General features: G+C 42.1%; 2 protein-coding genes and 1 long non-coding RNA gene across 8 annotated transcripts; all 3 read left to right on the top strand.

The window, feature by feature from the left end:
* The first annotated feature begins 13,405 nt into the window (after positions 1-13,405).
* Positions 13,406-40,278, top strand: LOC131821449 (conserved oligomeric Golgi complex subunit 2-like). Of its 6 annotated transcripts, none has more exons than XM_059157558.1 (4): positions 13,409-13,630; positions 33,436-33,597; positions 34,737-34,799; positions 37,011-37,203. In XM_059157558.1, the coding sequence occupies exons 1-4, from the start codon at positions 13,559-13,561 to the stop codon at positions 37,032-37,034; spliced, it is 321 nt and encodes a 106-aa protein (XP_059013541.1). In that variant the 5' UTR covers positions 13,409-13,558; the 3' UTR covers positions 37,035-37,203. The 6 variants fall into 6 exon arrangements, 3 of the variants coding, with proteins under 3 accessions (XP_059013540.1, XP_059013541.1, XP_059013542.1); XR_009349909.1 differs by lacking the exons at positions 34,737-34,799; positions 37,011-37,203 and adding exons at positions 38,709-38,812; positions 39,728-39,752 and having other exon boundaries at positions 13,411-13,630; XR_009349911.1 differs by lacking the exons at positions 34,737-34,799; positions 37,011-37,203 and adding exons at positions 38,709-38,812; positions 39,799-40,278 and having other exon boundaries at positions 13,494-13,630.
* Positions 40,279-40,542: 264 nt separating this feature from the next.
* LOC131821450 (conserved oligomeric Golgi complex subunit 2-like) lies at positions 40,543-42,473 on the top strand. The gene is made up of 2 exons (XM_059157560.1): positions 40,543-41,174; positions 41,986-42,473. The coding sequence occupies exons 1-2, from the start codon at positions 40,983-40,985 to the stop codon at positions 42,208-42,210; spliced, it is 417 nt and encodes a 138-aa protein (XP_059013543.1). The 5' UTR covers positions 40,543-40,982; the 3' UTR covers positions 42,211-42,473.
* Positions 42,474-43,762: 1,289 nt separating this feature from the next.
* Positions 43,763-57,830, top strand: LOC131821452 (uncharacterized). Its single transcript, XR_009349912.1, has 4 exons — positions 43,763-43,943; positions 52,773-52,989; positions 54,192-54,279; positions 57,462-57,830. It is a non-coding gene; the product is annotated as an uncharacterized LOC131821452 (long non-coding RNA).
* Positions 57,831-71,493: the final 13,663 nt, after the last annotated feature.

The raw sequence follows: 71,493 nt of genomic DNA, 5'->3' as shown, positions 1-71,493 counted from the left end.
GAACCTGCGGAAGGAGCAGGGAAAAGTGGAATCGAGGAGATCATGTAAATGGTGGCAACTGTGGGCTATTTGTTGTGCCTGACCGCTGTACTTTCTCATCTTCCTCTTTCTGGGTACACAACACCGTTCACTCTGGATAATTTCCCCTGTGCTTCACAGTATGAAGGTTCCTCAAAGAGGTAAATAGAATTACCCTAGGACCCAGCAATCCCACTAGTGGGTATTTACCTAAAGATACAAATGTAGTGATCCAAAGGGGCATGTGAACCTGAATGTTTACAGCAGCAATGTCCACAATAGCCAAACTATGGAAAGAACCTAGATGTTCATCAACAGAGGAATGGATAAAGAAGATGTAATACACACACACACACACACACACACACACACACACACACACAGGAATACTATGCAGCCATCAAAAATGAAATCTTGCCATTTGCAATGACTTGGATGGAACTAGAGGGTATTATGCTAAGTGAAGTAAGTCAATCAGAGAAAGGCAATTATCATATGATCTCTCTGATATGAGGAATTTGAAATGCAGGGTAGGGGATCATGGGAGGTAGGGAAGGAAAAAATGAAACAAGATGGGATGGGGAGAGAGACAAACCATAACAGACTTAATCTCACAAAACAAACTGAGGTTTGCGGGGATGGAGGGGGTATGGAGAGGGTGGCTAGGTTATGAACATTGGGCAGGGTATATGATATGATGAGTTCTGTGAAATGTGTAACACAGATGAATCACGGACCTGTACCCTTGGGGGCAAATAATACATTATAAGTTAATTTAAAAAAATTTCACCTGTGCTTTATGCAGTCTGAGGGAGGATGGGCACACATATAAACCCATATAGTGATTGGTCCACCTGACACCAATAGGACCAATCTGAGTCTCCCTGGGATTGATATGTAAATGACAGGAAGACAAGGTTCTCTCTTTAGGCGAGTGACTGGCCTTGCTGGATGGGATTCAGGAGCTGGCAATGGCCATCTTCCTGGACACTTGAAGAGTCCGACCAGAGAAGAAAGCAGCCATATGGAGACAAGTAAACATGAGACATGGACAAAGAGAAAAGTGTTTTGCCTGTTTCCAGTCCCTAGTTCTTGATTCTGAAATTTTAGTTCTGCAGCTCTTCTTTTGACTTTTTAAAAAGATTTTTTCTTTATTTATCTGACAGAGATCACAAGTAGGCAGAGAGGCAGGCAGAGAGAGAGGAGGAAGCAGGCTACGTGCAGAGCAGAAAGCCCGATGTGGGGCTCGATCCCAGGACCCTGGGATCATGACCTGAGCCGAAGGCAGAGGCTTAACCCACTGAGCCACCCAGGTGCCCCGTCTTCTTTTGGATTTGTATGAACTTCTGTGGTATCCACCCCTACAGGAACCTGGACATTCCTTTGTTTTTTGTTTGTTTGCTTGCTTTTCCCTTTTGGTTCCTCCAGTTTTCTTTGGATTGCTGCCACTTGCAAGCAAAGGGTCTTGTAAAAATACCACACCAAGGAAATTCACACGTCCTTAGGAGCTATTGAGTAAGTTCCTGTAGGGGAAGGACACAATGAGATGCACATTTTAGAGTGATCATCTTAGAATAAGTTTAGAGGATGAATTGGTGTGAGGAGGGGAGGGAAAGGGGCATATTCCTGAAGATGAGATGACAGGTTGGAAGGCCGTTATGGTCATTCTGGCAAAGTATGGTGAGTGCCTGAAACAGAAGAGAAAAGGGGGCCGAGGAAAGATTAAACTTACACAAGGTGAGAAGACTAATGAGACTTTATGAAATCTGAGTTTGTGAAATCGGATATTGCTAGGCTTTTAGCACACTTACTTTGGGACCTAATCTTCAAAAATATTTAAATATCTCTGGTGGTAACAACATCATCGTCTTTCCAGTGATTAAGAACTTTGAAATCTTAATCTGGCCTGGGCTGTAGAATGTCAGCTGCGGCTTGAGCACAACGAAAAGCCCGCCCTTGAAGGGTTTTACACTAGCGGGTGGAGGGTGGTCATGGGATTCCTTTTGCATTTTTAAAATGTCATTTTTGGTTGCTGTGTAAAGAATGGATAGAGAAAAGGCAAAAATAGAAACAAATCATTCTCCAATATTTATGGAACATCTACTATGTGTCAGGTACTGTTCTAAACCCTAAAGACAGAATGGTTAACAAGAGACAAAATAAATTTGATGTCCTCTTGGAGTTTTCATTTTAGTTGTTGAGTGAGAAATGAAGCAAATAAATATACATACATATCAGGGGTTGATGTGGGGTAGGAAGGAAACTAAGCTGAGTGAGTGGACATGGGGTGTGGGGGTTTAGGGGAGCAGGTTGGTATTTTCTATGGGACTGTGTCAGGGAAGTCTCCCTCATTTGAGGAAAGACCTGGAGGAAATTAAGGAATGAGCAGTTGTGCTGTTTGGAGAAGAACATCCCACACAAAGCAAACAGTAAGCCCAAAGTGGGAGCACATCTGGTGTGTTAAAAGAATGACACGGCGACCAATAATGCTGAGCAAAAAATGAGCAAGACGGTAAGTGGTAGGAGGTAGGTAAGGAAGGTAGTGGGGTCAGATCACATAAAGTCTTGAAGGCCATTGTAAAGATTTGCCTTTAACTTTGTGCCAGATGAGAAGAGCTTGGATGGTTTTGAAGAGTTGAAAGACCCCTCTCCCCTTGCTAAAGGCTTGTTTAAGTAACCTGATGTCCCCAAAGCACCCCCTATCCCCTTGCTGAAGGCTTGATTGTTCCCATAGCCAGATGGCAACACATACCAGGATGTCTATTGTCTGTGATCACCTGGTTTGTCAAAAGAAAAGACAGATGAGGAATAGAGTGTACCTGGGACTTTCCAGAGGGCTGAGCCAAGGCCCACCAGAACAAACTGTTGTGTCCTTGCCTTAAACCCAGTGCCTGACAATGCTTGATTTAAGTTAACCAATCAGATCCCTGTAACCAAGCATCTGCTTCTGTAAGCTCGCTTCCCGCCACCCCAACCTTGCCCTGTATAATCTGCTCCCCAACTTAGCCCGGCGCGCTTAGCCCACAAAGGCTGATGCGTCCGCAGGCGCCTGTGTAACCAATAAACCTCTTGCAACTTGCATCCAGTGGAGGCTTGGTGTCTGCTTCTTGGGTGTGGATCGAGGGTCTTTCAGAGGCTTGACTTGATTTAGATTAGAAAAGGATCAGGGCGCCTGGGTGGCTCAGTGGGTTAAGCCTCTGCCTTCAGCTCAGGTCATTGTCTCGGGGTCCTGGCATCGAGCCCCGCATTAGGCTCTCTGATCATCAGGGAGCCTGATTCTCCCTTTCCCACTGCCTGATTCTCTGCCTACATGGGTCTCTCTCGCGCTCTGTCAAATAAATAAATAAAATCTTAAAGAGAAAAGAAAAGAATCACTCAGGCTGCTTTGTGCAGAACGGACTTGCGGGGTTGTGGAGTGGGGATGCTACTTGCATTAATGTAGACTGAGATTTCTATACTGCTGGCATTTGGGGCCATATTAATTTTTGCTATGGGGAGCTGTCCTGTGCACTGACCACTAGATCGCAGGAGCGCCCTTTCCCAACTCCCAAGTTGTGACAACGAAAAGTGTGTCCAGACCCTGTCAAAATCCCCTGGGGGGGGGAGCAGGTGCACAAAACTCTCCTGGTTGAGGACCACTGATCTGGGTGAGAGGGGGTATTGGCCCAGACCAGAGCAGTAGATGCAGGGGTGGGGAGAAGGGGGGAGATTCTGGGTGTATATTGAAGACAAAACACGCAGGATTTGTAAATATATTAAGTGTGGAGTGTGCGGAAAAGACAAGAGTTGGGATGATTTTACAATTTTGGGGGCCTGAGGCCCTGGAACAGTGACGTTCCCACTTGCTAAGATGGGAAAGACGACGGGAGAAGCAAGTTTGATAGGCAACAGGTGTTTGGTTCTGGAGATGGTGGCTGAATCCACATGGGGATGCCCAACCAGCAGCTGAACACACGAGTCTGGCATTCATGGGTGAGGTCCAGGCTGGAGGCACAAATATGAGCACCGTTAGGACATAGGGTTCAAGCTCTGAGAAGAAGTGGGCTTACCTACGCAGTGAGTATGGACAGAGGTGTGTTTGCCAACATGATAAGGCAGCTTCATGATATCTGTCCCCTGGTATTTGTCCTGTGAGTATGGATGGGAGTGTGTATGGGACTTAGGACTTGCTTTTAACCAGTAGAATTTGGCAAGGTAAGAAGATGTCACTATTATAATCTCATTATATTAAATCAGACTGTTTTACTGATTGGAGTGAGAGGCTGTCCTGGACTTGAAGAAGCAAAGAGCCAAGTTCAGAATCACCTGTGGAGAGAGTTATATGGCAGGAAACCGCAAGCAGCCTCTGGGGGCTGAGGATGGTTTCCAGTTAACAGCCTGGAGAATCTCCCTGGCCCGCCCCAGCATGGGTTGCCCCCCAAATCACACAGCTACAAGGAAATGAGTTCTGCCAACAACCCGAGTGACTTTGGAAGCAGAGCTTTCCCTAGTGGAACCTGCACGTGAGAACACAGCTTGGTGGGCGCCTTCTCTCCTCCTTTGAGTGAGACGCAGAGCCGAGGACCCTGGTTAAGCTGTGTCTGGCCTCCTGACAGCTAGAGATGGTAGGATAGTAAACTGAGCTGTTTAAAGTTACTAAACTTGTTATTATTTGTTATGAAGTAACTATTAAAAACAAAACAAGAGGCCCAAAATGGAGTTGCTAAGCCCCATGTCCCCCCAACCAGACTTAATTATGATTTCAGCTGTCCCAGAAATGGAATCTGAGCCCAGGCAAGCAGATACCACCTGATCCCCACTCCCTCGGACCCCTGCCATCCCCTAGAAGCCAAGTCACCTGGACATAACCTACCTGCCTTGTTTGCCTGACGTGACTTCCTTGCTCCTCCTCTCTTCTGCCTATAAAAGTATTTCATTTTGTACTGCTCCTCCGAGCTCCTTTCAGTCTGCAAGCAGGATGCTGCCCATTTCGTGAATCATTGAATAAAGGCAATAGGTTCTTTAAAATGTACTCAGCTGAATTTTAATTTTTTTTTAACACAACAGAAAACTCAAGCAGAAGGTCCGAGTCCCAGAGCACAGGACTGATGTCTAAAGGTCAGGAAGCTCAAAAAAACCCAGCCAGGAAAGGAGCCATCATCACTGACCAGTGTGGAAGAGGAAGGGAGAGCCAATATCACGATGAAAAAGATAGAATATTTCCAGAGAAGTGGAGGGACTTCTATGTCTATAGGACTGACAGGTTGAGTCATTTGGATCTGAGGGTTAACCATTGGGTTTGGCAACTTGGTGGTGATTAGCTATCTTGTAAAATATCTGTGTAGGTGTAGTCATGGGACCAATGACTGTTAACAGTGTCTGAAGTGCAAAAAAAATTTCAGGGTTTGGATTCAAATGGGAGCAGTGGATATAAAGAGCAGTGAGCAAGTCTGACTTCTGTTTTGGAGATCAAATCAGTTTGTTTTGCTGATGGATTAGATACGAGAAAAGGGAAAGGGGGAATTTATCCCAGGGGCTGAGGCTTTAGCCAGTAGGAGGAGGGGATGCTGTTTACTAAGATGGGGAGACTGGGACAGGAGCAGGTTGAAGAGGGAGCAGGATAGAAATCATGGTGAAAATAAGACTCCTGTTACATATTCATGGAGAAATATGCTGCAGGCAGCTGGCCATGTGATTCTCAGCTCCAAGGGCTGGTTAGAATTAAAGACGTTAACTTCAGAGCCTTCAGCTTCTACAAAGAACTTAAATCAGTGATGCTGAATGGAATCGGCTAAAGCAGTGGTTTTTAAACTGGGGCTGGGAGGCCAGGAGTTTTGCTCCCAGGGCCGATTGAACAATATCTGGCTACATTTTTGGTGGTCACCACTTGGGGGGGGGGTGCTGCTGGCATCTAGTAGTTAGAGACCAGAGATGCTGCTAACTGTCCTGCAGGGCACAGGACAGCCCCACAGCAGAGAATCACCCACCAGGTATCAATAGTGCTAGGTTGCGAAAGCCTGATCGAGGGAGAGAGAGAGAGAGAGAGAGAGAGAGAACTCATAGCTACAGAAGACCCAGAATCAAGCTCTTCAAAGGGGCGGAGATGAAATAGAGAAGCAAATTGAGAATACAGATCCAGGATGGTAGGAAGAGAAACCATGTGATTAAGAGGGCACTAAGGAAGCGGGAACCTGGAGACACTGAGTACATCCACGTTTGCTAGTAATAGGCGTGTATGGTGCATGGACCGCCTATGAGAATTCACACCTTGCACATTTTTAAGTGGACATCTGAAACTTTTTAATCATAAAATTTTCATCACAATATATGTGTATTTTATTAACTAGGTGTTGAAAATATTAAACATTTAAAAAATGAGATAGAGGGCACCTGGTGGCTCAGTCACTAAGCAGCTGTCTTTGGCTCAGGTCATGATCCCAGGGGCAAAGGCCCACATTCCTGGTCAGCAGGAAGCCTCCTTCTCCCTCCCCTGCTCTCCCTACTTGTGTTCTGTGTGTGTGTGTGTCTCTACCAAATAAATAAATAAATCTTGAAAAAGAAAATGAGATAGGAAAGGATCTACTTCATTGGAATAACATTTGTTGCTCCAAGTTGATTTTTTTTTTAAAGCAGAACAGTCTCATTTTCTGTTATTTTATTTCCCAAACCACACTGTAATGGAATGAAACCATTAAAATCCTTACTTGTGCTTTTTCCTATTATGTCCCTAAAAATATGTTGTTTAATTTAAATATGAAGGAATGAGTGTCATTAACCAAAACTGATTGTTATTCTGATGTCAGAGCACTTCCAACATCTGCCCAAATCCCCTTTCCGATGTTAACCTTTACCCTAATAAGGAGAGGAAGCCCTAAAGGCAGAGCCCCAGGACTGCCCACAGAAGGGCATTATTTGAAACAAAACTGGTATTTCAACTTTGGTATCAGCCCAAGTCCTACACTCTAATAAGATCTGAGAGGAGTGTCTTGATCTTCCAGGAAGGAGAGGAGTATCCTGATATCAGACCCAAGAATGGGCATATCACCTATCCTACAGAGCATACATGGAGTTTGGATCTGGAAATGGACTCCCTTAAAATGATCTGCACATAAGGATTCTTTATAGAGATTTTTCAACTACCCTTGGGGACATGGTACCCTACACCCACAGGTGTAGACAAATATTTTACAAGCTATGCTGGGAATGAGGTGGGGAGAGAAATATGGAGGTTGTTATAGGAAGATAGAAGGTTAAAGGAAGTCTTTGTTTTGCGTTTTTTCCTTTTGTTTTTAAGAAAAAGGTCATTTGTCTTCTGACTGGAAGGATCCATTGGAACAAGAACTTGATATTGACCCTGGAGTGAAGTCCTGGAGAGGGCTGGAGGGAACAAATCCCAGGCATAAGGAAGAACAAACCCCAGCTGGGGATGTCTGCTCTTCTCAATAAACCTGCGCTGTCTTCAACTCTTTCTGTGTTTCTTGTACACTTCTCCAATTACCATGTAAATTCCATGATGCCAGGGACTTTTCTGTGTCGTTCACCACAGATTTACAAACACTCAGGGCAGTGTGTAGCACACAGTAGGTACTGACTAAATATTTGTTGAGTAAATGTCTAAAAAAAATTAAAAATGGATACAAATGTAGGTATAGATTTGATTGGGTGGTGGTAAGATAAGGGAATTCCTGCACAAGGGGCTTTTATTTTCTTGAAGTGTGACACTAGTGATGAAGTTTTGGAACACAGGTGAGGTTTGGTGGGGTGAGGTCCAGAGCCGATGACCAAGAAAGGATTCTTGAGACGTCTTAGGTGCAAATGGTGGTTTTATTAAAACACAGGGACAGGACCCAGGGGCAGAAAGAGCTGCTCAGACAGAGGCATGGTTGACTGGGAGCTGAGGAAGGTGAGGACAAAGTGGGTGTCCAGAAGGACTGTCATATGCTAAAGAAGAATTTCAGGATGAGTGAGACCTGGTTATTGTCAAGTCAAGGCTGTTTTTGCCTCCAATGAGGGAAAGCATGAAGACAGTTGGGAGTTTCCTGGAGATATGTTACATTCCTCCTATCACACATCCTTGTCAGTGGGCTTTGGGCTTAGAAGAAATTCAGTTTTATTACACTTCCCTTCCCCTTAGCCTCCCTCAATTTTATGGAGGGGAGGGTGATGTTAGGGCTTCCGGAAACTGAGGTATGGGTCTCTGGAAGTCAGGCTATTGATGAGAAAGCTTCTTCCTTCCTTGTAAGTCGCTAGGACATTTGTAGATGGAGGGAGACTCCTGTCCTGCAGGACTGGGATCTCTATCAGTTAAGCATCGTTTTTCCTTTAGGGCAGCCGGGAGTGCATGAGGAATGTTACACATATGGCATGGGGAGAGGGTGTAGGCTGCCAGTTTCTGCTTTGTCCTCAGTTTGCCTTCTGCTCCCTCATCCATAGGACAGGAGCTGAGAGTGAGGTGACATAGTTCAGAAGAGGTGGGGGTAGGGATTGTTGAGGCAAGTCTTGAAGGTGTGAAACGGTCATCCATTAGAGGGAAAGCAAACTCACCGGAGAGACAAGGGAGTTTGAAGCCAGAGTTGAGTATCCACTGGAGAATTGTGGTCAAGTGTTTTAAAGGACAGCAGGTTGGCTCAGCTGTATGATTCCTTCCTGGTTTCTGGTGCATGCCGCTGGCATTGGTAGAATCATTTCTAAAGAAACAAAACAAAAGAGGATAAGCCGTTCTTTCAGAAACGATGATGAATCAAGTTTTGAACATGCTGGGTTTTGAGGCACAGGTGGGACATCAGTGAAATAGCATGAGTAGGTAGTCAGTTACACGGGCCTGGTGTGTAGGAAAGAAACAGATGGTCGTGTATCAGTGGGAGAGATGTTGGCTAGGGAATGGGAGCTGAAACCAAGGGCACAGTTGATATCACTACAAGAGCGGGTAGCTTGGAAGAGAAAGGTTAACTGAACCCCCGGGGAAAGCCTGACGGGAAAGTCACATGCATTTCTCAGGCATGCCAATGTTGACACAGATTATTGTAACTCCTGGGGGCCAGAAGCCATGTCTTTGAGATTCTTTCATTCTCTGCCTCTGGCATAGCCTGGGCCACATTGAAGGTAATTTTAAAATTACGATTTGATTTCATTGCACTTTTCATTTACCAGAATCTTGTCATGGTTTGCTAGTGTATCATTTTCTCGAAAAGATTAAATAAGGACCATTTTACAAATATGAGATGAACGCCTGAAGGGATTTTGTTTAATTCATTCATTAGCTCGAGAACCACTAAGAGGTTACCACCACTTCAAGCAAGAATCTCAAGGCAGACACATATACAATCAGTAATACTTAAACGAATTTGCTTTGATAGATGCAAATAGATATGCAAGTAGAATGCAAATGGATGCAAAACTGCCTTCTACCAAAAGAAAGGGGGTCAACTGTACTTCCAGTGGACAAAATTCATTTACATATAGCTAGACAAGATCATCTGCATCCACATCAATTATGTACAGTCTATAGAGTTACAAAATAGCTCAAAGACAAGAAAGGCACAGAATATCCCATAGAATTGGTCAGCCCAGAAGGGTACATGAGACAATACCTGTTTTCCCTTGGAAGACACTATAATCTTTTAGGTTCATTTCAATGTCTTTCGTGATTTTGCCTATGCTTTAAAAGAAAAAAAAGTTACCCTTATCATTCTTATTAGTTTGAAAAAAACTAATAAAATACTAGTCTGTTATAAAATACACATGGAAGAATGTTCTGGCACTATCATACCCAATTTGGGGTACTAACTGATTAGGAAGATGAGGCAGAATTTGGGAGCCCCTAGGATGAGTCTGTTTCTGGTTGGAATGGGAAACATTTAAGAATCAAACTAAATGATCTCAAATCCACTCTGGAATGAAACGGGTTATAAGGAAAATACAGAAGATGTTGAAATGGACCTGTTGGCTCATTGTGAGCTTTCCTGGTCGAATGGAGACCTCTACCATGATGCTTGTCCTCTATGTCCCACCCGTCCCATACCTGCTATCCTGGCACCACAGGGCCACCACACTTTAGGCTCAGTCTGCAGTTCCAAATGGAAACCCTCTGTTCCCACAGTGGTGGACAGGATGACTTTGATTTCTGGTGGAAGCGTCAGCTGCTTTAGTCCAACAGTTCAAGAGAGGATCAGAAGAGCATAAGGACGATATTGGGAAAAAATGCTCGGACGAATTTCCAGAACACAATATTTCTCTTTGCAATTTTTGAGTGTTCTGTAGCCAACCTGCCAAAAAAATGTGAAAACTATAAATATAGAGGAGTAGGAAGGAGAAATGAGGACCTGTCACAGTGTCAGCGAAAATAGGGAACTGAGAATCTTCCAGAGATTCAGAGTCAAAGGGTTTAATATTTACTTAGAAAAGAAGTCATGGGCACAAGCTCTAGGATGAAATGAAGGAAAGAGAGGCAAGTTAGGGAATTGAGAGAGAGAGAGAGACTTGAAGATAAAAAGAAGTCAACTTAAAGTCTCATTCCTCATTAAGGAAAGTACAGATCAGAGAAGAGGGGAGAGACTGGGATATAGTTGATCGCCAATTGTGTCTGGCTCTGATTAGAAGCTTTGTATCCACTTTTTCATTTCATCTTGCAGCCTGTTTCCTGGATTCCAGCTTCTATTTCCTATGAAATAGGTACCATCACCAAAGACGAGAGTCAAACATGTAACAGTAGTCAAATCTTTAACAGCGCGGACAACTAACTAACCAAAACCTGGCCCGGGGACCCCTGCAGAGTCAAGTGTTACACGCCCAGTGCCTGGATCGCGAGGCCATGGTAGGGATCTTGGGAAGGGTTCAGGGTAGGGAGACATACAGCAGGTTCTGGCCAGAGGCTAGTCACCAAACTTTGTGTGGCTGAAGGGGTGTGTGTACCAGCTGAATGTCAGCTCCCAGATGAAACTGAGGGAAATGTCCTTTGGGAAGGTTTCCGCTGACTCTCTGCCTTTCCTTCGTCTTCCCCAGGGTGTTCCATTAGCATTTGGGGTCTGGGGTCTTGCCTGTTGCTCCTGGCTTTGGTGGGCCACGCCACTGCCACAGCCAGGGCTCCAAGTGGCAGTGCACTGTATGGGGTCTTGACTGTTCCCTCCTGACTCTCGGAAGGAGAGCAGGCAGCAGGGATTTTCATTCTTTGTTGGCACCTACTCTCTTCAGCAACCCCAAGATCAGTACCCCAGGCTGCACAAGCTCAGGTTCATGTCTTTACCAAAGGCCGGCAATAATTTCAGAAAGGAATGACAATGAAGGTAAAAAACAGTTCAACTACTCGCTCATCTGGACTTCTAGGGCAGGTGGGGTTCCCAGACAACTTTGTTCCGTCGGTCTGGCACCCTTGCCCCCCCTCTCGGTGCCTTGGTGATGAGTGTGGGCCTTGCTGTTTGTGCTGCTTGAATTTGCCCTTGTTGCTTATTAGCACTGTGGCCCTGGGCTAAAAGTCATGCCTCTCAGAGCCAATCGGAATAGCTTATTAGAACTATTGATTCTGACATAGTGGGCCTGTGCAGAAATCTCTCTTCTTCATCCCTCCTCCTTCTCAGTCTTCCCCTCCTCCACCTCTTCCTCCTCCTTCTTTGATGTGTAAACCAAGGTATTTGGGGAGCAGGGAATGATGTGATGTTTGGGATTTACTTTAAAATATATTCCAGACCTCCCCCCTCCCCCCAAAACAAAAATACAGGCACTTCGGGGGCAGTAGAAGGAGGAGGGCCTAAGAAACAGTTGGGGAAGCAGAGTGATAAGTACTGGGAAGGGCTGCGATCCTTCTGCTCTACACACTTTGGTGTATGCTTGAGAATTTTCATAATAAGAGTAAACAAACAAAGACCAAATAATGAGGCTTTCATTCCCTATATCCAAATGACCACAACAGGGCATAGAATGCACTTTCATAGTTGCTCCCCTGGCAATTTATTCTGATTCTCCAAATAAGATTCCAACTCTCGTCCTACCTGTCATAGTCTCTGGATATTGACTGGCAACGTTTTCCTCAACAAGGCCTTGCCAGGCCCACTGCTAGGGAATGTATTGTTTCAGATTCTGTACTCACGTTTTAAAGATTCTTTTTAATTTATTTATCAGAGAGAGAGAGGGGGAGAGAGCGAGCACAGGCAGACAGAATGGCAGGCAGAGGCAGAGGAAGAAACAGGCTCCCTGCTGAGCAAGGAGCCCGATGTGGGACTCGATCCGAGGACGCTGGTATCATGACCTGAGCAGAAGGCAGCTGCTTAACCAAGTGAGCCACCCAGGCGTCCCTGTACTCACGTCCTAAAAAAAAAAAAAGTGACCAGTTTTCCGTTTGGAGTGACTCGAATGCAAGACTCACTCTAAGCCCTTGTCTTGCTGTGTCCCACCCCTTTCTAAGGACTGCTTGTGCTATCTCTGTGAGATCACAGCATTGGGAGGGGCAGCCCAGGCCTGGGCTATTACAGCTAAGCTGCAGCCTGAAGGGCGCGCGTGAGATCTGTGGTTTGAGCTGTCAGAGTCTCACGGAGAAAAAAAAAGAGAAATGAATCATCATTTGACCATGACATTCCCACTAAAGGGGAGGACAGCGGGAGAAAGAGCAAGGGAAGAGGAAAGAAAAATCTCAAAATAAATATGGGGTGGATGGCAGGAGGAGGAGGGGGTCTCGGAAATTGGGGACAGGTGTGGCGATCGAACCAACGCTAGTCACAAACACACGATTCCGCCCATTCTAGAGTGGACTGGACATAAACATGCTCGCACATCTACTTGTCGGCTGCGTTTTGTCTGCCGGTAGCGAGGTGATTCTTTAAGAGCTCTGAGAACCCAAACTTGTGGCCGCCCCGCAGCTGAGCCGAAGTGGAGCTGGGAGCTGCCCAGACGACCTGAGGCTGCCAGCTGACCACCTTCCTCCCTACAGATCGCTGGAGCCAAGCTCAGCGGGGGAGAAGCCACGCTCGCGGGTGGGTGCCGGGGCTAAGGGCGGAAGCCGGGTTCCCACAGAGGCCTCCGCGCCCAGGCGGCTGCAGCGGCGGCGCCGGGGGACCGGAGGCCTGACACCGGGATGCGCCCCCCACTCTGGACAACCGGCCGCAGAAGTAAAGGGCCAGCATCCCGCCACAGCTATGCTTCCCGCGGGACAATCTCGGGAGAAGGTCCTGGAAGAGGCTCGCAGGCCGGTTTTCCGAGGGAAACGGCGAGGTGGGGAGGGAGCGCCCATGACCCTCCCCGCCCTCCCCTCTCCCGCTCACCCGGCCGCACAGGCGACAGGACTGTTCCGAAGAAACGTACTCGGGGTTGTAGTGTCGCCCTCCGCCACACGGGGCTGGATCACCTGCTGGCTCGGCGGCATCGGTCCGGGCTCCTCTCTTGGTGGAGGCAGGCGGAGGCGCGCCTGCGGCGTCCTCTTTCATTGGCCGCGGCGAGGGCGCTGCCATGTTGGAGGAAGCGGTGCCTTCTGTGAGGTGGAAACGCCGTGGCTTCACCCATAGCGTTGGGGAGCGCAGCCTCCTACCTTTCCTTCTCGCTGGAGTGTTGGTGCTGAGAGGCGGCGGCCGGCGGGATGGAGAGAAGTAGGATGAACCTGCCCAAGGGGCCGGACACGCTCTGCTTCGACAAGGACGAGTTCATGAAGGTGCGCGCCTGGTCTCTGCTCCCCGGAGCCCGGCCGTGTGTGGCCTGCCCTCCTTGGCCCTCCGGGGCCTCTCCTCGGGCTTCTCCTGCGGGCTTCCTGGGCCGTCCCCGCCCCGGAGGGGTCCTCGGCCGGGACCTCACTGCACTTCGCAGTGAGTCTCTTGGCCTCGGGTGGGCTAGGTGCAGCCTGAAGAAAGCACTCCTGTGAAATCGTACACATTGAATGAAAAGGCCTGAAAGTTCAGGGCAAGTGGTTTTGAGCTAAACGTAAAAGCCCCGGACCCGTAGGATCCGCCTCTGGTACCGTGCGGCACAGTCAGACCGCCGCTCCCCCGGCCTGACAGAAGTCTCCCAGTGCCTTGTGCCTAGAAGCTCAGCGACTGTGCGTTGAACACATCTCTGAACGCACGTACTTACCAGAAATCGGGTCAAAAAGGCACTTAACCTAACGTTTATGCCTGACTTTCGTCTTAAGCTCCCGGAATGAGAAATCTGAAAGACTGTACTGTCCTTACTGGTTCTGGTCCAGTACTACAAAGCATACCAAGCTCCTTTTCTAAAGTTGCCCTACTTCTCTTGGTGAGGTCAGCCTGAAGCTGGCAGCAGATAACTGTAGGACATAAACTTACAGAATAGAAATTTAAACTGAAAAGACTTTACTGACAGGAAAGGTTCATCAGACATAGCCTTGAAAATGTGCCAAGGTTTGAATCAGAGCCAGGAGGAGCTTTATCTGTTTTCTGTATCCCTCTGGGTCTGTACTTAAACTATCAAAACGTATATGTTTAATTTCTAAGGATTGGGATTTAGTAGCTGGGTTCAGTGTTAAAAAGTTTTGGCTCTGTAGGTACCTAGAATTCTGAAAAGAGTTTGAATTTCTTACTTTTTTATGGCTTCAAGTCATAATATGTTTTTTTCTTTTTTGGGTTAACCAGCTAGTTCCTTTTTGATACTTGCATTCAGATCACATCTCCCAAACTCTGGTTTTAAAAGTGCTTATGTCTGGATCCTCTGCGGTGTGGCCATATCATTTTTAATATGTAGGGATGTCTAGATGAAGGTATATTGTACTCTTGTTCTTGTATGGTGATGTTAAGCCACTGTAATAAAAGGTGTAAATTGAATGGAGTGTCTGAAGGAGAGCACAGAGTGAATTCTCTGATCCAGAAACCTTTTTTTAACGAAGGACACGTGATGAGGAGAGAGGTCATTGGAAGAAGAAAAGCACACACACAGAGTTAAAGAATCTCAAAGCACAGAAGTCTCTTTAGCTTGTCTGTCTTTGGACTTCGTCAGGCTTTCTTTGGGCCTAACACTAGCATTTTCTCACACTTCCTCGCCCCGCCATCTTTCTCACTCAGAGCTGACAGAATGCCTTTGGTCAAAGCAGCTTCGGAAAATAGAAATCTCAAAATAGCAGTTCTAAAGTAGGACTTAGAGGTAGGGAGAGAGCAAACTGGGAAAGTGGCTAGAATGCCAGCAATTCCATATTCTTTCAAGGCTCTGAAATTTCTGAATATAATGTACAATTTGTAGTGTTAATGAACGTGACCCCTTCATACATAGAAGAAAAATACATGGAACAGCTGTTCTGTGTAAAGTGGTATTGATCTTCTATGTGGGAGCTGGAGATAAAGGTTATTTGCAATTTGTGTTTCCGTCAGAGAGATGTTTTGTTAAGTTACAGTTCCGAGGCAGAAATGAGTGGAGAGCTTGCTGTCGGGGTTGTATTTCTACATAGGTGTCTTGTTTGGCACATTTTGGAATGAGACTGGGATGGTAGAAAGGGAGATGGGGTGGGGCTGCGGGTTGCACCTTGGACACTGCATACGTTGAGGGGTCCACGTTGATGCAGTCTTCACGGTAGAGCTGCAGTCAGGTTTACAGCAGGAAGTTGCATGGTCATATCTGTTGAGTTCGAGCTGACTGGTGGCAGGAGACTACTTAAAAAGTCATGTTTAGGGGCGCCTGGGTGGCTCAGTGGGTTAAGACGCTGCCTTCGGCTCAGGTCATGATCTCAGGGTCCTGGGATCGAGTCCCGCATCGGGCTCTCTGCTCAGCAGGGAGCCTGCTTCCCTCTCTCTCTCTCTCTCTCTGCCTGCCTCTCCATCTACTTGTGATTTCTCTCTGTCAAATAAATAAATAAAATCTTTTAAAAAAAAAGTCATGTTTATGAGATCTAATGAGAAATAGAACGGGAAAGGTATGCAAAAGAGGTAGGTGATCAAAGTGCAGGAATGGCAGATGGGGAAGGGTCACCTGGGGCAGAGGCACTGGCAACATCATACTTTGTCGGCTTAGAAATACGAAAATCCTTTGGGTTGACAGCCAACTAATAGATGAGCAGGACATAAGGTATTGGTAGTAGGGGGAGAAAGTGGCATAACAGATAAATTAGACCATTTACATGGGTGTGCTATTGACATCACATGTAGCCTTCCTCTTCCATCTCAACATATGACTTCATCTCCAGTCGTACAGAAAAATTAGCAGCCATCCCACGGGACCTCCTCCATCCTGCTGATCATGATCCCATTCTTGTATTTGTCCCCTTCTCCTCCTCGCCTGGTACGGGGAGGGGCTCTCCTTCCTCCTCGGGTTCAGTCTCCACTCTGGCTAAGAGTCCATGCCCTCCTGCCCTTCCAGGAGCCTGCAAGGATCCTCTCCCCTGCACTCCTTCCCATCACGCGCTCCTGTTTGATCCTTTCCCACTTGAATGCCCCACCTCTACGTATTGCCCTGTCAGTGTCGCACATCACAGCCAGTGCTCAGGGGTTGACTTGACTTTCCCACCTTCCACCCTTCAGGCCCTGTCATTCCACTAAAGAGTTCTTACCAAAACTGTTTCTAAGTCAGCGCACCTGACCTTTCTCTGTCTCCTTACTCGACATCGCAGTAGACCAAATGCTCTGCATTGCTTCCTGTCTTTCTTCTACCTCTCTGATGTGTCTCCTGTGCAAAGTCATGCTCCTGGTAGCCACTGAATGCTAATTATGGGCTCAGCCACGTGTTCCTTTCTTTCCCTAGATGACCTTTTGTGCAGCTTCATGACCACCTGTCAGCAGGTAAGGCAGATTCCTGTCTCTGGCCCACACGCCTCCTGAGCACCAGTTCTGTGTATTGGACTTGCTGACCTTTCTTCTCGGATGTGTCTGTGGCCCCTCAGACTCATCAGGTTCAAGACGGAATTCATGAGCACCTCCTCCACTGAAAACCACCTTTCTTATTCTATTGCCTCTCTCGGTAAACACTTCATCCGTTTAGCCTGGAGTCGGGAAACCAGAAGTCAACTCCTACTCTGTCACCTTTCCAAAATCTAGTCTGTCACACCAAGTCCTGTGGATTTCGCTTCCTAAACCTCTTGAACCCATATACTTCTTTCCATCTCTTCTCATACCTTTGCAGTGCGCCCTTGCCATCACACCGTAGAAGCTTCTCACCCAGTCTCCATGCGCCTTCCTTGTCTTTCTGGCCCCTGGTCTACACTGCAGGCTAGCCACTCTTGTCAGAATGCGGATGTGATCTTGTATGTACCAGGTGACTGGCCAGTCCACCGGCTCTTGAAAAACCATTTTCCCACGCACTCGAACGTATTTCAAAGAGAATCAGTCCCCCATGGGGTAGTTTTCCTTGGTAGACAGTTTGTTTCTGCGCTGAGCCAGTCTGCCTCCTTCGAACTTCTCTGTGTCAGTTCCTCTCTGGAACCTGTGGCTTCGTTGGCACCCCAGGTAGGCACATGATGACCTTTTCCATGAGAAGTAAAGGCAGGAGCCCTCTGGATGGTGAATGTATGTACCCTCATGTTCCATAGGTAAAAGAACCGTGTGTGTGGGTGGGGGGGATAAGTCCTTGAGGCTCCTCCCTGTTCTAATTGGGTGAACTGGGAATTTTGAGACAGGAAGCAGGTCCTGTGTGTCCTTGTTTGCAGGGAGCATGCATTCTGATGGACAAAACGGAAAAGGGGAAGAATGAGCAGCTGCTCAGATCTGTTTGTACTGTGCTGGCTGATTAGCTGTGACCTGCAGATGTGGGTCCCATCCTCGGCTCTGCTCTCTGCCTGCTTATGTCTGACTTGGGGCAAATCACTCGCCTCCGGCCTTCTGTTTGCTTGTTAGTATAATGAGGTGGTGCTTATCTATGTGATCTTTGCTGGCTCCTCTGAAAAGACTCTAGCCCATCCTGGCTTGCAGATAAGGAAACTGAGGCCTGAGGTGTGATGACTTCCTTTAAAGCCACACAGCTAGTTGGGGCCAATCACAGGCCAGATCTCCTGACCCCCACACATCAGTCCTTGGAAATCCTACTGTAATATGTTCCTTTCCAGAGGCCACAGGTGGGAACTGAGGGAAGTGGGACAATCAGAACATTAAGAATAGCGCAGAAGATGGCACAATGTCCGCATGCCTTGGCACCTGCATTTTACCAATAGGGCCACCTCTTACCTTAGAAGAAGTTCCCACAGGGCTGGTGATCTGGATGCCTGGCCTGGAGCTTAGCTACAGTAAACGGGACCAGAGGGATGTGATGGCTGTTTGAGGTGGACTTTGTTGACGGTGGCTGGGGATAGCAGCTGACAGAGGAGGAAGAGGGAAGAGTGACAGACAGCAGATAGCCGCAGGCCCGCAGGTCAGCCACTGTTGCCCAGGGTCGCCCATCCCCAGGAGCCGTCTTCGTATCACAGGAGCTGAGTCCTTACCCTGTGGGTTCTTAGTTCGATGTCACGTCTTGATGACAAGATTCCATTCTCTTCCACATCAGTTTGAGACAGATATCTTAATGAAATTCTAATTAGCCAAATATGGAATATAAGCCTGCAACTCATTTTATAGAGAAATTTTCTTATGTGAACTACTTTCCCTGATGATAGAGGAGTTGTGACGATGTAACATCAGATAAAGTTTATCTGATTGGCACTTGTAAGAAGGGTTCCCGGCAAAAAAGAACTGTTTTTTCTGTTGTTGTTGTCCTCCCTTTTGATCTTTCCTTTCCATTACTTTTTTTTTTTTTTTTTTGGTCTTGTGAGCGGTCATCTGATTTATAAAAAGATGCAACAAAAAGTAAAATGGTACAAGATAATCAGTTTCAAAACATAAAAAAGTGAGTGTCTTTAGCCATAGCTCAGAACAGAGGAACTGGGTAAGGAGAATTGCTTGTATGAACTGGCAACAGGAAAAGTTGGTAAAGGAGAGCTGAGGAACTCTATTAAGATATAGGAGTGAGGGGCTCCGTCATCATCTGGCATTCACTCAGTGTCGTCTATATGGTTAGAGATGTCCATGATCGGAACTCCAGCAATCTTCTGGGTCTGGGTCAGCTGATGCCACAGTGTAACACTCTGAATTACTTCCATACTGAGCAGTCATCTGCATAGTTTGTCTTGTGTGTACGTGGTAATTGTTTGAATCTTGGCTCTTTCGCAATCCTTAGAGCCTCTTGATACTTTCACCCCGGTTTCTCAGTTTCAGCCATTACTCAGTCAGTTGTACAACTGGTACACTTGGCACACAGCCCGTCCATCATTGACCGGTCAAGTTTGGCCTAAATAGAAAAGTTGATAAAGTCGGTACCAACCATGATGTGGTAAGTCGGCCCAGCTGTGTGTTTATATTGGAAAAAGCAGGAGGGATGTTGGGGGACTTCTCTTTCCTTGAGTGCATGGGATCCTTCTTTTCTTTCTTTTTAGGTTTTAATCTGTCCTTCTCTCAGAGAAGGATCTCAGAGCTAAGCATTTGCTTCCCGGTCACATACTTGCTTGCTTTCTCTTGCTTCCCCATGTTCACACCATGCCCATTTCTCCTTGCTTTTGATTTTCTGATTCACTCTTTGTAGTACCATAAAACTTATTTAAATAAAATGTTGGCCTACTAAGTTATTGATTATTAGTAAGTTCTTTGTTCAAAATTTGAAAGCAAGAAGTATTATGTAAATATATATTTTTGTTATTTAAATAGTCTTACAACATTTAGCATCAAATTTCTTGAAACATTTAAACAAATTAATCACAAACTAGGGCTTGGGCTTTTTCTTTTCTTTTTTTTTTTTAAGTAATCTCTACACCCAACATGGGACTTGAACTCACAACCCTGAGATCAAGACCTGCACGCTCCAGTGACTGAACGAGCCAGGTGCCCTTTCGGCTTTTTGTTTTTAAGTTCCTCAGGTGAGTGGGTGCTTTAGTGGCTCAGAGAGTTAAGCTTCTGCCTTCAGCTCAGGTCATGGTCTCAGGGTCCTGGGATCGAGCCCTGCATGGGACACTCTGCTCAGCATGGAGCATTATTCCCTCCCTCTCTGCCTACTTGTGATCTCTCTCTCTGTGTCAAATAAATAAAATCTTAAAAAAAAAAAGTTCCTTAAGTGATTCTAATGTGTGACCAATGTTGAGAACTCTAGCACTGGATAATTCCTTTAAATAGCTCAAGAAATTAATTTTGAAAAGCGAACTAAAAGCCTACATAGATTATGATTGGTGTTAAATTGAGGGGAAAAAAGAGATAAAGAGAAGAAATCAGCTGGAACAGAGTGTAATTAGGTACTCAAATATTTGTTAGATGGATAAATACATTTACGGAATGTAGGGTTTTTTTTTTTTTTTTGTCTCTTCATAAATATGTCAAATGGGTATATAAATTCAACAAAGGAGTTTGATATAAAATTGATTAAAATGTTAGAACAGAAGTTTTTTAGAATTTCAGTGTTACTATTTCATGATGCTTTTAAGATGATCTCTCTGTAGATGGTGGGAAGATCTTGTTAGCATATGTTTTTAATTTCTCAAGCTTGAATAATTTAGTCACTGAACAAACATTTAGAATGAGTTTTGGGAGACACAAGTCCTAGATTATGTCCCCACCTAGCTGGGGCAGAGATTTGAGAGCAGGGGCTGGAGGGAAGAGCTCCAAGGACATTTTTGTATACATGCTGATACCTTGGGCGGGAACACTCTTCCAACACTTCCTGTGGGTAGCTCCTTTGTGTCATTTGGATCTCAACTCATTGTTCTATATTTCCTGGTTCATCCAAGTTTAAATACTTTCCATTTGTCACTCAGACCTTTACTGTGTCCTGATTTCTTTTTAGCTGTGATCACTATTCATTAATCACTATTTGATCACTGTTCATTAATATAATGTTTGTTTACATATTTATTTTCTCATTTCTGCATTAGAATATCTGCTCCTTAAAAGCAGAGACCTTGTCTTTTCTTTTCATGTCTGTGTGCCCAGGTCTTAGAGCAGAGCTGGAGTTGCATGATCAATATTTGAGGAATATTTATGGGATATACAGGGACATTTATTCATCTCTGTTGTCCATTGTTTTCAAGAATGGTTGGAAATACACACATACGTGAGCTCACACAAACTTTCTATGTCTTTCAACCCCTATGTAGTGTGCAGATTAGTGCTTAACTATTTTGGTTTTTTGTCTCCCTGAAATGGGACATGTTTCAGGGCAGAGCTCATAAATTTCATATGCCCTCTTAGTACTTCTCATCATTACAGAGTGATGGTTCTGGGGGATTCTGCTTCTCGTGGAGATAGTATATAGTGATTTTATAAGTCCATGTATCTGGGAAGGAGTGTTTTACTTCTTGGCAGCTTAGAGAACTTCAATCTTTCCAAATTCCATGTAATTTTCATAGCATTAAAGCTACTAATTTCAGATAATTGGTAAGTTTTAAATGATTAATTCCCAGGTTACTTTGAATTAGTCTTTGTTTGCCATCCCTGATTGCAGCTAGTTAGTAAAGTAGCTAAACTTTTAAACTCTACTTGGTTTTAATTTTGAGTGATGTCACTGCTTCTCTTATGGTTAATGGTTCTTAATTACCTGCAGCTTGTCTGGTTTGCTCTTTTATTTTCCTGTGTTCCAACACCTCTTGTGATCTCCCAACTTCTGGCCTTTTGGGGGATTTGTACTTTAACTGGGTTCATATAGGAAATACCCCTGAGTACAAAGAGAAGATATTTTTCTTCTAACTACACTATCTCCTATTATTAATGTATTACATTGTTGTGGTACATGTGTTACAACTGATAAACCACCAGCATTGATACAGTATTAATTAAAATCCATGGTTTACATTAAGGTTCACTCCTCTTTCTATAGTTCTGTGGGTTTTGACAAATGTATAATGTTATTTACCTACTGTTGGTATCTTACAGCCTAGTTTCATTGCCTTGAAAACCCCTGTACCTCATCTATTTGTTTCTTCTCCTCTCTCTGCACCCTCCTCCCTCACCCCTCAGCCCGAGATCTTTTTACTGTCTAGAGTTTTACCTTTTCAGAGGCACCTGGCTGGCTTAGTTGCTAGGGCATCTGACTCTTGATCTCGGGGTTGTGAGTTCTAGCCACCACATTGGGTATAGAGATGACCTAAAAAATAAATAAAAATAAAAATGTTGGTTAATTTTTACCTTTTCCAGAATTTCATAGAGTTGGAATCATATAGTATTTAGCCTTTGAGACTGGTCTTTCACTTAGCAATATGCATTTAAGGTTCTTCGAAGTCTTGTGGCTTAATAATTCATCTTTTAATTGTCGAATAATCCATTGTGTGGGTGTGGCACAGTGTACCTGTTCACCTACTGAAGGAGATTTGGATTGCTTCCAAGTTTTGGCACTTCAGAGAATAAAGCTGCTGTAAACATCCGTGTGCAGGTTTTTGTGTGGACACTAGTTTTAAGCTCTTTGGGGTAAATACAAAGGAGCACAATTACTGATCTTACAGTGAGAATGTGTGTAGTTCTGTGAGAAACTGCCAAGCTGTCTCACACAGTGCCTCCCATTTTGCATTCTGACCAAACAGTGAATGAGAGTTTGGTTGTCCCACATCCTTGCTAGCATTTGGTATTACTAGTGCTTTGGATTTTTTATATTCTACGTGATACATAATAGTACCTTGTTTAAATTTGCAATTTCTTAATGACATACAAAGTTGAGCATCTTTTCAGATCCTATTTTTTTCTTTTTTAAAGATTCTATTTATTTATTAACAGCACAAGCACATGGAGAGGTCGCAGCAGGCAGCGGGAGAGGGAAAAAAGCAGGCTCCTCGCTGAGCCGGGGGCCCAGTGTGGGGTTCAGTCCCACGACCTGAGCTAAAGGCAGATGCTTAACTGACTGGGTTTCCCAGCCACCGCTCTTTTCACATTTTTAAATTAGGTTTGATTTCTTGTTGCTACTAAGACATCTTTATATTATATTTCTTATTTTAAGTCCTTTACCATGGATGTGTTTTGCAGATATTTTCTCTACTCTGTGACTGGTCTTTTCATTCTCTCTCTCTCTCGTTTTTTTTTTTTTTTTTAAGATTTTATTTATTTGTCAAAGAGAGAGCGAGTGAGAGCGAGCACAGGCAGACAGAGTGGAAGGCAGAATCAGAGGGAGAAGCGGGCTCCCTGCGGAGCAAGGATCCCGATGTGGGACTCGATCCCAGGATGTTGGGATCATGACCTGAGCCGAAGGCAGCTGCTTAACCAACTGAGCCACCCAGGCGTCCCGTCTTTTCATTCTCTTAACAGTGTCTTTTACGGAGAAGTTTAATTTTAACAAAGTCCCTCTCATCAATTTTTTTTCTTTCGTAGATCATGCTTTTGGTTTTATATCTGAAAAGTTATTGCCAAATCCAAGGATCCCTACATTTTTTCTTCTGTCATCTTTAAGAAGTTTTGCATTTTACGTTTAGGTTTTGTGAAAGGTGTGAAAAGTTTGTTTTTATTCTTTTCATTTGTTTGTTTTTTCTTATCAATGTGCCATTGTTCGGTTCCATTTGTTGAAGACTGTCCTTGCCATTGAGTTGCCTTTGCCTGTGTGTGTGGATGTTTTTCTGGGCTCTCCATTCTGTTCCAAGCACCTGTCTCTTTTGCCAGGCATCTTCTGTCTTAATCACTATAGCTTTAATAGTAAGTCTTGAGATTGGGTGGTGGCAATCCTCAATTTCCTTTTTTTCCCCGCTCTTTAATATTTTGTTGACTACTCTGGGACTCTTGGTTTTCCAGTTTTCCATCCAAATTTTAGAGTCAACATGTTGGTATCCACAGAATAACTTCCTGGCATTTTGATTGGTATTGCATTGAGTCTGTCGATCATTTTGGGAAGAACAGACCTCTTAACAGTATTGAGTGTTCTTACCCAAGATTATGGACTTTCTTTCCACTTCACATCTTACCTTGCTTGTTATCTTTCATCAGAATTTTATACTTTTTCTCATATAGATCTTGTGCATATTTCGTTAGATTTGCACCTAAGTATTAATTTTTTTTGGTATGCTAATGTAAATGGTCTTGTGTTTTAACTTCAAATTCCACTTGTACATTGCTGGTATATACGAAAACAATTGACTTTTTAAATTGTTTAATTAAAATTCAATCTCGTTAACATATAGTGTACTTTTAGTTTCATGGTTAGAATTTCGTGATTCATTGGTTGCATACAACACCCAGAGCTCATCCCAACAAGTGCCCTCCTTAATACCCCTCACCCAGTTACCCCAATGTTCCCCTCTCCAGTAACCCTCAGTTTGTTTCCTGTAGTTAAGTCTCTTGTGATTTGCCTCCCTGTCTGTTTCTATTTTTCCTTCCCTTCTCCTGTATTCATCTGTTGTTTCTTAAGTTCCACATGTGACTGAAACTATATGGTATTTGTCTTCCTCTAGTTCCATCCATTTCCTTGCAAATGGCAAGATTTTGTTCTTTTTGATGGCTGAGTAATGTGTGTGTGTGTGTGTGTGTGTGTGTGTGTACACCACATCTTCTTTATCCATTCATCTGTTGATGGACATCTGGGCTCTTTCAATAGTTTGACTATAAACATTGGGGTGCTTTTGGCCCTTCAAATAACTTTGTGTACTTTTGATAAACATCTAATAGGGCAATTGCTAAGTCGTTGGGTTGTTACATTTTTAACTTTTAGAGGAGCCTCCATACTGTTTTCCAGAGTTGCATTCCCACCAACAGTGTAGGAGGATTCCCATTTCTCCACATCCTCGCCAACATCTGTTGTTTCTTGACTTGTTAATTTTAGCCATTTTGACTGATGTAAGGTGGTGTCTCATTGTGGGTTTTTTTTTTTTCAAGATTTTATTTATTTATTTGATAGAGAGAAATCACAAGTAGATGGAGAGGCAGACAGAGAGAGAGGGGAAGCAGGCTCCCTGCTGAGCAGAGAGCCCAATGCGGGACTCGACCCCAGGACCCTGAGATCATGACCTGAGCCGAAGGCAGCGGCTCAACGCACTGAGCCACCCAGGAGCCCTCATTGTGGTTTTGATTTGTATTTCCCTGATGCTGAGTGATGTGGAGCCCTTTTTAATGTGTCTGTTGGCCATTTGGATGTTTTCTTTGGTATATTCATGTCTTCTGTCCATTTCTTGACTGGATTTTTTTTGTTTTTTGGATGTTGAGTTTGATAAATTCTTTATAAATTTTGAATACTGGCCCTTTGTCTGATACATCATTGGAAAGCAATTGACTTCTGTATTTAACTGTGTATCGTGCAGTCTTGCTATAATCACTTGACTAGTTTCAGGAGGGTGTGGGTGTGGGGTGTGAAGTCTTTGTATTTTCTGTAGACAGTCATGTCATCTGTGAACAAAGTTTTATTCTTTCCCAGGTTGTATACCTTTTGTTTCCTTTTCTTACCTTATTTCATTAGTTTTGCCTTCCAGTATAGTATTGAATACTAGTAGTAGGATGGACATCCTTGCCTTGATTCCCTGTCTTCTATTTTCTCAGTATTAATATCATGTTAGCTGTGGATTTTTGGAGACATTCTTTATCAAGTTGAGGAAGTCCTCCTATTCCTAGTTTCCTGAGGGTTAATAATGAAGAGGTGTGGATTTTGTTAAATGTTTTCTTTCCTCCCTTCATTGATATGATCATGTGATTTTTTTTTCTGTTGATATGATGGATCACATTGATTTTCTAATGTTGAACATTTTCTAATGTTGCATTCCTGGAATAAATCCTACATGATCCTGGTGTATAATTTTTTAATATAGTGTTTGCTTTTATTTGCTAATTTTTGTTGAAGATTTTGTGTCTGTGTTCATGAGAGATACTAGTTTGTAGTTTCTTTTCTTGTAGTATTGGTTTTGGTGTCAGGGTAATAATGATCTCCTAGAATGATTTAGGAAGTATTCCTTGTAGTTTTACTTTCTGGAAGAGATTTTAGAGAATTGTGTAGTATTCCATAAATGTTTGGTTGAATTTACAGTGATTGGGATTGTTAGCAGTAGCCCTCCCTTCTTTCATCTGATATTAGTAATTTATGTCTTCTACCTTTTTTTCTTTGTTTGCCTGGCTAAGGGTGTATCTGTTTTATTGATGTTTTCAAAGAAACAGACTTGGGGTTTATTGATTAAAAAAAAAATTCCTGGTTTTAATTACATTGATTTCTGCTCTAATTTTTATTTTTTTCTACTTCCTTTAGGGTTTTTTTATGATTTTATTTGACACAGAGAGAGTCAGTGAGAGAGGGAATAAAGGCAGGAGGAATGGGAGAGGGAGAAGCAGCCTCCCTGAGCAGGAAGCTCTGATGCAGGGCTCTGTCCCAGGACCCTAGGACCATGTCCTGAGCCAAAGGCAGATGATTAACCAACTGAACCACCCAGGAGCCCCTCCTTACTTTAGATTTGATTTTGTTGTTGTTGCCTAAAATGGAAGCTTAGATTATTGTCTTTAATCTTTTTTTTTCTAATATTTGCATTCAGTACTATATTTTCCCTTTAAGCAGCATTCCACACATTTTGCTACATTGTATTTTGTTGAGACTGGTCTCCTGTCATTTAGAAGTGTGTCATTTAATCTCCATGTATTTTGGACTTCTTCAGCTATCTTCTGTTACTGATTTTTAATTCCATTGTGGTCTGAGAACATACTTGGTATAATTTTTATTTTTAAAAATTTGTTGTCTTTTGTGGCCCAGAATTATTCTGTCTTGATGAGTGTTCCATATGAGCTTAAGAAGAATGTGTGTTGCACTATTACTGGGCGAAATTGTCTGTGTACGTCTGTTGTACGGTAATTGATGGTGGTGTTGAGTGTGCCATGTCTGGACTGAATGTCCACATCTGTCATATCCTTGTTGCCCTGCTGCTGGATCGGCCCATTACTGATGGAGAAGTGTTGAAGTCACCAGCTGTGATAATGCAATTGTTTATTTCTCCCTGCAGTTCTGTTAGGTTGTGTCTCACCTGTGTTGATCAGGCACACATACGTTAAGGATAATTGTGTCTTCTTGGTCAGTCGATTTCTTTATCATTATGTAATGCTGCTCTTTATGCCTGATAATTTTCCTTCTCTGAAATCTGCTTTGTCTGAAATTCATGTAGCTACTCCATTGTTCCTGTGATTAGTGTTACTTTGGATTTTTTTTAATGTATTCTAGCATTTAACTTGTTGATATTTAAGTTGTTTCATTTTTCATCAAAATATAATTCACAAAGCATAATAGTTGCCATTTGAAAGTGTACTCTTCTCTGGTTTTTAGTATATTTACTGTGTATATGGTACATACGTCACTTCTGTCTAATTCCAGAATGCTTCCATCACCCGAAAAATAAACCTCTTGGTTCCAATTCTCCCCTCCCCTTATTCCCTGGCAATCATGAATCTACTTTCTGTTTTTATGGATTTGCCTTTTCTGGAACATCTCCTATCAGTGGAATTGTATAACACGTGACCTTTTGTGTCTGGCTTCCTTTAACCTGAGAGTAGAATGTTTTCAGACTTCACTCGTGTTGTAGCATGTAACAGTTTATTCCTTTTTATGGTTGTGTAAGAGGCTCTTCCACATTTTATGTATCCATTCATCAGTTGATGGACGTTGGGTATATACTCATTTGGCTGTTACGAGCAGCGCTGCTGTGCCCATTCATGTACAGTTTGTGGCAGGAACATCTGTTGTCAGTTCTGTTGGTGTCATACCCCTAGACATAGAACTGCTGGGTAATTGTACGTGTGTAACTTCTTGAGGAGCTACCGAGCTGTTTGCTGCCTTAGCCACACTATTTTACATTCTCACCAACAATACAGGAGGTTTCCAGCTTCTCCGCCTTCTTGCCAGCACTTTTCTTCTTCTTTTTTTTTTCTTTTTCTTTTTCTTATTTTACCATAGTTGTCCTAGTGGGTGTGACGTGGCATCTGCATGTGCTTTTGGTTCGCATTTCCCCAATGACTAAGGATGTCGAACATCCCGACATGTGCTCTTGACCGTCTGTGTATCATCTTTGGAGAAATGTCTATTCAAAAGTCTTTGGCTTGTTTTTAAATTAGGTTATTTGTCTTTTTGTTGTTGAGTTCTAAGAGTATATTTGCATATTCTGGTTATTAGGTCCTTGTCAGACAAATGATTTGCAGATACTCTCTCCCATTCTGTGGGTTGTCTTTTCACGTTCTCCGTAGTGTCCTTTGACACACGAAAGTTTTTATTTTGATCAAGTTCAGCTTATCTAATATTTCTTATTGCTTTGTGTATCATGTCTAAAAAAGCTTTGCCCGATCCCAAGTCATACAGATTTTCACCTGTTTTCTCTGAGTGTTACAGTTTTTACTCTTACATTTAAATCTTTGATCCATTTTGAGTTATATTTTTGTGTATGTGTGACGTTGCTGTTCCAAGTTCATCCTTTTGCATGTAGATATTCATTTGTCCCAGTAGTAGGCACTCAAAAAGACTGTTTTTCCCCCCATTAAATGGTCTTGGCATCCTTGTGAAAAATCAGTTGACCATAAATGTATGGGTTGTAAATACTTTCTTTTTGAATACTTGGGAAATCTACACTATAAAGTAAAACCATTCCTAAAGTAGTAAAACCATTCTTGGTTAAGTGAAATGGGTCTCTATTATGGCACTGTGAGTTTGGGTTTGCTTTTCACAGCAAACGCTGCCTAACCCAGTATTCACAGATGTTCTGAGTTATTTAGTCATGTGTTATGCAACTTTTGTTTATCTGAGAACAAATGCATAAATGGTGAGTTGAGTACTAATATTACCTAATAGCATTTGTTCACTGAGGCTAAGTTATATGATTTATTTATTTATTTATTTATTTAAGATTTTATTTGAGAGTGAGAGAGTGCGGGAGCAGGAGGAAGGGACAGAGGGAGAAGCAGGCTCCTTGCTCAGCAGAGCGCCTGATGTGGAACTCAAATCCAAGAGACTGGGATCATGACCTGAGCCAAAGGCAGATGCTTAACCAACTGAGCCACATAGGCACCCCAGTTATACAATTTAGAATGCCATCATGAAGTTCAAGAACTTCAACAATGTGTAACTGAGGCAGGGAAAGTGATCGACCTAAAGGTATACAGTTGGTGAGTAGGATGGCCAGGATTATGAACCAAGACCCCCTTCCGTGATGTACTACCTAACTATGATGTAAGGTCTGAGATGGTCTCAGGAGAGAAAGGTCCAGGCTAATTTGGTCACCAGTGTAAGAAGCAGGTGGCTTTCTGTAGATGACTGTGAAATTACGGTTTGGTATGAAGTCCTTCTCTCTGACACTAGCAGGGTCAGTCTTTGGTTGATTAACTAAGAAAGTCAGTTTAAACAAGTACTCTTAGGGAATGGTATATACAGTTTTTAGCATTTTATTTGGAAAAAATATATGTACATTTATTCTCCATTGAAACAGTGCCAGATCTTTTCTTTGGAAACTGGCCTGCAGATTAGATTTCTGAGTTATCACAGCACTTGGGTCGCTTAATAGGTTAGGCATCTACCTTCGGTTCAGGTCATGACCTCAGGGTCCTGGGATAGAGTCCCGCATTGGGCTCCCTGTTCAGCAGGGAATCTCCTTCTCCCATTGCCCCTTTCCCTGCTCATACTGTCTGTCTGTGTCTCAAATAAATAAAAAGAATCTTTTTAAAAAAAGCTTTCTATGTTGTCTTTTTTTGCATTCAGTTTCAGTTTCTTTAACTGAATTGAGTGAGAATCCTGTGATCACTCCCTTCCTGCCTGGTACGTGGTCATCTCACCCATACCTAACTTAGCAAAAATTTTCTTATTGATTTCTTTGTATCAAATCTTTCCAAAATAGCTCTGTTAGTTTTCAAAAGAATAGTGATTTTTTTTTGCAGTCATATTTTGTTGGTTTACATAGTGTTTAATGAAGCTATATAATTACGAAGTAAGTGTAGGTGTCCTTAACTAGTTTGGGAATCATCACATTTGATTCTTGCTGACTAAACAGGTCATGGAGTAGCAGAGTCACAGGGGAAGTAGATAGTAATTTATTGCCTCTAAGCATATAAGCCTACCGGGGTATCACAGTATTGTAAAGGGGAAACACAGGATAGCTAATCCTGTGAGACCAATACTTGGAAATAGGTTATGAAAGATTTGGAACATCTGTTCAATGGGACACTCAGCATGCACATAAAATATTAATAGAAATGTATGTGTTTTACGTAAAGACATTCAAGTTATATTTTTGATGGGAAATTTTTTTTAATAGAATGGTTTTTTATTTTTTATTTTTTAATTTTTTTTAAGATTTTATTTATTTATTTGACAGAGAGAGAGAGAGGTCAGGCAGAGAGAGGGGGAAAAGTAGGGGAAAAGTAGGCTCCCGGCGGAGCAGAGAGCCTGATGTGAGGCTTAATCTCAGGGCCCTGAGATATGACCTGAGCCGAAGGCAGAGGCTTAACCCACTGAGCCACCCAGGTGCCCGTAGATGGGAAATAGTTTAGAAGAGCATGAATATTTGTGTGTGTGTGTATGTTTACACACATACATAGAGAAGGTCTGGGGTTTCCATTCAAGATGGTGGCATAGGAGGATCTTGAACTCATCTCTTCTATGAAATACACACTGAATCTATAGCTCCATATGGAAAAATTTCCTGTGGAAAAAACCCTACAACTAGCTGAGTGACTCCTACACATTAGGTGAGTAAGGAAAAAAACCTATGTTGAAGTAAGAATCACTCTTGCCATAAACCCCACCCCTGGTACAGCGACCTGGAATTGAGAGGGTACTCACAACCCCAGGCTTCTCCCTGAGGAGTAAAGGCTTTGAGCCCCACTTCTGGCACCCCAACTTTCAAGATGTACATCTAAGAGACAAGACTCCAAAACATCCAGCTTTGAAAGCCATCAGAGCTTGCACCCATGAGACCCACAAGGCTATAGCAAACTGAGAAAGAGTTCTTAAAGCAGTCGCGCGAGTAGACTGACCCACCCTGGAACTCAGCACAGAAGCAGCAGACTGAAATGCGTTCAGATTTCTGTGAAAGAGGCCCATTTGCTTATCTTAAAGCCCTGAGGGGCAGGCATCTCATTTAACATGGATCTAGGAGCCTAGTAAGGTATTCTCCAAAGATGGAGCTGATGGGTACCATCTTTGCGCTGTCCCTCTGCCTCGCTTCTGCTTTCTGGTATCTCCTGGAAAGGAGCTTGAATGCTCGTATGATGCCCCGAGGTTTGCAGTTGCTACCCAGGGTATACCTCTAGATCACCTGGCTCTAGCGGCCAGCAAGACTCACACTCACAGTAGTGAGTATCACAGTATTTACAACAACCAAGACTTGGAAATAACTAAAGTGTCCACCAACGGGGTGAATGGATAAAGAAAATGTGTGTGTATACGATGGAATATTACTCAACCATAAAAAGAAGGAAGTCTTGCCATTTGCAACAACATGGATGGACCTTGAGGATATTGTGCTGAGTGAAATAAGTCAGACAGAGAAAGAGAAATACTGTATGATCTCCCTCACATGTGGAATCTAAAAAACAAAACAAAATGAAGTCATAGAGAACAGATTGGTGGTTGCCAGAGGCGAGGTTGTGGAGGAAATAGATGAAGGGTCCAGTGGTATAAACTTCCAGTTAATAATATAAGCCCTGGGGATGTAATGTACATCATAGTGACTGTAGTAAATAATACTGTGTATTATTGTATATTTATTTTATTATTTTTTATTAGAAATATGTATTATTAGCCCCAGGGTTACAGGTCTGTGGATTGTCAGGCTTACACACTTCCCAGCACTCACCATAGTACATACCTTCCCCAATGTCCACAACCCCACCACGCTCTCCCTACACCCCTCCCCCCAGCAACCCTCAGTTTGTTTTGTGAGATTAAGAGTCTCTTATGGTTTATCTCCCTCCCAATCCAATCTTTTTTTTTAAAGATTTTATTTATTTATTGGACAGACAGAGATCACAAGTAGGCATAGAGGCAGGCAGAGAGAGAGGAGGAAGCAGGCTCCCCGCTGAGCAGAGAGCCTGATGTGGGGCTCCATCCCAGGACCCTGGGATCATGACCTGAGCCAAAGGCAGAGGCTTTAACCCACTGAGCCACCCAGGTGCCCCCCTCCCAATCCAATCTTGTTTCATTTTTTTTCCTTCCCTACCCCCACACCTCCCACTGTGCCTCTCAAATTCCTCATATCAGGGAGATGGTATGATAATTATCTTTCTCTGATTATTTCACTCAGCATACTCTCTAGTTCCATCCACATCACTGCACATGGCAAGATTTCATTTCTTTTGATGGCTGCATAGTATATTATATATATATATATATATATATATATATATATATATATGTATATTTTAAGATTTTTTTTATTTATTTGACAGAGATCACAAGTAGGAAGAGAGGCAGGCAGAGAGAGAGGAGGAAACAGGCTCCCTGCTGAGGAGAGAACCTGATGTGGGGCTCGATCCCAGGACCCTGGAATCATGACCTGAGCCAAAGGCAGAGGCCTTAACTCACTGAGCTACCCAGGTGCCCTATATTATTATATATTTAAAGTTGCTAAAGCTTAAGAGTTCTTAGCACAAGAAAAAAATGTGTATGTTTGGTGATGGATGTTAACTAGTCTTAGGGTGATCATTTCACAACAGATAAAAATATGGAATTTTTATGTTGTACGCCTGAAACTAACATGTGTCCATTATATGTCAGTTTCTTTAAAAAGTAATTGATATTTATTTTTTTTAAAATTATTTACTTATTTGTCAGAGATCACAAGTAGGCAGAGAGGCAGGCAGAGAGAGAGACAGGGAAGCAGGCTCCCTGCTGAGTAGAAAGCCCAATGCGGGGTTTGAACCCATAACCCTGGGATCATGACCTGAGCTAAAGACAGAGGCCTTAACCCACTGAACCAGCCAGGCACCCCAAAAGTAATTTATGTTTTAAAGAGAAAGACTAGGGCACCTGGGTGGCTTAGTCAGTTAAGCGTCTGCCTTCGGTTGAGGTCTTGATTTCAGGGTCTTGGAATGAACCCTGGCATCAGGCTCCCAGCTCAGCAGAGAGCCGGCTTCTCCCTCTGCCCCTTCTCCCACTTGTTCTCTCAGTCTCTCTCTCTCAAATAAATAAAATCTTAAAAAAAAAAAAGTAAAGGGAAAGACCAAAACAAAGTCTGGAAGAATGTGAATCGCTGTGCTAAATAGTGAAGAAAAATAAACATTAACAGTGCTTAACTGCAGAGCATTAGAGAGTGGGTGATTTTTTTTTCTCTCTTACATAAGTATTTCTTGGTTGGTTGAAAGTTTGACAGTGAACATTTGTTACTTTTAAAATTAAGAAGAAAAAGCTGTTTCTATTTTAAGAAGAGCCTCTTTGAAATGTATAATTAAAAGAAATAAAATACCTGTAGAGTTAGGCAACAGGAGAGAATGGTCTTGGTGAGGGGCCCCCTTTCCCATAATCTTAGGAAGTGAGCAGACCCCCTGATGTCCCTGTGTGTGTTCCCCTGCAGTAAACGTCCTCTTATTCTTTCTCTGATCTTATTTTTCTATGTAAAATGTGGTATCATTGCAATCATTTTTTTCTTTCTGGTTTGATTTTCAGGAAGATTTTGACGTCGATCACTTTGTGTCTGACTATAGGAAGCATGTCCAGCTGGAGGAACTAAGAGGAGATCTGGAACTCTACTATAAACTTCTTAAAATAGCCATGGTGGAGCTCATCAACAAGGATTATGCAGATTTTGTCAACCTTTCCACAAACTTGGTAAACCTGAAATTCACAAGTCCTACACACACACACACACACACACACACACACACACACACACACACTTTCTCTCTCCTTCATATTTATTAAAAGGGCAGAGTTTTTAGAAACCTTTCAGTTGATTACCCCACCAACCCCACCAGAAACTTGAAGAAATTACCAATTTCATTAATAAAAGAACTAAACTTTTTGGAATACATTTTTTTGTTTGTTTTAGTTTTTATTCATTTAAGGTTGCTCTAGTTAGATTATGTTTCAAATTCATTAGTCAACAGTGAAAAGTAAAGGATGATAATACCCAAGGGGTTGTTTTATTAGTTGCTAAGTGATTACCCTGAAGTCTTCCTTGATTTAGACTAATTTGTAGGAGCAAATGTCCACCACTCTTGCAATGTTTAATTTACTCCCAGGTATATGTTAGCCAGAGCTAGGTTGAGGGAACATTGGCCAATATTGATATTTTAAAAGTTTGGTTTTATAACAATATAAGAATGATTTGCAGTGAGCTTATCAATTGTTTGTAAAAGCCGTTTAGAAATGTTGGATTTTGTTACTTGGCAGAAAAGTCTCCTTGTTGATGCTTCATTTTGTTTTAAATCTGTTTGTCCAGAGAAGCACAGAAAGTTGCAGCTCCGTGGGAATTTCAAGAAGCATTAAAATTAATGATGCACATTTGCTTTTGGGAAATATACCACTAAGATAAATATCCCAATAGGATTAAAAACCTAGAAAATTTTACTTCTGTTTAATTTCTATTTTTCTCAAGGCTTATAATAATGTTTAAGAGAAACGTAGCCCGTCAGACTTTCACATCAGCTGGCTGAGTATCATCACCTTCTGTGAAAATTTTTCACATTCATTTAAAATGTCATCTAAAGGCAAATTGTTCTTAAGGAAACTTTCGTTTCTCATGACTTCCCTTATTTTTATAGTTTCATGTATTTCAACAGATTTTTTCATATTCTATGAAGAACATTAATGGCCAAATAACACTTCTGTTGTTTAGCTAGTTATATAGCAAAATACGGTTGGGCCAAAAAAAATAATTTAAATCTGGTACTGCTTTGATTGTTAAATAGATACGTCATTATTACTCCTTATCGTGATGTGTTTGTGCCAACCTGGTTTTGCTTTAGGTTGGCATGGACAAAGCCCTCAATCAACTTTCTGTGCCTTTGGGACAGTTACGAGAAGTTCTGGTAAGTCCCAAATTAATGAAAACAGTCTGCTGTGACGCCTGTTGTCCTCGTCGGCTTTTCTCTAAGAATTCTATTCATCTGTTAGTTTGGTGGTACTGGTGGTTGTATTTTAACGGTTCATGATTATAATATTCACCTTCAGAAGAGTTGTAAATGATCTTGTTTTTGCATATGCTAAAAACCTAAAAAAAATGTTCGATTTGAAGAAGACATATTCTCAGAGTAGACAACCTTAAAATGTCAGGGGAGAAGAAGCGTATTTCCAAATTCAACGTATTAATGCCACTTTGGTCATATGTAAGTGGTTTCTAACTTACGAATGACTTGTATTTTAACAGTTTGTAATCTTGTAAATATCCCCCCCCCCCCACGTAATCTACATGTGGTTAGGTTCCTGGGCTGATCTACAAAAACTGTGTAATCCCTAATGGAACTGAAGGATAATATAAATAAAATGTAATACTTAATAAATGTTACATTTGCATGTTCTCTGAGAAAAATCTCTGTTGTGGGAATGGGACTCCCCACCTCTAAGCCATTGGGAATAGGAACTCCACCTGGGTGAACAGTGGAGGAGGAGTTGTGGCATCACTTCTAACAGAAATCTGTGCTGCCCTGTCTCCCCCCCCCCCCGTCTGTGTCTGGTGCCCTGACTTCCGGCCTCTGTCCGTTCTGATGCCCTGTCGTAAACTTGTCATAAACGACACCATCCTTCCTTGTGTGTCTCCTCTAGCTTGAGTGGCCTCGTGCATCCCTCCCCTAAGACAGTGCCTGCATCCTAGAGAGAATATAAGGAGACCATAATTTAAGGGAAGACACAATACATGGTTAGAACCAAGAAAAATGCAGAGTAACGGAAATATCAGTGCTGAGAAGCCTAGGGGAGGGGCAGGCAGGAAAGAGTTCGTGAAAGAGGTAAAAATCTTGAGTTGTGCCTTGAGGTAGCCAATACTTTCCATGGTTTATGTCTCATTTGAATTTTACAAAATCTTGTTAAAGGTACTTTTCCTTGGAATGGAAGGGATTTTCGTGGTCTGCTGTTGGATTCCACACCAGACGCTGAGGTGCTCTCCCACTGCCTCCTTGGTGTGCCTCTTCCTCCCAGGGCCTCATAGTGGTGTTGTTTCCCAAGCCTAGCCTTCCTTTGGCCTCCCACTCTTCTCTCGAACCCTCTCCCCGGAGGCAGATTTGCTCTACTCAAACAGGCTCCCGTCCCGCCTCACCCCCTGCCATCACCGTATCCCCTCCCTTTTCCATGGCCTGTCTTTATGGCCACTTTGGTCCTGCTCAGCCACAGGCCTGACCTGCCTTTCTGGTCCCATCTCTGAAGCTGTTCTGTGAGATTCTCAGACCACTGAGGGATACGACTATATCTGTCTTCATTGTATCCCTGTGGGCTGCCACAATACTGACGTCCAGGAGGTGTTTCATAATGTTGATGGAGTGAATTAATTCACCTTCCTGTGGAATTTTTGTGATATGCCTACTTCATTCTAGTTGTTTCTGTTAACCTTTGTTTTGGCCCTAATTCCTAATTATCTCTTTATTCATTAGCTTCTGGACATGTTTCTCTACCTCTGCGCTCTGCCTTTTTCTGGTCTTCTGTTCTTCATTCTTGATTCCTGGTATTTCCATACCCACATTTCATCATCATGCATCAGCGCTTTGACATTCTCCCGTTCTCCAAAATATGCAGAATCTAAAGACCTCATCTCAGTGAAGTTGGCCCTCCATTCCTATTTCTGCTTCTCTCCAGAAGGAAGCCTGCAGTGCACATGGCTGTGTGCCTGTCTGCCCCTGCCCCTGAGTGTGTCTGCACTTATATCTGCTCCCCATCCCCTCCCCATCTCGGCAGCTGTGTACACATGGCTTTCAGTGTCCGATTCGAGCCCCGTCGCATTTCCTGACTCTCCTGTACTTTGCTTCATATTATCTGTTCTCCATTCTATGCCCCCTCATCCCCATAACTTTCACTGTATATGTGTCATTCTTCTTCTGGCCATGCGACCCTGCCTTCGTGTCATTATGCCCCCAGATAATGAGTTCCCTCAACAGTAACTGTGTCTGGTATATCTTTTTTTTTTTTTTTGTCAATATCTGCATAGTACTGGTGCACAGGTATTAAGTTCTGTGGAATTGAATGAGATGTAGGAACTTGATAATGTGACAAAACAATGTCTGTAATACGTTTTCTTTATTATTCTTTTAAAGAGTCTCAGGTCATCTGTCAGTTAAGGAATTCGGGCAGTAGATGAACGAATGTGTAAACAAGAGGACATAAGGAAGAAAAACATACCCTCCAGTAGATTTCTTATGCTGCATGCCAGTTGAAGCCTTCTCCTCTTGTCTTCGCGAACTTGTCAGCACTATTCAGCTTTTTTTCAAAGCTCTCACGCATGTGCATTTTATGCATTATGTCACGTTATCTACCTGAAATAATAAGACAGAATTTTAGAGGTACCCACACGATCTCAAGATCACCCACTTTTTCCAGAACAAGAAACAGTGATAACTGTTGTCGGTGCAGCGCTTGACAGGTAACGACTGTATAAATTGTCAGCGGCCCTGTAAAGAAAATAGGCCTATATTAGAGACTAGGGGAGAAGTGGGCTTTCCAAAGCAAACTCAGGATTCTGCCATAGGTTTGTTGTTATTTTCTGATCCTGTGTTCTTTATGTTCTGGTGTTCACTTTAATTTTTTCGATTCCCAGTAGTTAGCATGCGGTGTTGGCTTAGTTTCAGGTGTGTGAGACAGGCAACGGCTCTGTACATCTGAGGGCTCACCCCGGGAGTGTGCCCCTTAGTGCTATCTCCAGTTTCAAGTGTCCCCGATGTCATTCATGATCATGTGCCCCGATGTAGGGGCACAGCGGGCATTGGGAGTCTGGGCTTCTGACTCTCGCCTGCTGCTCTGTACAATGTTTTCTATGTGTATTATTAGCATATTTGTTAAAATCTCAGTGGGGAGAAAGCCTGTTTGAGGGACCTTCTGTTTAATTCGCCTCTGGATCTCCTCACAGCTTTTATCCAAAGAATGCTTGTCATGCGCTTCCAGACAAAACAGTAAGCTTTATGAGAGCAGGGTGTATTTCTTGCTTTATTTTCTCGTGTCCCCCCTCCTCCCCCACCCCCCGTCGGAATGAATGTCGAGCTCCCAGCGGTGTTCAGTAACTATTTATTGAATGGATGACTTTGTATTTTTTGTTCTTTTAGGATGAGAGTTTTCATAATGTTCCTCAACCTCTTTGATAATATTTGTAGTGTAAAAGGTCTTTAATTATTTGGTGCTTGGGTATATAGGTATATGCACATGTAAACTGAGAGGGTCAGTATGATCGGAAGCCAAAGTTAAAACATGAATAAAGGGCCATAAGAAAACAAATGGAGGGGTGCCTGGTGGCTCAGTTGGTTAAACGTCCGACTCTTGATTTTGGCTCAGGTCATGATCTCAGGGTCATGAGATTGAGCCCTGCATTGAGCTCTGTGCTCAGCAGGATGTCTGCTCGCGATTCTCTCTCTCCCTCTGCCCCTCCCCTGCATGTGCACATGCAGTTTCTCTCTCTCTCAAATAAACAAATCTTTTTTAAAAAAATAGGAAAGAAATGCCCATAGAAAGATTCAGGATGGGGAAAAGAAGAAATAAGAGTATAGAATATGAGAAAGCAAAGTCGGGTTTTTTTTTTTTTTCTCTATAAACTTGCAATAGAATATGGAAGTATGCTTATTCTAGAACTAAGATTTGAATTCTTGAGAATTCTGTGTTTCATAGAAATATTCAAAATATAGCATGCCCTATATATTTGAAGTTAACTTTTGGGCTTATATTTTCCTGCATTTAGCATGGGAAATAAAGATGATTAAGAGTAAAGATGGTGATGTTTTTTGTTTGCTTAATTTTTATTTTTATAGATGTGTGTGTTGAGGCTTATACAAGTTATTTGATCAGTTGAAAAGATTGAAAAAATCTTAAATTCACAAAGTTCTAAAGAAACCTCTGCACTAGAAGCAAGCAGGTAAGCATTTTTTTTTAACTAAGTAGCACATAAATTAATACTTCACATCCAGTCTAATTAGGTGGGGACAGCTTAGTTAGAATTCATTTATGAACAAGAAGAAAATCCAGGTTTGTGGCTAGAATGTAGCTCCAGGAGAGTGGAGAGCATGAAATGGTGAAATCTATAACACGTTCCTATAAACCCTTTGGTTATAGACCACAGTTCCAACACGTCATTATGCTTGCAGTGGAAAAGTATATTTGGAATCACCTTCCCTGAGGACTAGCAAAGACTTGTTGATCTTTAAGGCATACCTACCATTCATCTTGGTTTTTCTCCATCTCATTTTTTTTTTTCCTAGACATGCCCAGAGTATTACCATTGATGTATTTTGCACCAGCATTATATTATTATGAAACAGTATAGGACACATCCAGTTGAAATTTACAAACAGGAAAAAAAAAGCTTATGAAATAGGAAAAAGATGATGGCTCTCTTTGTTATACTGTGATTGTCTTGTTCCCTTCCTGGTGTGAATTTTCAGTCAGCCAGGGTAGATGAGTGACTCAGAAAATGAGTAGTTAGGTCCTGTCAGCACCGTGAGACGCACAGTGCTGCAGTGGGAGTAGCCCGGGCTGGTCCTGCACATGCCAGCTGGGCTGCCTGCGTCAAGTTCGCCTGGTGCCCTGCGTGCTCTGTTGTGTGAGGCTAACAGTCCCTCCCCCTGCAGGCGGAGTTAGGTTTCTAAATTTTAGGAATTAAGGTTTTAGATTTGGAAGGAACTTGAGAGACCATATGCTCCACATGTCTCATGATGGACATTAAGAACGGACACATCCCAAAGGAAGCGATTCTCTGGTCCTAGGTGTCTGCCCCCTTTCACATCAAGGCGTTCAACTAAGTGGTCAGCCTCCACTGTGCTTGTGTCTCTAGCCCGTAGCACTCGTGCTTCTGCCCCTGTTCGTCCACACTTAGCAGACAGTGTGTACACGGCCCTTCTGCAGCCCGTGTGTCTCCAGCGGCTCTGCTTCGCTGCGGCCCTTGGCAGCGCCTGCAGCCCCTCCAGCCATGTCCACGTTCGGCCCCTGGGGAGCTGGCCCTCCAGTGTTCTTCCCGTCTTTGCTGTTGCTGCTGTGCTCCTCGGATAGAAACACCTCGGTGAGCTCTGTGTCTACAATCCTGTCCCTTTGCAACACTGTCCTTGATAAACAGACATTGTGCGCTTTCTTGCTCAGAATTACCTTGGAGGACTTTTTTCTCCAGAAGAGCAGCTCTGAGCTCTAGAGTCAGGAAAGCCAGAGCAGCGTCAGCGCACGGCAAATCCATCATGCTCTGCCAGGCCCAGAAATGCTGAGATAAGGATAAATAGGAAATGCGCATGGGATCAATCAGTAGAGGTTGGGATTAGGCTTCGGCATTGGTCGTGCCGAGCGCTTGCCTTCCCTCCACACCAGTTCTGATGCTCTGGGACGGGGCACAACGTGGCAGGTCTCCAGACATTTTGGGTTTCCTTACAGTGTGTTTCCTCACTACCTGACTGCCCATCCTCAGATGTGGGATGCCTCATAGAGCCCAGCAGGGGCTTTGGGTCTTTGTTGTGTTTTGTTTTGTTTTTTTTTTTTCTTTCACTGTTCAGCTTCTTTTTGAATGGGGTTGACGCTTTCTAATGTGGGGGGCAAGAGGGAAGTGTATCCAGTTCACTTGATGGCAGATGCACTGTGAGTGATTTCTCACCAGCTCCCAGAGCACCGAGCTTGCTCTTTCTCCCATTGGGTAAATGTAAACTTGGAGTCCGCTGCTCTGAGCGATTTCCCAGGTTGCTGCTAGGCGGTCAGTTTTAGCTGATTGAGGAGACAGCAGTAGTTAGTACTGGGGAGGTACTTGGGAGGGAGAATGAGGCAGGCGGAGAAGAAGAGGGGGATGCGGGTATGAACGGTAGGACAGGGAAAGAGAGAGGAGGGGGTTAGAGAATGGGAAAAGAAGGGAGAAGAAGGGCACGAATGGGAGAGCCCGAGGAACGTGATGGAAACTTGCAGTTGTACCCACACTGACCTAAAATAGCTCCATCCCCTTGCCTGGGCCCTGTGGCCTGGGCCAGGCTGCGTCAGTGGCTTCTACGACCTCCCCGCTCCTCACCCCTCGCACCTGGGGCCTGCTGCACAGACAGTTTGTCCTGAAAATTGATGGCATGCAGGTGCAGGTGGCATGGGGGGCGGTGGGGGTGGCAGGTTTTAACTTTGGGAATTACACTTCTCTAATTGTCTCTACTAGCCCTCTCTGGACTAGAGAGATTTTGGAGAGAATTGCCACAGAATTTAACCAGTTACAGTTTCATGCTGTTCAGAGCAAAGGCCTGCCTCTTCTGGACAAAGTAAGACCAGTAAGTGTTGGTTTCGATTTTCAATTTGCTGTTTGCGAATTTCCTGGATGATTTTGGTTTGACCTAGCATTGCCCCCTGATAATTGCTACTCTATAGGATTTTGAAGCTAGCTTTGAATTTTTTTTTCAGTGTCTCTTGCTTGGGACCCTGCTTCCATTATGTCACGCTAGATAGATTTTGTGTAAAGACACAAGCGTAGTCTCCAAACTGTGCAAGTAAAATTAATTCTGAATTTCATGTAACTTGACACATCATATGATGTAGTCAGAGTTCATTTATCCAAAGCCTTTGACTGGGTTTAAATGCACGTTTGTCAGATTTACTCCGTAGCTTAAGAGGCAAATAACTTTTTGTCGTTCAGTAATTGTCTAAACTTCACTTTGATGAAGCCAACTTACTTTCAAAGAAATCATAGGGAGGGGACGCCTCAGTGGCTCAGTCAGTTAAGCCACTGCCTCTGTCTTAGGTCATGATCCCAGGGTCCTGGGATTGAGTCCCACCTTGGGCTCCTTTCTTGGCAGGAAGCCTGCTTCTCTTTCTGCCTGTGCCTCCTTGTGTGCTTGTGCTCTCTCTCGACAAATAAACAAATAAAAACCTTTTTAAAAAAAAAGAAAGAAAGCAATCATGGGGAGTAGAGATTGATTGTTATTCTCTAGGAAATGTTGGGATTTTAGTCTTACATATATTCTGGTAGAATTAGAGGCTCGCTTTATATATATAACACATATGTATATAAATTATACACATATATTTGAGCTTTTAGAAACTGTTGTGCCTGGACCTTCTTTCCTGGTCTCTCTGTTCTTGCAGCGTATAGCCCACATTATGGCCATGCTGCAGCAGTCCCTGGGAGGCCTGCTGCTAGAAGGGCTTCAGACTTCCAATGTGGACATCATATGGCACTGCCTCCGGACTTACGCTACAATTGACAAGACACGGGATGCAGAGGCGTTAGTCGATCAAGTACTGGTGAAACCGTACATGGATGAAGTTTGTGCCCCTATGCACCTCATTCCGCAAACACAGAGCATCTAATCTGGCTTCATTTCTTGACTGGGTGCGAGAGAGCTCAGGGCTCTTCCTTGAAGATGCTCCTAGTTCCTGCTCTTCTGGTTGTAAGAAAAGGTTGGTCCCGCTTGGTGCCCATCAGCATGCCAGGAATCAGGCATGCACTCTGGTCTCTTCCAGTGATGCCATAGCTTAGGGATCATCTTAATTTAGTAGGGGTGAGGGACTTGCCTAGGAAGAAGGTACGGATCAGAACATTTTCAGGTCAATTTCCATTTCCCTAAGTTATATGTCAATGAAGTTGCCCAAAGCGTGACCCCACCAAGGCGCCCATGCCCACTGGAGGAGGTGGAAGACAGCTCTGTGCTCAGGGAAAGTCCGTGAGGGGAGGCATCTTCGCAGAATTGATGTGGCCTAAGTCTTGAAGACCATGGGGGAGTTTGCCAGGCTAGGAAGGTGGGAGGGAGGGAATATTCAAAGATAAAGGGCTTTTAAGGGCGAGTTAGCAGGGTAGTACCTTAAGTCCAGAACTTGGTTACCCAGTGTTCTTGACCTATGAGGATACAGTTAAATACAGGGAGTCAGTGTATCGTGCCTCTGAGCGGCCGGATAATGGGCTTCACCGTGTGAGGCCGCCAGCAATCAGCAGCTTCCCATTTAGAGAGCGTCGGTTTCATCTAGTTCAGGCTGACAGAAGTCATGAAACCAGTCTCAGCGTTTGAGGGCTTTCTTCCAGTCACCTGCCAGTGCGAGTATTCTTTCTGTCCGGTAAGTATAAAGCTACCCACCATGACTTCAGGATGAAAGGCTTCCAGTTTTAAAACGGGACAGTATCCCAGTGATAGAAGTGAAATTGAAGGATTAATTTCAGTAATCTTCTCAGCTTCATTAGGACTACTAAAAGTAAATGATCTGTCAGTTCTTTGTATGTATCCTATTATAGTTCATAGCTCTCTCTGTGGGGGTGAAAAAGATCACATTATTCTTTGTCACTAAATGAAAATATTTTAGGTATTTAATTTATGCCCTTTTCATTGAACTGAATCTAATATGCTAAATTAGGGAAGTACTTTATGCTTCCGTGTCGTTAAATGAACTGTGGCCACGTTTGTATTTTAAGTTTGTATGCTTGTCATTCACCTCCTGCAACTCAGCCTCACCAAAAAAATAAAATACTAAAGCAAAATAAGATGTGTTTTCTTCCATCACTTTCCATCTCAGCCCTTTCCCTGTTCTGGAGACAGTAGAGGATAAGGCCAGGGTGAAGATGGTACAGAGCTGTTGTCTGCAGATACAGTATTTCGCTTTTAAGCTCAGAAGGGAAGCAGATGAGTGTGTGTGATGTTTTAGCTTCAGGCCAGTCTCTGTCCCTCAGCCTCTGTGTCCCCCAGGGTTGGAGCAGTATTTCCAAATCCCTGGACCTAGATTTTTGTGTCGTTGTTACTTACCTCCTGTTTAGAAAGCATACTGAGTGGGGAGGAGGAAGGACGAAGTGCATTTTTAAGATTTACTCGATTCTTTTCTCTGTAGTGTATAGTTCATACTTCTCTTGTAGGTGCTTTAAAAACAAGCAAAAACACAAACAAACAAATAAATAAATAAATAAAAATAAAACGCTCTTCCTTCTGCTAGGTGATTGTAGAGCAGATCGTTGAGTCTCATCCGGACGGCCTGAAGATCATGTATGCTAATAAGCTCCTGAAGTTCATTCCTCACCACTGCCACCTTCTTTGAGAGGTCACAGGAGGAGCCATCTCAAGGTGACGTAAACTGCTGTGTATGCACCCGAGCTAAGTTTAGTGACCACCTGTCACCTCCTCATGTGCCGCTGATCCCTGGCTGTCCTGTCTGACCCGGGAACGTGTGCTCTTCCCTATTTGTTACCAGTGCTGTGAGGCAGGTGTCGCTTGCCTGGGTTTACAGGGAAAGGGAATGAAGAGTGGGGACGAATCTCAACGGTGACATTTGTGTGACTCCAGAGCCTCTGCTTTTCTCTTTTCTATACTTTCTCCTTAACCAGGTTCAAAATCAAAATTGGTTTCCTTCCATTATTGTGATGTCATCATCGGTCTAGAAATACCAATTCATTTTAATTCAACACGTTTTATACTGATGGCAATTAAAGTCATGTTCGGTTTTCCCTCCCTCTCTTATTTCATTTCCATGGCTTTCCAGTTCTGTTTCATGAATATCCCATTACCTTCCACCATCTCCGTCATCCCAGTCCAGACCTTTGTCGCCTTTTGTTCGAGGGTAGCGGGCTCTCCCCACCTGGTCTCCCAGCTCCACCTGTCCCTCTTCATTGCAGCCCTCAGCTGTCCCACCTGCCCAGAGCTCTGCAGCCTTTCTGAGTCGCTCATGGCTTCTCATCGCCCACAGAGGAGCATCCAGTCTTCCTGGCGCAACCTGTGACCCTTGGTGCTTGAGTCCTAGTGGTTCTCCGCTGTAGAACTTTCTACTGTGCAACTTTCCCCCCATACCACTATGGTTCCTGGCCAGACAGGAGCGCTTGACCTTCCCTAACACACCTGGTACAGAAGATCCCTGACTTCACCTTGGTTCAGTTTATGGTTTTTTGACTTTTTATAATAGTGCAGAAGTGATATGCATTTAGTTTGGATCTTTTCCCAGGCTGGCGATCTACAGTAGGGACCTCTTTTGTAATGCTGGGCAGGGGCAGTGAGCACAGCCCCCAGGCAAACCACGTGATCACGAGGGTCAGCAACCAACACACTTGAACCATCCTGTTCTGGCTTTCAGTGCAGTGTTCAGTAAGTTACATGAGATACCAGACACTTTATTGTGAAATAGGCTTTGTGTTAGAGGATTTTGCCCAACTGTGCAATACTGTAAGTGTTCTCAACACATTTAAGGTTGGCGGGGCTAAACTCTGATGTTCAGTCGCTTAGGTGTTTTCCATGCATTTTCAACTAAAGAGATTTCCAGCTGAATAGTGGGTTTATTAGAAGCCGAGGCCGTCATAAGCTGAGGAACATCTGTCTGTACTGTGCGCCTCTGTGTTTTCCTTCATTGCTTCCTGTCTCATATCCCTTTGTCTTTCTGTTGATCTGTCACTCCACATGAAGCTCCAGTCAAATACAACTACTTTTTTTTTAGGTTATTAATTTATTTACTTATTAGAGAAAGCATAAGCAGAGGGGGAGGCAAAGAGTGAAGCAGGCTCCCCACTGAGCAGGAAGCCCGATGTGGGACTCGATCCCAGGACCCTGAGATCATGACCTGACCCACCCAAGCGCCCCCAGGCTATGATTATTTCAAGAAAAAGTCCTATTTGTGAATTCTTCATCTAGTGAAGATGAATTAAAATCAGAAAGTCAACTCTGCCACCTTTAAAAACCCAGGAACAGAAAAAAATTCCACGAGCAGGTATAACCCTATCCACAATAAATCACTTTCAATCCAGTCCTGAAAACTAATACAGAGTAGGAAGAAAGCATTACAGAAAAATTTTGTTTTCATTAATCAAGCTGGAAAATAACGGGCCTTACACGAATGCCCTTTAGGAAGACAGTTCTTATAGTTTTATGTTGATGGAAACTAACATTACATTCGAAATGCATGTTAAAACCATGACTGTAGACTAACTACCACTTTCAGTCGTCAGAAGATGAAAAATGATCAAGAGTCACCCAAACTGAATCCTGGTTCCTCCTGGAAAATGTGTTCCTAAATATTTCCCCCCTGAACTACTGTGCTCTTTCTGTATCTTACACAGCAGACACTGCGATGCACAAACACATCCAGAAGGCCTTTGAGGGCTGACAGCCTGCTGGAACAATGAGGAATTCACCCGGGTTTCTGCCTTTCTGCCGGGCCCAGAAAGTTCTGGGTAACCCAGGTGACGTGTCATGAGAATACAGGTGTGCCTCACACCGTATGTATCATCTCCTCAGGGTAGACACCAAAATCCATGTTCGTATATGAAAATCTGGGATGCATATAGAAATCAAGAGTGATTCTGTCATCTTGAAAGAAAAACACACTGTTGCGCTGCCACATGCCTCGTTTCTCCTCGAGTGACTGCAGGAAGTAGCGATTGCAGTCAGAAATCTCAGAAAGAAAAATTAGAGTAAGGGCAACACCTGAAGTTTACTCCTGAAAATACTTGGAGAACGACTGTGGCCAATAAACCAGGGCTTAGTTCATGAGACTATGTCAATGAGCTTATACCATCCCATGTTCTGGTCAAACCCTCATGTCTGGGAGATGGAGGGACGTCTTCATCTTCCAGAGCTACTATTAGGGAAAAAGGTGGAGACAATACTGACAGGAGTCCCTAATTCAGCAGGAGAGCCAAAAACACCTTGCCCCTCCATAATCCCAAATGAAAATAAACATCTCGGGGCGCCTGGGTGGGTTAAGCTTCTGCCTTTGGCTCGGGTCATCTCAGGCTCTTGGGATCAAGCCCCACGTCGGGCTCTTTGCTCAGTGGGGAGCCCATTTCCCTCCTTCTCTCTCTGCCTGCCTCTCTGCCTACTTGTGATCTCTGTCTGTCAAATAAATAAAATAAATTAAATCTTTAAAAAAGAAAAAAAAGAAAAGAAAAGAAACATCTCATTTTACTAGTGTGCAGCAGTGACTATGCAGGAGAAATTATTATATTATTATTAGATGATATTATTATTATTATTATTATAATTATTATTGTACTATATTATTAACCTTTTGAATTTGGACACCTAAAATTTTTAATAAAATATGAAGACCTTTTTTTTAAAAGATTTTATTTATTTGAAAGACAGAGATCACAAATAGGCAGAGAAGCAGGCAGAGAGAGGGGGAAGCAGGCTCCCCACTGAACAGATAACCCAATGCGGGGCTTGATCCCAGGACCTTGGGATCATGACCTGGGCTGAAGGCAAGAGGCTTTAGCCCACTGAGCCACCCAGGCGCCCCATGAAGGCTTTTTTTAAAGAACAAAAACTTCAGACTATATCTTTATCCTAGAAGTTCCCACTACAACTGGCTTCTGTCTTGGTCAACATTTAGCCATTCAGATAAAGTCCGTATTTAGTGCTTCATGTGTATGCATGTGTAAAATAAGAGGACAGTCATAAATCTTTAAGATTGTGTATAATAACCGTGAAATAAGGATTCTTGATACACAAGGTCTCGTTCTGGGGAAAACAGCTGGTGAACAGTATGCAGTTTTCAAATGATGGAGGGGAAATATGCATTCGGTTATGAGAAAGGGAAGGAGAACAAGACCAAATATTAATAAAAGGGAAAAAAGCTTTTTCTGCCATCTTTTCGTGCTGCAGTAACAGTGTGAACAAATGTCCCACAGATGCCCTCAAGAACATTAACACTGCTGAAAGGGGAGGCGAAGGCCAGGTTCTTAGGAGGCCCTGCACCAAAGTCATCGTCCCATTTCCTGACTGTGATGACGAAGCATGAGTACATTGGCAAGTTTGAAATTATTGATGACCACAGAGCTGGGAAAACTGCTGTGAGCCTCACGGGCAAGTTAAACAAGTGTGGCATGACCAGCCCTAGAATTGTATAACTGAAAGATCTGGAAAAGTGGCAGAATATTTCCATCCCCTCAGTTTGGTTTCACTGCATGGAAAAATTTTTCTGGCATCATGCACCATGAAGAAGGAAGACTCCAGGCAGGAGGGAAAATCCTGGATTCCTTTTTCGTAGAAATATAATATACATGGCACATGAAATGCCTCAATGGGGAAAAAAAAAAGGAAAATAAATTACAGTCAACTAATGTTTGACAAGGGTGCCAAACAATTCAATGGGGGTAAGAACAGTATTTTACTCCCAAGCAGCCACATGCAAATAATGAAACGGGAGTCCTGCCTCACACCATACAGAGAAAATAACCCCAAATGCATCAAAGACATAAATGTAAGCATTAAAATGATAAAGTTCGGGATGCCTGGGTAGCTCAGTTGGTTGAACGGCTGCCTTCTGCTCAGGTCATGATCCCAGAGTTCCCGGATCGAGTCCTGCATCAGGCTCCCATCTCCACAGGGAATCTGCTTCTCCCTCTGATCTTCTCCTCGTTCATGCTCTCTCTCATTGTCTCTTTCTCAAATAAATAAATAAAATCTTTTAAAAAATAAAAATAAAATAAAATAATAAAGTTTTCAGAAGAAAACACAAAGGTAAATGTTAGTGGTCTTGAATCTAACAACGGCTCCTCAGCCATAACACCAAAGTACAAGCAACTTAAAAAAAATAATAAACAAATAAATGGGACTCAACCAAAATGTCCCAGTTTTGTGCTTCCAAGGACCCCATTGACAAAGTCAAAAGACAAGCCACTAAATGGGAGAAAATATTTGCAGGTCATATATAAGGAACATGCATTCAGACTGTGTGAAGAATTCTTACAACTCAAATAAAAAGACAACCCAGTTAAGAAATGAGCAAAGAGGGGCGCCTGGATGGCTCAGCGGGTTAAACTGCTGCCTTTGGCGCAGGTCATGAACTCGGAGTCCTGGGATCGAGTCCCGCATCGGGCACTCTGCTCAGCAGGGAGCCTGCTTCTTCCTCTCTCTCTGCCTGCCTCTCTGCCTGCTTGTGATCTCTCTCAATAAATCTCTGTCAAATAAATAAATAAAATTTTTTAAAAAAATGAGCAAGAACTTGAATACACATTTCTCCAATATTCAAATGTATACATTAATATATAAATGTATATATAAATATATTTTACATTATCGTATATTTATATAAACATATTTATGTAAATATATTTACATTCTTAAATATGTATTTAAATATAAATAAAATATGAAATATATAATATATATTTAAGATACATATAAGGTATATATAAAATATATGGGACAATAAGCACGAGAAAATATGCTCAACATCACTAATCATTCAGGAAATGCAAATCAAAACCCTTGTGAGATACCACCTCCCACCCACTTGGATGGCTACTATCAAAAAACCCAAAAGCAGGTGTTGGAAGGATGTGAAGAGCTTGAACCTGTAAATTGCTGGTGGGCTTGGAAAATGGTGCAGCCACATTAGAAACGGTTTAGTAGCTCCTCAAAATGCTGAACACAGAGTTGCCATATGACACACCAATATCACTCCTGTGTATAGAGCCAAGAAAAAAACTATGCCCACACAAAAACTTGTGCATGAAGGTTTAGGGTTTATTCGTAATAGCAAAAAGGTGAGAACAACCCAGATGTTCATCAACTGATGAACAGATAAATAAAATGTGATCCATCCAGCCAGTGGAATATTATTCGGCCTTGAAAAGGATTAGAATTTTGATATGTGCCACAACACAGAGGAGCCTTGAGAACATTCTGCTGATTGAGAGAAGTCAGTCACAGAAGACCACATATTGCATGATTTGATTTATATGGAATTTCTAGAATATCTAAATCTTCAGAGACCGAAAGTAGATTAGGGGTTGCCTAAGACTGGTGGTGATGGCTAAAGTTTTCTTTTGAGGATGATGAAAATGTGTAAGTAGTTCAGTATAGTATAGTTAACTATAGTGAAAGCCATTAAATTGCCCACATTAGATGGTGAGTGGTATGGCCTGTGAATTATATCTCAATTAAGCTGTCATCAAAAAATGCAAAGAACTTCTATATTTATCAAGTAGAAAAAGAATGAACTTGATTAAAAACATCAAAAATGGGGAAAATAAAAACAAACAAAATAAGATGGGAGGAATAAGATCATGACTGTTTATCATTAATTTAAATGTGTACAGACTGACTTTTTCTATTAAAGCGCCTATGAGGGGGTTACAGATCCACGCTGTTCAAGAAACATACTTAAAATGCAAAAGGGATTGAGAATGTATCAGGTGAGGACATACCATGCAAAAGAGAAAGCCAGAATGGCAAAATTCATCGCAGACAAGTTGGGTCTAAAGTTATAGGTACTAAGATGAAGAGGGACATTTTTAAAGGCAGAGTTTGGAAAGAAGATGTAAAAGGTATAAGCAGGTATACCTCTAACAACATAATACCTAAAGACTCTAAAAATGCAATAACAACGTAAAATTTTAGCTTTTCAAATGGGAGTATCTACTAGAAGGAGGGAAAAACAAGGACACACAGAAAATAGACATCCTGGGGCGCCTGGGTGGCTCAGTGGGTTAAAGCCTCTGCCTTCGGCTCAGGTCATGATCCCAGGGTCCTAGGATCGAGCCCCACATCGGGCTCTCTGCTCTGTGGGGAGCCTGCTTCCTCCTCTCTCTCACTCTCTGCCTGCCTCTCTGCCTACTTGTGATCTCTGTCAAATAAATAAATAAAATCTTTTAAAAAAAAGAAAATAGACATCCTTATTTCCCTCGGAAAACATTTCTTTCTTACACCTAAGAAAAGCCATATTTGTAAAGATTAATTGCATACTAGACAACAAAGGAAACCTTTACAAGCCTTCCAAATTAAAGATTTAAAGAACAGTTCTTTGATCACAATCCAGTAGAATCAGAATTAGATAACCTGGTAACAAAAAATTGAAACTACATACACGTTAAGAAATACAGTTTTCAGTCAAAGAAGAAATCATAAGACAACTGAAGAAAATCTTGAAAGCAATGGAAAGGAGACTATTTCATACCAAAACTTAAAGAAGACACCAGAAGTTATACTCTAAGGACACTTCAGTGTCAAATGTCTTCAATTTCAAACATTTTTTTGAATTAAAGAAACTACTCATTTAAACCCATCAGAAAAGGGCAGCTCAATCAAAAGAAAGGAAGTAATTATAATAAAGATAAATTTTTAAACTAATAAAAAATATGAGGGGCAAATAAACTCAAAGTTGTTTCTATGAAAGACTAATGAAATAATAAAAAAAAAACTTCACATGTCCTATTAAGGATAAGAGAGGGGGAAGATGGGGTGTGGGAGGAGGTGGGGAGAGAGGGAAGGGGGATGGGGAAAGGGGGGTTTCAGGGAGGAGGGGACAGAGACAGGGAGAGAGAGAGTTGCAAAACAGATAAGGATTGGGAACAGAGATATAAAAGCAAATGCATAATATAAAAGAATCACTAAACTGCAAGGCACTTTATACTAATCAATATGATAACCTAGAAGAAACGATGATTTCCTAGGAAAACCAAATCATCCAAATGATTCAAGAATGGAAAATTCAGAAGATGAGTTCCAAGATCAGACAGGTTTGCAGCTGGATAGCTGTCATTCTACTGTTAAATGGCAACAGGCAATTAAACAATAATAAGTCAATTCACTTGATGAAGCTGAGCACAATGTTAATACCCAAACCTGAGAGGGAGGAACGGGGAAGCTATGAACACATCTGGCTTAGGACAGATTAGTTAACAGAAACTGAACTAATGTTAGCAAATAACAGAAGTCAGGCATCTATCAAAGGACTATATCCTGAGACCAACTTGGATTCATTCCAGGAAAATAAAGGGAGCTCAAGACCAGAAAATCAATAAGATTTACCTCATCACTAAATTAACTGTGAATAAACTCTTAAGACCATAAATGCATTTGATAGAAAATAAAGGCACCTGATAAAAGGTGAGCAGCCATTCTTTATAAAAATGAAGATAAAAACAGAAGGACGTTATTCAGGAGGGATTATTAACTAGGAAGCACTAGATCAAGAGGTAGATAAAATGAGCCATAGTGACAGAGCCCCATGCATGCATGGATAGAGGCGAATGAGCTCATGGATGAGCACCAGGCTGTCAACAGGTATTATAGGGACAAAGGCAGCGGTGAGGAGAGGAGAGTCTTAACAACATGGAAGAAGGTAAAAGGAGGATTGCAGTTAAAAATTGAGCATGATACAAACACATGCAAACAAGACCGGATATTTTCCCGTGTATAGTTTCTTAAAACCCTGTACACATTACTGGAACTACCAACTCTTGCTTTCAGCTCCTCAGCCCTCGCGTGATTTCCCAGTACCAGGATGCAGGGGTAGATCCTACGTTGGTGACATCCTATGTCATTGTACTCCTAAAGGGACAGGTGAAACAGCACAGGGGCTGCAGGTCAGAACTCAGGCATCGCTGTGCCCACCCCAGCTCCCTGCTCGCCCAGCCTCCACTCTGAAGCAATGGGCACTTGGAGCTGTTAAGAAACAGGGATCTGAGCAGTTCTCTGGTTCACCCTGGAGCCATCTGCATCCATCATGTTTCCCACAGCTCTCCCCGAGTGTTGGTGCTGGCTCCCCCCGAGTGTTCCCTTAGCTCCTGGCACACCCTTCTTATGAGAGCACCTAGTACTCCCCGTCACAGTGCTCTGTCTGTCACTTGCGTCCATTGATCCACTTTGTGCTGGTTGAGGGCTGGAGCCCCCTCCTGTTAACTTCTCAAGTCCGTTTCTAATGCAGCAGCCCCTGGCACTTAAGCACCCTGTCAGTACCTGCCAAATGAATGAAATGTACTCTAAACATAGTATGAAGTCTGTGTTTTGAAACTCCTTTTTGGAGCCGTTTGCTATCATTTTCCCAGGCAATTTAAAAAATTTCCAGCCTTGCTGCCAATAACCTGAAGGGGTAAAGGAATGCCGGCGTGCCCCATGGGACATGTCACTCTGGATGGTCCTTTGGCAGCAGGGACTTTGATAGCGCTCTTTCAAACCCAGCAGGATGGTGGAGGGGTACGTGGCTGAGTACCTCCCTGGTCTGACCCTGTGTGACGCCACCCGGTGCTTGCAGCTGCCCTCTGGAAGGTGTTGCTTTAGCGGCAGAGCCAGAGGGCACCAAGCATGTGTCTGTCTCCAAAGTCCTGGGCACCACATCACAATGCCTTCCTGAGAAGCAGAATCAAGGACAGTTGCTGATCTTCATTCTTTCCCACCAAAGGTATCTCATACACCATCTTTGGAAATTGGAGCCAGGGGGCGCTTGGGTGGCTCAGTCGCTTGTGTCTGCCTTCAGCTCAGGTCATGATCCCAGGGTCCTGGGATCGAGTCCCACACACTTGCCTCCCTGCTCAGCGGGGAGCCTGCTTCTCCTTCTCCCTCTGCCATTCCCCCCACTTGTGCTTTCTGGCTCTCTGTGTGTCAAATAAATGAATAAAATCTTTTTAAAAAGTTTGGGCCATATTCTTTCACCATTCTCCTTCACCTGGGGTAATTTGCCACCTCCCTGAATTTACCTGCATCTTTCCCAAAATCTACTTATCTTCCAGCCTTCTTGACCATAATGAGTCTATAAATTTTCAATAGAGAGTGTGAACTTACACTTGCTAATATTTGCATAACATGCACCTCTTTCGATCTCAAAGAAAAGCTTTGCACCGCAATGGTCTCTAATCTCCAATTAGGTTCTGTTCCGGGATCCCACTGGAATTCTACATGCCTGTCCCCTAAGATGCCATAAATTGTGGTCCAGTTTCCCAGCCAGCCAAGGAAAGCACATGGGAAATCTTGCTGAAGTATGAGTAAGAGCCAACGAAAGGGAACATATTTATCTGCCTCGAATGCTGGGACCTGAGGAAAGCAAGTTTCATTACAGACAAATCAGGAAGGAGGTGCAGATTGCTTTTTATATCACTCTGGAGTGGGGGTATGCCATTGATGATTAAGGCCATTTCCTGCAATGCACTCACCAAAGTGATACTCACTTCGGAGTGGACAAAACTTAGGAAATGGCCAAGGGGTGCTCTGCTTACACTTTACACACTCAGCATTTATTTGTATTAATTTCTTTATAGGGCAGTATAGAGACATGAGGCCACATTGAAAAAGCAAAGCTTGTCATCCTATGGCCTTGGGTCAAGAATAGAGATAGTGCTGCTCATGTCAGTTTCAACCTCCAGTGGCCAAGTGTTTGATCTGATGCTCTTTCAAGTTTTCACCATAGCCTTTCTCAAGCTCAATGGCCAATAATCCCACAGGAGGAGATTTTAGGGCCCTCTCAAACTTCTGTTTTGCTATCTCTCCCCAGCCTGCTTCCTCTGCAAAAGTCACCACTTTGCCTGTGCATCTACCACCTCTTAGAGCCTTTGGAATCAGCCACGAATTGCAGTGCTGATTCCTTCCATGACCACATATTGTTTACAGGAAAACTCTTCTTCGTTATGCCTTGCCAGTCAGAGTGACGGTTTCATCCGCAACCTGGACCAGGTTCGGGAATATTCTACACATAAATGTGAGCAAATGTCTTCTGTATTGAGAGACATGTACATTCTGTAAATGGACTCTATTGAAAAACCAATACATAGGGTACACTTATGTCCTGACCCAGCTGGAAGGAGGCACTTCATTTCCATCTTTCAGAAAATTGGTGTAACACATTGATTTTCATAACAAAGAAAGCAGTTTTGTGTCCTCTACCAAAAGACGGTCATCGTAAGCAATAAATTACCTCTTTGGAGTGAACAAATTAATAAGATATTTTCTAAATTTCAAAATAACAAAGACAGAACGATGTCTGTAATGCTAAGTGCATCTCCTTAGTTGCAGGACATTGTGTCATGGACCACCTGAGCAATGACACATGGCGGCCGGTAGTCTGATTTGTACATCAATTCACCTGGCAACCTGTTAAAAGAAAGTCTTGCACATGACAAGCTTTCAATAAGACACTGAAAAGATGGCCAGGAAGCCCCCTTAGCTGGCTTTTTAAGGTGTCCAGACATCTAGTCAACCTACCTCACCAACTCATCACCATGCTTACTGGAGTAAACCCAATCTCTTCCTTCCCCCTGGAGATGGGAGAAGAGCCACTCACATGTTTGTATGGAATTCTCATTCCCCCTCGCTCTGTCCCCACATGGCGCTGTCCGTGTAATAAATAAACAAATCTTTATGTCACCCGGTAGTTCCTGGGTCCAATTACACAACTCAGACAATTTTGGGTCACTACAGCCTTTTGTTTTTCTTTCCATCTTAAGCCTTCTGGGTGACCAACAGCTATCTAAAACTCATGTTGCTGCCATATGCTGTTGTTCTGCTTCATCTTTCCAGTAAAGTTCAGTATTTTCCCCTAAAGTTTGGTTTATCAGTATTTCCAGCGTCTATCTCCAGCTCGGGTCACCATCCCAGGTCCTGGGATCAAGTCCCACTCTGGACTTCCTGCTCTGCGGGAAGCCTGCTTCTGCCTCTGCCTCCCATCTCTTATGAATAAATTAAAAAAATCTTTAAAAATTAAAAAAAAATTTCTATCTTCCCACTTTTAAAGATTAATTCTAGGAATTATTGCTATAAATCCAAGTGTCCTATCTCTTTCTTAAAAAGTCTTCTCCAGGGAACCTGGGTGTCTCAGTTGATTAAATGTTTGGCTCAAGTCATGATCTCAGGGTCATGGGATTGAGCCCTAGTGAGGCCTCTGCGCTCAATGGGGAGTCTGCTTCTCTCCTTTTCCCTTTGCCCCACCCCCCTACTCACATTTACACACATGTGTTGTCTCTCTCTCTCTCTCTCTCTCAATAAATAAATAAACAAATCTTTAAAAAGTCTTCTCCAAAGGGAGTTTGAGAAATAGTCCAGTAAGGGGCTGGAAGAAAATATTATAAGTTTTATTCATATTTCATGTCATTCATTTAACTGTTTATCTTTTGCATGTCATTTATAATGTGCATAATAATTTAGAAGAGTAGTAGAGTCTATAATTTATCAAAAATTTGCTTAAATTGGTGATATGTCTGCAAATATTTTTGTATGTATGTATGTATGTATTTATGTATTTATTTATTTTTGTGAAAGAGAAGTGCACAGTAATAAAAGGAGATCACTGCTCCAGGGACCCAGATATTTCCCCAAGTCCTGTTTCCTTCCATTCCCTCTGGGCTTCATTAGACCCCCTTAACAGCAATCTTGTCCCTAAAACACGCCCTCTGCAGCACCAAGTTCGAATGCTTAACTCGGGCCATCACTGCAGGTTGTACCGGGATGACCTTAGGGAAAAGGGTGGTGGGTCTCACAGGTTTGCTGTGTCACCCCCATGAACAGTCCTTTGTTCTGAACAGCTAGTGCAGCCCACGTTTGAAATCACAGGCTCTGGCACCAGAGTGGGCGTAGATCCCAGCTGGCCCCTCAGTAGCAATATGGCTTTGGGAAAGTTGTGTCATTTCTGGCCCAGACTTAAGGCTCATCCATAACGTGGAGGAGAAGACAGTGTGACCCTCAGTGGGCTGTTGAAAGGATCACGAGATGGTTCGACTCAGGTGCTCTGAGGTACAAAACACACAGTAGGCCCACAGTAGAACAAAAAGTTGTTCTATTGATCTTATAGTTACTATTACTCATACTAACAAAACTGATCATTTGATATGATTTTCAAGCGAATTGTCTTCGCCTGGATTTCTAAGATTAACCTGCTTCAAAATGAATTCTGCTCTACTGTGAAAAACGAGCTAACCAGCAGGTTTCTTCTGCGTCTTTTCTGAACTTTTTAGGATCCTCTCTAGAGAAAGGTTCTAAAGGAAGGCAAAGTGCAGAAATACTCTTGCTTGAAAGGATGTGTAGGAAATGATTAATTTTGCCAAAAAACAGTGCCTTGAACATAAAAGATATTTGATGAAGCTCACTGTAGACAGTGTAACTCTCCAGGATTCATAAGTTGAAAACTCAATGTCCAAAGGGACATAACTAGGAGATGGGGTCCTTGGGAGATGTTTAGGTCATGAGGGTGGAGTCCTCATGGGCGAGATTAGTATCTCCATGAGAGAGACTCCACAGAGATCCCTCGCCCCCTCCACCTTGGAGGTTATAGGGAGAAGATGGTCATCTGTGACCCAGGAAGTGGGCACTTGAACAGACACGGAATCTTCCAGGGTCTTGACCGTAGACTTCCCAGCTTCCAGAACTGAGAGAAATAAGTATGTCTTTAAAGCACCTAGTTTATGGTGCTCTTGTTACATCAGCCCAAACTAAGATAAAGCTTGTCTCTTATACTGAAAAATAACACAAATGTTAACAACAATTTTAAAAAGGAACATTGTGGCCAATGACATGTAATGAACATCATCTCTCCTCTACAGAGCCAAGAGCTTAATTAGTTTCGGGCAACTCAGTAGAGTATGATTAAACCAAAGAGCAGCAAGATGTCTAAATGCTCAAGTCCTCTGCCTCCTACTTTTCTGCCAAAACAAAAGAAAAGCCCTAGGCTGGTTTTGGTTGCCACCAAGCACAAAACAGCCAAATTCCAAATTAGAAAGCCTTGGGGTTTAATTGTGGATGTTTGGAATTACATAGAAGCTCTCTTTGATCATTCCAAAGGATGTTTCCCTCAAAGGTTACAAATACATCTCAGCCTACCAACCATCTCAGGCCTACCACAAAAATTATATATATACACTTTTAGCATTTTAAAATGTGTCTAAATTTCAGTTTCAGATCCAGTTTTGACTATTGTTATGGGCTTAGTTGGATGCCCCCAGATTCCTACGTTGACGTCCTAACACCCAGCATCTCAGAATGTGGCAGTATTCAGAGATGGGATTTTTAAAGAGGTGATAAAGGGAAAACGAGCTCACTGGGGGTGGGCACCAAGCCAACAGGACTGGTGTGCTTACAGGAAGAGGAGATTAAGACACAGACAATACAGACTGAAGGACAATCGTTTGAAGACAGAGTGGAGAACACAGCTATCTGCAAGCCAAGGAGAGACGTTTGAAGAATCGAACCCTATTGCCACCTTGATCTTGGACTTCCAGCGCCCAGAACCATGAGAAAATAAATTGTATGTTGCCTAAGCCACCCGGATGTTGATATTTTGTTTATGACAACCCATGACTCAGAAATTTGAGGACCTCCCTTCTAGACTTTATCCTGAAGTTCTGTTTCAGCTTCAGGGGCTTGTGTAATACTACTGTATCAAGGAGGGAGGCTCTTGCCATTCCCCACACTGGGTCGTTGAGACACTGCACAGCTGTCCCCAGGGCTGGCTACATAATTTACAAGCCCCATGCGAAATGAAGATATAGGGCCCTTTGGGCAAAAACAGGGAGGAAGTGTTTGTTAAAGGTACTAAAATAGAAAGCTCATTTCCTCCATGGTCTGTCTTCTGAAGGGGCATGGCTGCTGTTTTCTATTTGCATTTAATGTCATTCCAAGCAAATAAAAATTTTAAAATGTGATTATGGGCATGATTTTTGCCATTCATCTTCGCAGGGTGCAATGTCAGTGTTAAATAATTCACGCAGGGATTCCACAGCTGGGGCACACCCACGTGCCCTCTTCTTATCAGAACCGTGGAAATCCTGCACAAGACCAGCTCTGCCGTCTTTACCTCACCTGGGGACTCACACCTGTTCCACCGACCCTGCCGCCCTCGGCTTCCTGATGAGTAAGGAACTTGACAGGATCAGGAGCCGGGGGCTGCCTTTCTTTCCCTTCCCTCCTAAGTCACCACTTCCAAGGCTTGGCTAACACAGGGAGGTGACATGAGTGAGAAAGGACAAGACAGGGTTCTGGGATGCTCACAAGAGGCCACCGCCTCCTGCCGGTGCTCAGAGCAAGCTCTGGTCTGTAGGGAAGGCGAGCTCCGGTTGACTCGGTCATAGACGTCACGTGGTCAGCGAGTCTCGTTGACCACCACTCACGAGGTGTCCATTTCCATGCTGTGCTCACCGGGCAGGGCGAGCAGTACATGCAAATGAGGTGGCAAGGAATGGTGGATACCCACAGTGAGCTGTCCCCTCTGCTATGTACGTGCTCCACTGTCCCACCTGTTATGCCCCAATAATGGGTCCATGATTAAAAGAGCGAGACAAATCGAAGGTCAAACAAAGCTTTATTTTGCACCAAGCATCAAGAATCAAACTGACCAGCCAGGGCCGCTTCTCTTACAGAGAAGTCGACCCCTCTCTCCTTTACGGACTAGCTTTTAAGGGCAAAGGCCATGCGGTTGGGCCTGGCCATGCACAGGTGGCCAATGAAATTGTAACACACAGAGAGAGCTGCACAGTGATGCTAGGTGACCAATTGAATTACAACTTACCTTTTAGTAGACATTTGACCTAGCCTATCACCTTGGTTAGGATTGGCGCCCAAAAGACTCACAAAGGGCGGGACCCATACTCCTTGGTAGTTAGGGAGACAGTATGCAACTCTCCACTGATCAGATGTCTTTACCTGACCTGACCCACCCTTGTATTTGGGCTTTGTTACCTGAGGTTGATTTCCGGGACTTGTTTTTAAGTAAGTCCCCTGGGAGAAGGGGAGCAGGGACAGCTTAAGGGTTAAACAACAAGGTTATTGTGTAACCTCAATTGAAGCCTATGGCTAAAATATAAAAATATAAAATAGGTCCTTACACCACCCACTTCGCTCAAAAAACACAAAGTCAAAAATAAAACTGAGTAATTCCTAGACAGTGAGAGAGAAGCACACTGACTTCACCTTAGAACCCTTCTGAGGGCGGTGCTTGGCGGGGGTGGGGGCGTGTGGGGGGGTTGGGGGTGGATAATGGGACCTCTGAGGGTGTGGCCCAAAGGGCAGGGCCCTTTGGGAAGGGGCTTTCTGGGGGAGGGGCCCTTCTGGGAGCAAAGCCCTGGGTGGGGGTGTTCCCTCTGGGGGCAGGGCTGGGAGCAACCCCAGAAACCTGGCCCACAGAGAAGCTGGTCCTGTCTCTCCCTCTGCTCCCTATCCCCAGGGACCCCTAGGCTTGGAGACTAAAGTCAAAATTAAAGCCATATGTCTAAATGGTTCATACTGTGGTTGGGTAGTGTTTTTAACATATTAATTGACTGGTTTTTCTCAGTATTTGTCAAACCTTTCCCAACTCAAGGCTTTCTCTTAAGCAGCAGCGCAAGGCTGGCCCTTCAGTTGGGTCAAGCTGTTTGGTGATTCTGTGTAAAAACCCACCCTCTTGCGCTGCTCAGGAGGGCAGTGTTGCATCCTAATATAAACATAAATATATATCAAAACTTTTTACAAATTATATTTATATGTATACATTCCATTCTATGTTTACATATATATGTATAAAATAAAAATAAAAATATTGTTTAAAAGGCTGTTTTGCTGGGCGCCTGGGTGGCTCGGTGGGTTAAAGCCTCTGCCTTCAGCTCAGGTCATGATGCCAGGGTCCTGGGATCGAGACCCGCATCGGGCTCTCTGCTCAGCGGGGAGCCTGCTTCTCCCTCTCTCTCTGCCTGCTTCTCTGCCTACTTGTGATCTCTGTCTGTCAAATTAATAAATAAAATCTTTAAAAAAATGCTGTTTTGCGGGGAACCTGGGTGGCTCAGTCCTTAAGCGTCTTCCTTCCACTCAGGTCATGATTTTAGGGTCTTGGGATTGAGGCCCACATTGGGCTCCCTGCTCAGCAGGAAGCCTGCTTCTCCCTCTCCCACTCCCCCTGCTTGTATTCCTGCTTTGTCTCTCTGTCAAATAAATAATTTTTTAAAAAGAAATACTTTATTTAAAAAAAATAAGTAAAATGCTATTTTGCCCTCTATCCTGGTAAGATGGAACACATTCCTAACAAGAGATCTTCCTTGACTCCGTGATAAAAATTTAACATTGTCTTAATGAATCCTCACAACATCTGCCCCCCCAACCCTTCTCAGATGTTACAATTAAGGTTCAGTGAAGTCCAAACACTGGGCCTGAGGTAATATATCCAGTATGTGGCCTCTTGCCATAGTCTAGCAGCCCAAATTGGGGGTGAGGGTGTTTGAGTGTCATTGGCCAGGATGAAAAAGCTGAAAGATGAAAAGAAGGGTACTCTTGCTTTTTGGCCCCAAAAAAAGAGGATTTAGAAAGAAAGAGACCAGTCGCCCAAAGGAGGAGGCTCCACACTTATCCCAGCTGGGCAGAAGTCAGAGCAGAAGGGAAACTCCCATCACCAAGGAGAATGGGATTCTCCTTCATACAAAAGCATAGGATCCCTCTCACCTGATATGTTTCTGTCCCATAGTCGTCCCCCTGTGCTTGCCCCATAATATCATTCTCAGGAAATGGCTGAGAGATACATTCAACTTGCAGAATTACAGCAAATAAAGTAATCTTTGACCCATCCTGGGAGCTTCTGATTACTGGGAGGGGCCAAGCCATCCTAGGGCAAGTGCACTCATTTCAAGAACCAGTAAAATGACTCCAAGAGTATCATAAAGGCTAGTGATCATGACTGGTCCAGAAATATTTCTGGGAGTCCCTTTTAACATCCCTCCCATCATTTCTTCTCATCTCCAAGGGAATGGTACTTAGGTATTCTGAAAGAAATATGCATGACTAGTAAACTGTGTGTGACCCCGCCGCCTAATTCATCCCTCACCAGCAAATAACTGATGGTTTGAAGGATGAATACTCCCCTGGCAGGGCAAGAGCTGAAGCAGAATGTATGGGGCGAGGCGGCTCTTCCCCCTGGATATAAATAATTAAACCCAGTAGCCACCCTTCCTGCCTGGCCACTGTCATTTAGGTATGGCTGATTATCCCTAAATGGGAATGAGATGGGGGCGGGGGTGGGGGAGGGAAGCAGGTGATGGTCAAAAAAACTACAGTAGCTGCCACTGAGGACATAAAATGCAGCATTATGATGCTGTTGAATCAGAACATACCACTACCTGAATCTGTAGCTCTTTGAGGATTTGCAAATCAACTAATTATATTTTTCTTGGATTCTTCCCATACAATTAGAAAATTTATAATAGAGTCCATGAACATTATTAGTTTTACCATTTTAAACCAGCAATCACACTTTGATTTTTACAACAAAAGCAGAAATATAAACACACACATTTGGATCAGTTTTCTGTTAGTCTGTCCGGACTTCAAAATCCTATTCCTCAACATAATGCACACCAAAGTTCTGGATTAAACAAGAAATTAGATGGCACCTGAACACTTGGTTTAATATTCTCTAAAGGACTATGCAACTTATTTCTTACATTATGACATTGTTTTACAAATATCCACACTTTTTAATGTTAATATTTTAATCATGATTAAAAAATCAAACATAAAAATTTCTACTTTTTGCTTTTGCCCCCTCCATTTGGAACTTATTTATAGCCTGATAATTCAAAGGTCCCCATGTTTATGAAAATCTGGACAGAAATAGCTCTAAGATCCCATTCAGAACTTGATATTAATCTAAGTCTTTTGGCTCCATTTATCCTGAGAGCAAAGTGTAGGACAAAGGATTTGAGTACTGTTAGTTTATCTGGGGGATTATCCAAGGTAGAAAAGAATGGGAAAGTGAGACAGTGAAGAAGCAACTTTGTCAAAAAGGTACATTGTTGATATAATTGTTGTGGATAGAAAATGAAGGCTTGCTTTTACTGAAAGTTCCTGAGAAACTTCTTTAAGTTGTCCTCATGAAGACCTGAAAACTGACAATTTTATCTATGGTTCTTATTTCCACTTCACTGAGAGCTGTCCTCGGAGGACATTAATTCTCCTACACTTTTGGGTTGTGTTGGAGACATTCTAAAATGAGAGAGAGAACATGAGATGCTATCCGTGTTACATAACTGTGATTTCCCATGGAACTATCCACCACAGGTGTGGCTATAATCAGGTGTTGGGCCTTGATATCAGAGGTATTTGAGGCAGTATCATTTTAGGTTAATCACTATATCTGAAATTTCCAAAAACTTCAACTGATGAAAATTTGATTATAAATCTACAAATATAACAATAAATCTACTGTATTCAAATTATTTTCATAGAAATTCACAGAAAAGCATCAATTGATTAATATTTAAATGTTACAAAATACTGAACTGAAAGAGTTTGGTCATATAACAACGTGTAAGAAGTAGAACTTAGGTTTAGGTTAGAACTCAGGATGCATTTGAGACTCAGTTAAGAAATTGAATGGAGGGAAGCCTGGGTGCCTCAGTGGGTTAAGCCGCTGTCTTCCACTCAGGTCATGATCCCAGGGTCCTGGGATCGAGCCCCAAATTGGGCTCTCTGCTCAGCAGGGAGCCTGCTTCCTCCTCTCTCTCTGCCTGCCTCTTTGCCTGCTTGTCATCTCTCTGTGTCAAATAAATAAAAAAAATCTTAAAAAAAAAGAAATTGAATGGATGTCTGACTATCTTATAGGTTTGCTAAAAATCAGTGACTTTGTGTTCACTTGTGGCTATGCAGGAATTTTTAACTTTCTCTAAGAAGCTATTAGATTTGATTATATAATGGCAGTAAAGGATGGGGAAAAGCAAAGTACAAACCCCATAAAGACAAAGACACAGAGTATGAGAAACGAGTAATAGATAAGAAGAATCAATGCATTTGAGGAAAATGGGAATTGAAATACACAATGATTGTTGATTTTTTCAGATGGAGAAAACAAATCTAGCTTGCAAGAAGGAAATAACAGAAGACATGTTGTGATGTGATACAGAATCCTGGAAAAGGCAGTAACGTGGAATAAAGGAGTAGGGAGAGCATATCAGGTAATTTGGATAGGAAGGAGTTAGGAGATAATTGCTTGATAAATTTTATATGGCCCACTTAAATGCACAGATTTCTCTTCTTTAATTTATATGGAGAACAGGGCGTCCTTTCTCTTCCCTTTCAGAGCACCAGAGGTGTACTCTTTCAGACTGAAAACCTGAAAAGCTCAGGACTCAGTTGCTTAAGCACAGCTGAGAGAACATATTTCAATTAAGATTTACATTTTGCTTTATGTAGTAGACTGTCAAAAGTGGTTTAACCATAGTTTTTCATTTAACAAGAGGACTACAGAGAGTGTTTTCGGGTGTTGGTTCAGAGTCTTAAGAAAGTCCAGTGAACTATCTTAAAGGTTTTCATGGCTTTTTATTCATGGTTGCAAAAATTGCTGTTGGAGTTCTCACTATTAAGCCCACATTTCTGGCAGAAAGATAGAGGTAAAAGAGAATGATATCTTGTAAGACTGATACTTTGTCATATGGTTACAATGTAACTAGAAAAGAGACAATAAAATATTTGATGTTGTTTTAAGTTTCCTGTTGTCAGTCCCTCAGTGCTTTCTGATATTAAAGGAAAAAGTAGATGGATATTGACCTGGCAACTATCAACACCTGTCAGTCTCTCTTGGATAACCAATATCTCTATAATCTCTTCTTCCCAGTAAAAAAAATATATATATTCATAACCCACACTGTGCCATCTCAAGTTACTGCACCAAGATAAAATTACAATGATTTTCAGTCATTCCAAATGGACAGAATACCCTTCCTTATGATATCATGTCTTATAAGATGGATATTGCTACCAATATACCCAGATGTGACTGTGGAAGATACAGGAAAAAAATAATAATCTTTATACATTCCTTGGGTTGACCCTGTTTACACAGATGCATTACTATTAGAAAAGGTTGGTTTGGGACATTGGAATGAATTTACTTAATGGGTCTGTATGTAATTGGGTTGGAGGAAATTTTTAATTTCTACAAAAATTATTAGAATTCTACCTTATTCTCTTTTGTTAATTTTCACATGTTAACAAAGCCAACGTTTTTGTCTAGCAGACAAGATCTTAAATCCTAACAAAACTCAATTTTTTCCTTTTTTTTAAAGTTTGAGAGCCTCATGTTCTCTCATGCTGCTTTAAATACAACTCAAAAAAAGGGAGCTAAATGGGGCAGTAAGACCAGACTTTTTATTTTATTTTATTTATCTTATTTTTAATTAAAAAGTTAAAGATTGTATTTATTTATTTGAGAGAGAGAGAGAGCATGAGTGGGGCAGGGGGAGGTAGCTGCAGAGAGAGACTGAGAAGTATACTCCCTAATGAGCAGGAAGCCCAATATGGGGCTTGATCCCAGGATCCTGACTGAGATCATGACCAGAGACAAAGGCAGGTACATGTGCAAAATCCCTTTTTTCTGGGAAACAATACTTTACAAGAGATGTTTGAAAAAGTACTGGGGAATCAACTTTAATCGGAGATACAAAAATTTAATTGACTTTTGTAAAGCTACAGGGATCCAAATGATGGGAATCCCAGCCCGTTTAGGTTGTGGACCACAGAGTATTCTTCTCTGTAATATTTTATTTTCTTCCATGTCTACTAACTCCAGTCCAAGTTCACTGATCTCATTTTAGATAGTGCAAAACCTGGCAAAGAATACCAAACAAGTGCCCAATATTCTACATTTATTATATCATTTCTAACATATAGAAGTGTGTTATCAAGGCTGGTTCTGTGAATGAACATAGTTATGCTAAAGTGTGTTTTTTTCTCCAAGAAATTAAATGCATGATTATCACACAATTATAAAATACTTGTGTCAAGAATTTTTATTCAAAAATTAATAAGAGAAGCAGATATTAAAACTAGTTCACATGGTACTTTGGGATATAAGTAGAGTTGTGTAGCAGAAGTGCTCTGGGCCCATAATTTGGGTTATAGAATTTATGTTTTCTAATGAAAAATCATTAACTTGCATTATTGTTAACAAGAATCTTGTGCATTACCATCAGTTTTCTATATTATAACCTGTTGCTCTACAGTTTGTAAATAACTTTGTCAATAGCAAGCTAATAAACGGTGTGACTCCAAAGGATTGAGATAATCTCCAGAGTTTCTGCTACATAATGCCCAGGACTCCATTGAAAGGACACCTAAGAATTAATTTTGCCCAAAAATTTGATCATTGTTTTCACTGTCCTTACCTATTTTCCAAACCTAGTCCTTTTGATCACCTTTCACTCTGTGGACAACCCTGTATCTGATTGACTTGTTAATTCTGGGAATGTTTTGCAGATTAATTTGCTTGCCAGAGGTGGTTCCTCTAATTGATGTCTAAGAACCCTAATTAGTTAAGAATACTTTTTTTTTTAACATTTTCATTGCTATTTGTTATTATTATTATTGCTAATATCTCTATTATAAATAATTCACAATGGCATCTATCTGACAAAAGACAAAGAGCTGGCTACTAGTAGAAAAAGTACATTTGACTCTGTCAGTGAAAATGGTAAAGGGATTTGAGAAAATAAGGCAAAGCACTGGAATCATGTGTTAAAACTTGAAATATTATAGACACATTTACTTAATTTCTAATACTGTTGTTGCTTATAATTAAATAAGATGTTTTCCATGAACCACGCATTACAGCAAATATGTTGTTTATACAGATTAAATTTTCATCAAAATGGATGCCTGGGTGGCTCAGTTGGTTAAGCAGCTGCCTTTGGCTCAGGTCATGATCCCAGCGTCCTGGGATTGAGTCCCGCATCGGGCTCCTTGCTCGGCCGGGAGCCTGCTTCTCCCTCTGCCTCTGCCTGCCATTCTGTCTGCCTGTGCTTGCGCTCTCGCCCACTCCCTCTGATAAATAATTTAAATCTTAAAATAAATAAATAAATAAATAAATAAATTCTCATAAAAAAATTGTAAGTGTATTTTATTGTAGGATCATGATCAGCATTTTGCAGATGAGAAAAATGAAATTTGGAAATGTCTCTTCAAATCCCTCATACAATATCTGGCCTAGATAGAAGGATATACTATCACAATTGAGGAAGATAATTGAGATTACTTAAAATGATAAACTTTATTGTTTAGGGTTTTTTAAAAGTTTGCCACAGATTCAGATTCTTTTAAAATATGTATCTATTTTGTGTACAGAGAATGAACTGAGAAGTAAAAAGAAAGTGATATATCAGTGCTACCAACTAATGGCTATACTATCATCACCTTATTTATGAACAATGAAACAGCGTGCAATATTTAAATCAATTTAAATAAATTCCTATTCATTTTATATATTTATAAATTTAAATAAATTCTTATTTATTTATTATTAAAGAAATTCCTCTAACAAACAGTATATGTTGAAGGTTCCTAGCAGAAAAGTGTTGTACTTCATGGAAGTAATCAGAAAATATGATCTAAAATTCTGCTTTCAAGGGCGCCTGGGTGGCTCCGTGGGTTAAAATTCTGCTTTCAAGAAGCTATAACAGTAAGTACTGAGCTTTAGCTATTATATGCTATGGATGAATAACTGAAATCTACATTTGAAACTAATGGTACACTATATGTTAACTAATTGAATTTTTAAAAGATAGTAGAAAAAATACCACTATTTCATAAAACAATATTCCCAACAGGCTCTTTTGCTTTAAAATACTCACTTTGTAATGAGGGTCATTACTTTTGTCTAGCCAATTCTTACATCACTGTTTATCCCTTCTCTGCTTTATTCCTTCCCAGTATCAATAAAGGCTCACTTGGGGTACCTAGAAGCCATGAGAAAGCTTGTAATAGATCTGGCTGGCTTTCACCAGCAATTTGACCACCATGTGCACAGGGAAGTCTATTGATAAAGGCTTTATTGCAATAAATTGCAAATACATGGATGATTTTTAATTCTCTTTCTTGAGGTCTTGTTTCATGATAATAAATTTAGGGTGGCTTATTGGAATGGATGTTATTAACATATTTTCATAGTTCTAAGTACATAGAATTGTAAAATAGATTAATGAATGTGGCATTACTGACAACTGTCCTCATTTTGAAATCAAATTACAGTGTACTGAGCTGAGGAGGCAAAGCAGATTTGGGATTATGAGTGAACTAATTGAAAAAAGTCTTAGGGGTGTGATCAGACTATTGGGTAATTCAGTAGAAAAATGTCAACTGATTGAGATTCTGTGTTCCCTGATTTCAGAGAGAAGTTAAGATAAATAAGTAACACGAGGAGACTAGGAAGCCAAACATAAGTGAAAATTTTGTGCCAGGGTGTGTATACATCTGTTTATCTTCTTGCTTTACCATTAAGGTTGTTCCTAGAGGAGAGTTTAAATATGTGTTGGAGCTAATCTCTGTGGATTACACAAGAAACCACATCCTACAGCTCTCCCTGAAACACCCCTTATGATTTCAATGTAACTTGGTTTTTGCATTTTTAGAAATAACAAAATACTTTGCAAACTCATCTACTTTATTATTTCTACAAGTTACCACCACAAGTGAGTCAGCTGGCTCCACATTTTAACACAGTGACAGTCACAGAGGAATGGAGGAATGAGTCGAGTTATCAATATATGTGCTTTTAAGAAGTATGACAGGGTAGCAGCTATTTCCAGGAACCAAAACATGGGTCAGCAGCTGTGCAGGAAAAGTGGTGGAATAAATGACTCATTTCAGAGTTCTATAACATATTAGTTCTATAATGTATCTTCAGCACCCAATTACCCGCTTTGATCTAAAGATAAGGATTTACAGTTAAGGTCCCATTTATGATTTGACTGGTAGGGTCTGAAGAATTTTTACTATTGTTTTGACTATTACTTGAAACCTATAGTAGTACTTGGGATATGTGTTGTGTAATCTGTGAACATGTGCTAATTTTAGATTAGATAATTCCTGTCTCAAACCCCTGTTAATTTGTTTGTTTTTGATTACTTGTTAGTGGTTTCAGTAAATGGATATATCTGAACAATAGCAAAGCCACTATTAAAATAAGTTATTATTATATAGAGCATGGAATTGCACATTCCTCCTTTGAATCCGACAGAGTTTCACCATATCCTTAACAATTTGGGGAAAACATGCTATTATTTTTCTTTATAAAATTTCTCCTGTTAGGCTGTGATGATTGTCATCAGCAGTAACTCCTCTGAAGGCTTTGTCAAAAGAGTTGAAAAAATTGGAAAGGTGTGAAGGTAGCTGTTTGCTGAATATAAAGAGAAGAGCATTGAAGTACAATTCACATTCTTACTTCTCTTTCTATGCTTTCAAATGTTTGACATTTGAAAATTTTGCTTCTAGAAGAGATGCCCTATATAATTCTTTTTTTAAAATTTTTTATTTTTTATAAACATATATTTTTATCCCACGGGGTACATGTCTAGGAATCGCCAGGTTTACACACTTCAAAGAAACCCTAAGCCCAGCAGGAGAAGAGAAATCGTAATGATCAGAGCAGAAATCAATGAAATAGAAACCAAAAAAACAATAGAGCAAATCAACGAAACGAGGAGCTGGTTCTTTGAAAGAATTAATAAAGTTGATAAGCCCCTGGCCAGACTTATCAAAAAGAAAAGAGAAAGGACTCGAATAAATAAAATCATGAATGAAAGAGGATAGATCACAACTAACACCAAAGAAATACAAACTATTATAAGAGCACACTATGAGCAACTCTATGCCAACAAATTTGACAAACTGGAAGAAATGGATGCATTCCTAGAAACATATAAACTACCACAACTGAACCAGGAAGAAATAGAAATCCTGAACTGACCCATAACCAGTACGGAGATTAAAACAGTCATTAAAAATCTCCAAACAAACAAAAGCCCAGGGCCAGACGGCTTCCCAGGGGAATTCTACCAATCATTTAAAGAAGAACTAATTCCTATTCTCCTGAAACTGTTCCAAAAAATAGAAATGGAAGGAAAACTTCCAAACTCATTTTATGAGGCCAGCATCACCTTGATCCCCAAACCAGACAAGGATCCCATCAAAAAAGAGAGCTATAGACCAATATCCTTGATGGACACAGATGCAAAAATTCTCACCAAAATACTAGCCAATCGGATTCAACAGTACATTAAAAGGATTATTCACCACGACCAAGTGGGATTTATTCCAGGGCTGCAAGGTTGGTTCAACATCCGCAAATCAGTCAATGTGATACAACACATCAATAAAAGAAAGAACCAGAACCATATGATACTCTCAATAGATGCTGAAAAAGCATTTGACAAAGTACAGCACCCCTTCCTGATCAAAACTCTTCAAAGTGTAGGGATAGAGGGCACATACCTCAATATCATCAAAGCCATCTACGAAAAACCCACTGCAAATATCATTCTCAATGGAGAAAATGTGAAAGCTTTTCCACTAAGGTCAGGAACACACCAGGGATGTCCATTATCACCACTGCTATTCAACATAGTACTAGAAGTCCTAGCCTCAGCAATCAGACAACAAAAGGAAATTAAAGGCATTCAAATCAGCAAAGAAGAAGTCAAATTATCATTCTTTGCAGATGATATGATACTATATGTGGAAAACCCAAAAGACTCCACTCCAAAACTGCTAGAACTTGACAGGAATTCAGTAAAGTGTCAGGATATAAAATCAATGCACAGAAATCAGTTGCATTTCTCTACACCAACAACAAGACAGAAGAAAGAGAAATTAAGAAGTCCATCCCATTTACAATTGCACCCCAAACCATAAGATACCTAGGAATAAACCTAACCAAAGAGGCTAAGAATCTATACTCAGAAAACTATAACGTACTCATGAAAGAAATTGAGGAAGACACAAAGAAATGGAAAAATGTTCCATGCTCCTGGATTGGAAGAATAAATATTTTGAAACTGTCTATGCTACCTAAAGCAAGCCCTATATAATTCTTACGTTAAGGAACAAGTTGCTTTTATAATTTTTAAATTATTCTACCATTCAAGTATTTTCATTTAAATTAAATTCAATATCATTTAAAAAATAATCAAAAGTGCAGCCAGTATTCAATTCCTGGGCTAAATAATTTTAGAAAGCTTTGTGTTATTGAACCTACAGAGTTTTTCTGTAGTTTTAACTCTTTCTTTCTGTGATTTTTCCCATTAGTCACGTAAGTGACTGCAATATAACAGACATTGAGGATAAAGAAGTACTGAATAGAACAAACCTTGGCCTCATGAAGTTGAGAATCTAGCAAGGGAGTCAAACAATTCAATCATTCAGAGACAATTTATTGAGTGCCTGGCCTAAGATGAGCACAACAAAACCCCAGCTCAGAGGAATCATTTTAATGGGAGAGATAGATAATAGGTAAGCCAACTTAAAAAAAATTGTACTGGTTTTTCTTTAATAGTGATGCATATTTGAACTAAATAAGCACATTTTAAAAAGAGCAGTGATTGAGAAGAAGAGGTTTTTTAACTGAGTGGTCCGAAAAGGACTCCCTTAAAAAGTCTGTTTTGAACAGATTTCTGAATAATATCAGCTATGAAGCTGTGTAAAGATCTCAGGGGTGGGTGATTTTTCCAGTCAAAAAACTGTAAAGGCTCCAAAGTCACAATACAGCTGTAAGTTTCTCTAATAAAGTAACTTCTGACAAAGGATGAGAAGAAATAACTAACCCAGGTTTGAAAGAAAAGGGACAGACTTTCTATGGAATTAATATTTAATTAAAGCTCTAAAGGACAAAAATACACTAGAGCAAAATCCTGGTGATGCTGATATACCTAATGAAAGATCATAAACAAGGTGTGGGTAGCAAAGAGTGTGTGGGAATGTTGGTAAGAACAGTGGGGAAGAGTCATCCCTGAACATGTTCTTAAATGAAGCAATTCTTGTGTTGTTTTAAAAGGTAAATTGGAGTTTGTCTAAGTGATTAGAGAAGGATGCCTCAGCTTATGGAACTTCGAAGCCATAAAGATGTGATAAACTACTGCAGATATTTTCATGTATATTTGTTGTTGCTTCTAGTACTGGTGATCTAAAAACTCCTACTTAAGACAAC

Source organism: Mustela lutreola, chromosome X (genome assembly GCF_030435805.1).
Source record: "Mustela lutreola isolate mMusLut2 chromosome X, mMusLut2.pri, whole genome shotgun sequence".
Classification (NCBI taxonomy): domain Eukaryota; kingdom Metazoa; phylum Chordata; class Mammalia; order Carnivora; family Mustelidae; genus Mustela; species Mustela lutreola.
The sequence above is the reverse complement of the archived record's forward strand: the minus strand, read 5'-3'. Positions and strand labels throughout refer to the sequence as shown.

Excerpts from the sequence above, each read along its gene's own strand:
- LOC131821449 (XM_059157557.1), top strand. The coding sequence starts at position 13,559 with ATGGAGAGAAGTAGGATGAACCTGCCCAAGGGGCCGGACACGCTCTGC. Across the intron at positions 13,631-33,435 it reads ACAAGGACGAGTTCATGAAG|GAAGATTTTGACGTCGATCA; the intron begins GTGCGCGCCTGG and ends TTTGATTTTCAG. Across the intron at positions 33,598-34,736 it reads TCAACCTTTCCACAAACTTG|GTTGGCATGGACAAAGCCCT; the intron begins GTAAACCTGAAA and ends GTTTTGCTTTAG.
- LOC131821450 (XM_059157560.1), top strand. The coding sequence starts at position 40,983 with ATGCAGGTGCAGGTGGCATGGGGGGCGGTGGGGGTGGCAGGTTTTAAC. Across the intron at positions 41,175-41,985 it reads TTCTGGACAAAGTAAGACCA|CGTATAGCCCACATTATGGC; the intron begins GTAAGTGTTGGT and ends CTGTTCTTGCAG.